At 32.0% G+C, this 59,479-nt stretch overlaps 4 protein-coding genes and 1 non-coding gene across 6 annotated transcripts in view; 3 read left to right on the forward strand and 2 right to left on the reverse strand.

Moving 5' to 3' along the window:
• The window catches only part of LOC113859818 (probable sulfate transporter 3.3), a 10,360-nt gene extending 1,232 nt beyond the window's left edge, over nucleotides 1-9,128 (forward strand). The window contains exons 4-13 of the mRNA XM_027492499.1: nucleotides 69-240; nucleotides 327-392; nucleotides 5,265-5,378; nucleotides 5,504-5,620; nucleotides 6,246-6,372; nucleotides 6,471-6,757; nucleotides 7,725-7,915; nucleotides 8,016-8,095; nucleotides 8,766-8,842; nucleotides 8,940-9,128. Of these exons, the coding sequence (XP_027348300.1) occupies nucleotides 69-240; nucleotides 327-392; nucleotides 5,265-5,378; nucleotides 5,504-5,620; nucleotides 6,246-6,372; nucleotides 6,471-6,757; nucleotides 7,725-7,915; nucleotides 8,016-8,095; nucleotides 8,766-8,842; nucleotides 8,940-9,128 (1,420 nt within the window). The remainder of the gene's footprint in view (nucleotides 1-68; nucleotides 241-326; nucleotides 393-5,264; nucleotides 5,379-5,503; nucleotides 5,621-6,245; nucleotides 6,373-6,470; nucleotides 6,758-7,724; nucleotides 7,916-8,015; nucleotides 8,096-8,765; nucleotides 8,843-8,939) is intronic.
• An 11,488-nt stretch (nucleotides 9,129-20,616) lies between these two features.
• Nucleotides 20,617-22,368, forward strand: LOC113859819 (FBD-associated F-box protein At4g10400-like). Its single transcript, XM_027492500.1, has 3 exons — nucleotides 20,617-21,336; nucleotides 21,548-21,691; nucleotides 22,087-22,368. Exons 1-3 carry the CDS (start codon nucleotides 20,617-20,619, stop codon nucleotides 22,366-22,368), a joined length of 1,146 nt encoding a protein of 381 aa, XP_027348301.1.
• Nucleotides 22,369-27,521: 5,153 nt separating this feature from the next.
• On the reverse strand, nucleotides 27,522-27,628 carry LOC113860343. The gene has a single exon (XR_003503795.1). It is a non-coding gene; the product is annotated as a small nucleolar RNA R71 (small nucleolar RNA).
• Nucleotides 27,629-33,642: 6,014 nt separating this feature from the next.
• Nucleotides 33,643-35,475, reverse strand: LOC113859820. The gene is made up of 3 exons (XM_027492501.1): nucleotides 35,001-35,475; nucleotides 34,145-34,503; nucleotides 33,643-34,032 (listed from the first exon to the last, which is right to left on the reverse strand). The coding sequence occupies exons 1-3, from the start codon at nucleotides 35,473-35,475 to the stop codon at nucleotides 33,643-33,645; spliced, it is 1,224 nt and encodes a 407-aa protein (XP_027348302.1).
• Nucleotides 35,476-39,400: 3,925 nt separating this feature from the next.
• LOC113858092 (SEC12-like protein 2) lies at nucleotides 39,401-55,422 on the forward strand. Of its 2 annotated transcripts, XM_027490548.1 has the most exons (11): nucleotides 39,445-39,824; nucleotides 40,182-40,282; nucleotides 45,969-46,119; nucleotides 46,910-47,001; nucleotides 47,103-47,202; nucleotides 53,030-53,105; nucleotides 53,184-53,304; nucleotides 53,471-53,587; nucleotides 53,687-53,751; nucleotides 55,083-55,167; nucleotides 55,273-55,422. In XM_027490548.1, exons 1-10 carry the CDS (start codon nucleotides 39,525-39,527, stop codon nucleotides 55,163-55,165), a joined length of 1,206 nt encoding a protein of 401 aa, XP_027346349.1. In that variant the 5' UTR covers nucleotides 39,445-39,524; the 3' UTR covers nucleotides 55,166-55,167; nucleotides 55,273-55,422. The 2 variants fall into 2 exon arrangements, with proteins under 2 accessions (XP_027346348.1, XP_027346349.1); XM_027490547.1 differs by having other exon boundaries at nucleotides 39,401-39,824; nucleotides 55,083-55,408.
• Nucleotides 55,423-59,479: the final 4,057 nt, after the last annotated feature.

A 59,479-nucleotide genomic window follows, 5' to 3' on the forward strand; every position in this document is an offset into this window, starting at 1 on the left:
TTACTGAAAGTGTTGAAATCTTATAAGTACACAAATTCAAACATACTAAAAGTCTCAAATGATTGCAGGTTAGGATTCATCATTGATTTTCTATCCAAGGCAATTCTTCTTGGATTCATGGCTGGAGCTGCTGTAATTGTGGCTCTGCAACAGCTCAAGAGCCTCTTTGGCATCACAAATTTCACTAAAAAGATGGCCATAATTCCTGTTATGAGTTCTGTTTTTCATAATATAGACGAGGTTGTTCCTTAATTTTTATTCCCTTACATGTTTATCTAAATATAGTGTCTACTATATTAAAAAATTTATGTGTTTTTAATTTACAGTGGTCATGGCAAACAATACTGATGGGGATGTGCTTCTTGGTGTTACTAATGGTAGCAAGACACATTGTACGTTTATTTATTTTAAATTTTTGAACGTTATTTCTTCGATTACTTATGCTTGAAAGTATTCAAAGTTTTTATTAATTTAATTTTAATATTTTTGTTAACATAAAAATTTATTGCATATATACTAAATAATATGATGTTAAATTATTTAATATATTATATGATTATAATAAAATTAGATTTATTGAATCAGATATTTAAGTAAGACTAACTGTGTGTTTAGATGATATGAAATTTGAGGGAGAAAAGAAAGGAGAGATCTTGAATTTGGATAGAAGAGTGGGGAAGAGATTTTGTACTTTATAGGAAAGTGAACAGTGAATGAGAGGAGTAGGGGACTAGCAAAGTTTTTTTTTTTTTTAATTATTATTTAAAAATAATAAAATAATATAAAAATAAAAATATTAATTTTTTAATGAATATTTTTAATATAATCTAATTATTTATTTTTAGTATTTTTACTCATCCAAATAAGTGATTTTTTATTATTCTTTTCTCTTTTATTTCAATCCATCTAAATATTAAATATTTTTACTTTATTTTTATTATATTTCATATTCTCTTTTTTTTTTTCTCTTTATTTCACTTTTTATCCAAACAAGACATAAATATTAATATAAAATAATTCACATTAACAATTCAATAAATTGAATTACTTTTATTATTTTTTTACCATTTTTTATTTTATCAGTCACATTATTTTAAAAATATTAGTTATTAATATTTATTTAAAAAAGTGAGACATGATAGAATATTTTAGTCTTGGCGGGAGACGTCGATTTTCATTTGAAAATATAAAATAAATATATTTTTATATCTTGTTTATTAGAATTTAATTTTAAATAATTTATAATATATTTCTTTGTATTTATCTAATCATATTGTCATTAAGAATTATTTTTAATAATTAATACAAAAATCATATAAATGATATATTTTAATTAATTAATAATGTACAAATTTACAATGTTAATATACCAAAATTAAACTCTACTTCAATATATTTTACAATTTTTTATTAATAAATAAGAAAAGAGATTTTTTTTATATTTTATTTATAAATAGAAAAAATAAGTGAAATTAGCTCAAAGCCCAAAACTAAGCACAACTAACCACCTAATATGGGATTACAAATACCTAAAGAGTCGACACTAAGAAAATGAACTAAAGAAGAAGGACTCTTATCTAAATAAAAAATATTTAAGATAGCCTTAAGGCCTAATTTGGTTAGTATGTCAGCACACTTGTTACCTTCTCTTAAAATGTGCCTAATTTTAATAAAAAAAATACATTTCAAAAAATTTCTAATAGCAACAATCAAATTGGAATAAGGATGGTTACAACTTTAAATGTTCAACACCAGCTGTAAAGCATTCTTAAAGTCGATTTCAATCCAAATTACTTGGATATTCTTTTGAACTACTAGTTGAAGACCATAAAATAGGTCTTATAATTCAGCTTCTAAAGGAGAACAATATACACAAGGCCCTGATAGAAACCAACAGAAAAGTTTCCATTATTGTCTTTAATTAGACCATCATATCCAACACTTTCTATAGCTAGGGATAGTGCTCCATCAACATTAAGTTTCATGTGACCCTAGAGAAGAAGATATCTTCTATTCTGAATAAAGTTGCCCTACATCTTCTTCATGGTTTTTGCCTTACCCATGTCACAACAATTCAGATACTCAAATTCATAGCAAATTTTATGGTATAAGAAAATAGGAATAGTTGCTAAATTTTGAAAAATGGCACAATTCCTTTCTTTCCAAATATACCAAGTTACTAAACCATATAACTTGTTCCAACTAGTAAAGTTATTCACCTGAAAATTGAATAAATTACTAAGAAACCAATCAGATAAACTCATGCTAAAGAAAGAGGCTCAATTAGAAGGAAATATGAAAAAAATCCTAAACCTGTTTGGCAAACCAATAATCTCTAAGGACATGAACTATAGACTCTGGACTAGTATCACATTTAAGACAAAGAGGGGAGCTTGACATGTGTCTTATAAATCTTTCCTCATTAGTCAATAATTTGTCATTAGCCACTTTTCAGAGAAAATTAATAATCGTAGGAAGACCATCCTATTTCTAGACAAATTTAAAAATATTATGGTTTGTGGAAGGTTGCTCGATAGGGAAACTTAACAAATCATAGTCTATTTTTAGAGAGAACAAACCATTACTAGAGGAGTTCCAAAAGGCGAGGTCCTGGCCTCTATTCCTATCAAGGGATTTTACCTGCACTATGTATTCACAAACAGAGTTAGGAAAATTTTCCCTATCCTTGTCTAGTCCCATTCTTCCTTGTAAGAGAAGAAAACCACATGAGTGACTCTCTCCTCCTTTGGAATAGGCCTATTAGCATAAGAAAATAAATTATTAATATTAGGGATCCAATTATCCTCCCAGAATTTGGCTGTTAAGCCATCACCAATGACCCAATCTAAATCCTACATGAAGCTGTGTCCCAAACAATAGATATACCTTTCTATAAATGAAAGACTTTTAAGTTGTTTCCAAAGGTAAGTTTTTTGTGAAGGCTAAATTTATACTTATATAAGACTTGAACCCAGAGTTCATTGAAATTTGACTAATCTCCAAATTAATTTCATCATATAGGCTTTATTTGATAAAGAAATGTTTTTGAAACCTAGAATTCTCTTACCTTTAGTTGATACTCTATTCCAATTAATAAAATGACATTTGAGAGTCTTTAAGCAAGAGAAATAATTTGATTTTCAAAAAATGTTATTCTTAAATATACATGCTTTTAACTATTCAATTGATATTTTTATTTTTTATAAAAAAATTTGACATTTTTATTTATTATGGTCATATATATTAATTTTTAATTATACATACAATATACACATTCTGATAAAATAGATTTAATGCTGACTCAACTTTTAAAATTTTAATATTTTTTTTACTTAAATAAAATTCTTATGTTGATTTAACTAATTTTTTTTATACAATTGATTTTTTTTCTTATTTTAAAAACTTAAAACATTTCATTGTAAAAGCCGGATATGGTATTGTTAGTGTTACATAATTCTTACCCACATAAATCAGTTATTATCATTTTTTTCCTTTTTCTTTTCTCGTATTTGTTATTTTTTATGTATTAAAGCCAATGGTTCATGAACCAAATCCGTGCTTGAGGTTGAGAGAAAAATCATGCGACTTAAACGTATATTCTTGGTATAAAAAAAGAAAAAGAAACTAACAGTGTATCAATTTAATTTGTGTTTTTAATTGACATTTTTTAATATTACAAAAATATCATCACATTTTCATTATATTTCCAATTCTTAAAATCAATTTTATTAAAGGAAGAAACAATTAATTTTTCTTTACACTGTTTAAGAAAAAACAATAAAATAAATTGTTTCTTATTAAGCCTTTCTTTTTAATATTTTCTTTACTTATTTTTGCTCCAAAAAAGTGAAGAAAAGAGAGTTTCATTGCATTGAATTTCACATACACCAATTGCCGAAGACTTGGGGTCCCTCGTAGGTATCAATTTGATCTTGGCCCATTGCGCATGTTAAATTCATTTAGGGAGGACTCTAAAGTTTAGAAATAGCCATTTTTTAAGGTTTATCTAAGTATCTAACGTTTCATTGTATCAAAGAATTAGCTGGCCCGAATTGAACCAACTTGATTCATTATGTGTTATATGACCCGCTCATGTGACCTATAAATAACTATGGTGATATCTTTTAACACCCAGATCTCAAAATTTAATTTCAAAAATTACTTTTAAAATTTAATTGCTAGAACTAATTTATATTCTATAAATTTTATTTGTGAAAGATAAAAAGATTAATACGTTTAAAAAAGTATACAAAGACATTTCCATAATTGAATATTGCCATTATTTTTAAGGTTTTTGTTTTTTGTGAGACGGGCTACTCCAACAAAATAAAATAACTTGTTCAACCAAAATGTCTGATGCTGTTTGGACCCCAAAAAATTACTGTTTATTACACTAGTTACACATTTCCCCATGTTAAAGTGACAAAAAGAAGAAAAAGCCATGTTAAATTCCTGAATGTTGTGAACTGCAAGTTCTTTCTACGCAGAGCACCAAAGGCATCACTTTCCTTGTTTAAGGTGCCAAACAAAAAATAATCAAATAATAAAATTGTGCAAATATAAAGTGATGTGTTTATAAATGTGTATAGATAATATTTTTTAGTATGAAGTTATTTTATTTTTCTACAATAACGCATCTAGATGGATCTATGATGTCATATTTTAAAAGAAATGAACAAAAACAACTAAAGTTTTTTAATTTGATTAATAGTAATTATCATTATTTTGATTTTTGTTAAACACCGACACTAGGCCAAGTTTTTTTTTTTTTTTTTTATGTATTTGAATATGATATTGATTATTGATTTTTAATTCTTTAATTCTCTACTTGCACTGTATATGTACAAAGAGAGATGTTAATTTAATGCATATTAATAAAGTACTGAATAATTTTAAATTTAATTATTTTATAAAAAAATTTCTAATGAAAATTTTTTTAAGTTTAGAAATTTTTTGAAGGATGTAAATATTTTTACTTGCATTTGTGTAACGTAATACATTTTTCTCTTTTCTCAATCTATACATGAAATCACTCACGTGTCACATAAATTCTTAAATGTGTGACTAGGAAGTAAATTATGACAGTTTACTATTTTGATCTTATATATTAAATTATAATTTTAATATCATAAAGACAGATTATTTGCTTGGTCTTATATCTTAATTTAAATTGGTGCCTGTTAAAATCTATGGTGAGACTGTTAACCAGAACAACTTTACTGGGTAGCTGATTTAGTAACTTGAGCTGAAACAAACTTTTGCAGAGCATGAGGAAGCCAAAGCTATTCTGGGTCTCAGCTGGAGCTCCTCTTGTGTCTGTCATCATCTCTACCATCCTTGCATTTGTAATCAAGGCTCAACATCATGGCATCAGTGTGGTAATTAACTCTACCCTCCTAATGCTTCTGTGATCATTATCAGTGCATTTTATGTGTCAAAGGTTACTATGAGTTTATTTAATAAATATTTATTAACTAAACCAATGTACTGATGTGCTTGATAGATTGGCAAATTGCAACAAGGAGTAAATCCTCCTTCTGCAAATATGTTACTCTTTCAAGGAACTCATCTAGGTCTAGTCATGAAAACTGGCATTATCACTGGCATTTTATCCCTCACGGTAAGTCTCACCCGTTTCCTCTTTTCTGTTTTTCCCCACATTTCTATTTTTATCTTTGTCTGTTTTACTTTAGTGGTATATTTGGAAGCATCTGAAATAATTTTTAAGTCATGCACAAAAAGAATCATTACATCAATCCAGGGTGTATATAATTAGTTTTTAGTGCATGTTTAGTTTGAAGAAATAATTTATCACCTTTTCCAGCTTCTAAGAGAGCTTTAAAAGGTAAGGATTATTTCTTCAGCAATTCTAAGCATGTACTTTAGGTGCATTTGGATATACTCTTCTTAAATGATGGTTTATGCCCTAACTTCAATGATAAAACTTATTAAAATAAGCTGAAACAGCTTATTATGATAAGAAATATCGATATGCTTATTTTAATAGACTTTTTAAATAATAAATTGTTTTTAGTATATTCTAATAAATTTTATCATTAAATTTAAGATGTAAGTAATTATTATAAAAAGTGCTTATTAAATAAGTATTGATACAATGCTCCCAAAAAGAGCTCACTAGAGAAGTAACTTATTTTCTCAAGCTATTTCCACATACTGCTTAGAAGTTAGTGGATCCCTTAAGCCTTGATAAATATTAATGGATAAAGAGTGGCCATTTGAAACAGGAAGGAATTGCAGTGGGAAGGACATTTGCGGGTCTCAGAAACTACAAAATTGATGGAAACAAGGAAATGATAGCAATTGGGTTCATGAATGTGGTTGGCTCCACCACATCCTGCTATGTCACAACAGGTTCATGTCCGTAGCCTAAAACCATTTAGATTAGTGATGCATGAGTATGACAAAAGGTGTCAAAAACACAGTTAACTCATTTACACTATGAATTTCAGGATCTTTCTCTCGCTCAGCTGTGAATCATAACGCAGGTGCAAAAACAGCAATGTCAAACGTAGTAATGTCTGTGACAGTCTTGCTGACACTCCTGTTTGTGATGCCATTATTTCAATACACTCCTAATGTTATATTGGGCGCAATCATAATAACAGCAGTGATTGGCCTCATTGACATCCCTGCTGCTTATCTCATTTGGAAGATAGACAAATTTGATTTCGTTGTGATGTTGACTGCATTCTTTGGTGTGGTTTTCATCTCTGTCCAGTTCGGCCTTGCTGTTGCAGTAAGTTCACGTGTTATGCAATATAACTTATAACTAATGCTTACCTAGCAAACATCATAGTATTTGGAAAATGTTAACATTGGCCCTTAGAATTGATTTTAAGCAATAAAAGTGGTAAGTTTTTACTAAGAAAGAAAGAATTTATTCCATCTAAAATATAAAATTATAACAAATGTTATCTTTTTCTATTAAAATAACTTACTATTGCTGAAAATTGGTCGTAATTTTGAAATAAACAATCGTATTTTTTTATGTACTTGCCATTATGTTTGGTAGCTGCTTCACTATTTGTTCTGTTCCTTAACCCTGGAAGGAGATGAGGACTGTTTTGGGGAAAGTCTTCAGCTTTAGGACTTGGTGAAACAAAGGGGATTTCTTCCAAGAAACACTCCCATGCTTAAGTTAGTAAGCCCTCTGTTGATCAAGGTTAGGTGCATGAATCACGTTGATTGATGGAACAAGTCCTGAGAGAGCTCGTCTAGGGGGCGCTGAGTCTATGATGACAGCAGTTCCAGATGTTTGACTGCGGTCAATTGTGTCGACTTTGGATCATTATTTTAGTTTTTCAATACGATGATCTTGAAAAAGAATAGAACTAACACACTCTTGAACACAATTTACTATAGGCTGAAATATATTGGGACTTATAAGATGATGTCAGTCTCACTCCCTATGAAATGAGTCTCACTTTATCTCAACGAACAGTTTAGAGTATGTAAGAGATTATTTTACTTGAACTCGTCCGGTCTTAATTCCCTTAAATTCATGTCACAAGCTAGGTAGTCTTTGGCAACTAAAGACCCTTTTTATCTTGTATAAATCATATTTCTGCATTTTAGAATTTAGACAATGGAATGACTAAAGTTTAGAGAAATTAAGAGCTCTTCTTTTTTTTTTGTTTAACATTCTAAGGTCTATTTGATTAATCGTTATGATTGACAAGGGAGATGTTAATCTCGTTGACCAGGTAGCCTTGTCAATTTTGAGGATCCTCCTGCAAATTACAAGGCCTAAAACAGTAATGTTGGGGAACATACCAGCGACAAACATATATAGAAATCTTCATCATTATAAGGAAGCTACAAGAACACCTGGTTTTCTTATTTTAAGTATAGAGGCTCCCATCAATTTTGCAAACATCACATATCTCAATGAAAGGTTGGTTTCATCTTTACAAATTTTATGAAGTTTATGAAAGTTTTCTAGCGGCATTGATTATTGCATCCTCTGTTATTTAGCAATTTGCATTTATTATTAGGATATTGCGATGGGTAGAAGAAGAAGAAGCCACCATCAAGGAAAGATTATGCCTTCAATTTGTGATTCTGGAAATGTCAGGTAACACATTGTCAGTTTTCAAAACTGTAAAATTGGAATTCAGAAAATGTATTATCTTGATTTCTTGTGGATCATGTAATCTCTATTTCTACTGTTTTTAAATTTACATAATTTACTTCAGTTTCAAAGTTGCTGAAAATCTTTCTTTAGATACACATTTTCTGCTTATATACGTATAACTTGTTATTGGATTATTGAACCTGGATAAGTCAATAAGATATGCTACTAAGACCATATAGATGACCAAATTCTTGCTGTGACACGTGGGACTTGTCATCTTCTCTCTACAATAGACAAGCCACTAAGTTCCATCTAGCTCTTCTTGTTCTAACTAGTCAGGGTTGAGGGAAACTATACTTGGAAGCATTTTCATCCAATGAGGGAGGTTTGAGTTAATTGTTCTATAGATATCTTTATCGAGTATGTTACAAGACATGCTTCATTAGTGTCTATTGTCATCCTCACGTGTTTATTGTCACTTATATCTAATAAATTTTTATGTAAAATACTCATTATTAATATGGTTATAATAGAAGAGAAGTATTTTAAACAAAAATTATTTAATGGAAGTGACAATAAATACTTAAGGGTGACAATAAACACTCCCTGCAATGGGATACGCATTCAATCATAATATATATATCAACCATGTGATCTTTGAGATTTTCAGCTGTGAGCGCTATAGACACAAGCGGAGTCTCACTTTTCAAGGAGTTGAAAACAGCATTGATATTGAAGAGTGTTGAGGCAAGAATACTATACTCATGACTTTATTTACACATCATGACTAATAGGAACCAAATCTAAACTGTGACTAAATGGAAAGAGTTGTGACGTGTGACAGCTTGTGTTGGTGAATCCTCTAGCTGAGGTCATAGAAAAGCTGAAAAAAGCAGATGAAGCTAATGATTTCATTCGAGCAGAATACCTTTTCTTAACAGTTGGAGAGGCTGTAACTTCACTTTCGTTAGCAATGAAGGGCCAATCATCAACCATGGAAGAAGAGGTACAGACAATTGTGACTGAGTACTAATTAGTTACTTTAGATAGCAGGAAAAAGAAAACAAGAAAAATGTTAAAAAGATGCAGCAGCAGCAGAGTAGATTAGAGTTGGTATAAACTAACGAATGTAACTTGTTTAGAAAACTCAGTTCCTAGTTGATTTTTTAGGCATTCAAGTTGATTTCCATGTGCTTTTCAGCACATCTGGCTCAACAAAACTACTTGTGAATATTTGATGTATAGAATAAAACCTCAGAAAAGTTCGGCAATTCAAAGTAATTCACACTGCGATGCATATAACATCTGCATCTAACTACCATTATACTATGGACCATCAGCCTATATCTTCCTTATAACGTCAATATTCTTATTCTCGAGATTTAGTTCGTGTCTTGATTATCTTTTAAATAGTTCTAAATCTATTTATTTTTTATTTTTATAATTTTTAATTAATAAATGAAGAAAGTATTAAATATTTTTTATGTTTTTAAGATAAAATATACATGTCTTTTTTTTATTAATCTTTATTTTATATAGTAGAAAAATTATTAGAAAAGGCCATATCATTCTAATTTGTCACATTTGAAGTTGTCTACAGACTATTTAAGAAAATAAAATTGATTATATATAAGGTTAAATTGATTTCTAGAAATTTGTTTTTAGAATAAGTTCCTACTAATATACAAGGCAACTACATAATCTATAATTAAAAGTTAAATTAGTATATTGGTCCTTAACTCTTGATTTTGTTTCAATTTGTTTCTTTATTTTCTTTTTTTTGTTTATTTTAGTTCTTGAATTTATAGAATTGTTTCAAATAATTTTTATTTTATAAAAAAATATTAACTCAATTAAAAAATTATTATTCACTTTCTTTTTTTAATGAATTTTGACAAAAATATAATACATTCTAATAAATTTTTTAATTGCTTCTTTTGCTTCTCATTTCTCTTCCTCATTTTCTTCTTCTTCTTGCCCTTCATCCATGTCTCTCTACTCGTTTTTCTACTATTTTTATAAAGAACATCATTAATAGAAAGTGATGAAATAGAATAAACAATATCAAGATCATGAAATTGTGTTTGAGACCTATTAGCCAAAAAATTGATATTTTTTTGCGGTAAATGTTTAAAGAATCAATGGAGATGGCTTACCAACTTCATTTTTGAGCTAGTGAAAGGTCATTCCTGATGTTCCATCTTGTCAAGTGTTCAAACTGACACCACCACCTAAGTCAAAAGCCGCTAATTAGCTAGCCACTCTAAAGTCGATACTAAAAACCTTGTCATATGACAAAAAATTGTTTGTTTTTCTTCCTCTTATCTATCATGTACACTTCTTCCCCCGTAAAATAATATGAAAGAAGGATGGAAAATTTTGCCTTATGATTATTCAAAAACTAATACACAATATATATAAGGATAGATATCTATAATTAATGATTCTACTTCTATAATTCAGATATTCACTCCCCCTCAAGTTGGAGAGTGAATATCAAAAACACCCAACTTGGACTTCACTGTAGAGAAAACTTCTCTCTCTAGTGGTTTAGTGAACACATCAACAAGTTGCTCAGTTGAAAGTACACATTCAATTGTTACTGAACCATCTTGAATCTTGTCACGAATAAAGTGACAATCTATTTCTATGTGTTGAGTTCTTTAATGAAATATAGGGTTGGCTGCAATATAAAGTGCTACTTTGTTGTGATAGTATAATAATGCTAGCTTTGAGTGTAATATATGTATATCATTCAATAGTAATTGCGACCAAGATAACTCATAAAAAGCATTGGCATAACTATATATTCAACTTCCCTTGAGGATAGAGAAACAATCCTTTGCCTTTTTGTTCACTAAGAAATAAGAAAGGATCCCAAACAAACACAATAACCTATTGTTGATTTTCTAAAAACTGGACACCTTCCCCAATTAGAATTGTAAAAAACACATAAAGATAAATCATTTTAGAAAAGAAAAATTAAACCTTGACTCGCATTGCACTTTAGATATTGTAAAATACGCACTGTAGCTTCCATATGAGGCTTGCGTGGGCATGAATTTACCTGCTCAATATGTGCACCGAGTAAGTGATATTCGAATGAGTAATGGTCAAATAAATTAAGCATCCTACAAGCCACCTATATAAGGATGGGTCTTTCAATATTTCTCCTTGATACAAATTAATTGAAGTATTATGAGCTAGGATCTTGTTATAAGAAAGTGTAATTAAGAAGTAGTTAATTTCACTATTTTTGATATTTTAGGTAACCTTCCAAATTAAGAAGGTAGTGGGTGTCTATGTCATAACGAACTTCTATAAATAGTAACTGTAATGAACAATTGTCATATTATTCAAATTGTAAATCAAACTCTTGTAATCTTCTTGTTCTCAAATAATAAAATTAATTGGGATCATTTCTATTCTATATGATTCCCTTTCTTTCATAGTTATTCGAATTGTCATCATTCCTAGAGCTATCATCACTTTTATTAGTGGTATCAACCTTTCCTTCCAACAGCCACGATTCCAATGGCAAAATTCACACATGGACAAGCATCAATGAAATATTTGAAAGAGAAATTAAAAAATAAACTCGCAGTCATATTAGAGGCGTGACTAATGGAAATTGTTGGGAATATGCAACAAACATTTGGCAAATCATTGAAGAGCAATGTGCAAGAAATGTTCAAGACTTTAGCAAATTCAAAAGCACATTCTCTACCACAACAAAGTCCACCAAGAATTAAAAGAAATGCACACAGTATTCTTGCGATACACATTTGGCGCTCATTAAAAAATATTCAACAAGGAAAATGTGAATCAATGGATCTATCAGTGTGAGACTTATTTCTTGATCAGTGGAATACCCAAGGATGTGAAGGTTAAACTTGCCACTGTTCATTTGGAGGGAAAAGCATTACAATGGCATATGACTTTGGCAAAATTAGTGCACATGGAATCTCTTTCATCGTCAAAAGATTTGGGGACGTGTGCAATGATCCCATGGATGATTTGATAAGGATTAGACAAAAAAGATTTGTGACAAAATATCATGAAGAGTTTGATACAATCATTACTCGTTTGGAGTTATCAAAGGAGTATACTCTTAGTTGTTTCTTAATAGGCTTGAAGCAGGAGGTTCAGATGATGGTTAGAATGTTCCAACCACAAACTATTCGAAAAACATTTGCTTTAGCTAAGATATATGAAATAGCAAGCCCATAAATCACTACAATAATTCCTTTCAGAAGCTCACCAAGAATCCTTTGAATACCAAACCCTTGATGGCCACCAAACTAGCAAGTACCATGGATTCGAGTAATGGTTCTAATAAAACATCTTTTTCTGCACCAAGAAAATTAACTCTTGCATATATAAGTGAATGAAGATCCAAGGGTTTATGCTATTTCTGTGATAAAATATTCACCCCATAACATAGCTTGACAAACAAGAAACTGCGTAGATGATACAACTGAGAATTCCTTGAGTCACTTAAGAAAAATGAGGAAAAAACTAGGAAATTAATAGAACCATATATCTTAGTCAATCCTTGATTGGGGTAGCAAGTTTTAGGATCATGAGGACTAGGATTAGGGGTAACCACAGAAAAAAAAATAAAATCCTCTCCACATCATGATAGATAGTGGAAACACACAATTTCTTGGATGTACACATTGCCAAGAAATTAGGGTGCAAAATTGAGGATTTTGACTCTCTTAATGTTTCAGTGGGAGATGGTACTAATATAACAATATCTTCAATAGTAAGAAATTTTGTGTGAATTATCCAACAAACAAGTTTTACTTTTGATATGATGTTGATTTCACTGCGGTGTTGTGACTTACTCCTTGGAATTAATTGGCTAGTGACATCAAGGGACATCACATGAAATTTTGACAATTTAACTATGGACTTCTATGTGCAACGTCGAAGATATGTCTCAAGGGGTGCTTCTTCAACAAGAATCAAAATAATCAATAGAAAACAACTTGGTAACACCTTGGAAAGTGAGGTTCATTTGTCCCTTTTATAGCTTCGTGAGGAGGAAGAAAGCTTATTGCACTCCCTACAGCTCATGCTAACCAACCTATGCTACCTATCACAATTGATAAGTTTTTGTTCGAATATGAAGATGTATTCCAATAACCTACCACATTACCTCTTTCAAGGCCAGGACATGATCATAAGATACCTTTGGTGCAAGGTGCAGATCCTGTGAACAAAAGGCCCTACAGATATGCTAAACACAAAAAAGATACAATAAATAAGTTAATAAAGGTGTTTTTGCAATCTAGTATAATTCAAAATAGTAATAGCCCTTATGCTAGCCCAGTGGTGTTGGTGGAAAAGAAAAATGATTCTTGGAGGCTGTGTAGACTATAGAACCTAAATATGCATACTGTAAAGGATATGTTCCCAATTCTCTTAATTAATGATTTGCTTGATAAGCTTTATGGATCAACCATATTCTTTAAAATGGACATGAGGTCAGGTTATAACCAAGTGAGAATGGATCTAATTGACATCCACAAAACTTCCTTTAAAACACACGATGAGCATTATGAGTACTTAGTAATGTCATTTGGTCTCACCAATACATCTGCCATTTTTCAGGGCCTTATTTTTAGATATTTTAATAATTTTTGAAGAATTTTTTATTAATATTTTTTATGACTAATATATATTAGAAGCTTAGAGGACCATATTTCTCACCTTCGACAGGTTTTGAGAACTTTGAGGCACACATTTAACATAATAAATCATAGGCCGTAAGCTCCTTCTCATCTTACCTATAGCTTTTTCTTGCCTTTTCTCACCCAATACTAGTTCTTCTTTTCTTTTCTTTCTTCTTAATAGTCCTATATAGGGAGTAGGCGAACCTTTTCACATAAACTTCCTAATTGCAAGACCATTCAAGTGCTATTTTGCAATACCTAAAGTGGAATATCTTGGACATTTCATTTTCAAGGAAATAGTTCCTACAAATCTTGTAAAGGTAGCCATTGTCCAACAATGGCCATTACCAAGAACACTTAAGCAAATAAGAGGGTTCTTAAGGCCAGCATGTTACTACAAGAGGTTTGTGAAGCATTATGGGAACATTGCAAGGCCACTAACTAACATGTTGAAGAAGGACAACTTCTACTGGTCATTAGAAGCTAAAATGACATTTTAGCAACTCAAGGAAGGATTAATGAAGGCTTCAATATTGGCTCTACCAGATTTTATCAAGACCTTCACTGTTAAGGTGGACTTATCTAGCCATGGAATTAATACGGTCCACCCAATTCCTTACATCAACAATAATCTCTCTCAACTTATGAAAAGAACTCTTGGAAATAGCCTTTGTTGTATAAAAGTGGAGACATTACCTCATAAACAAGTAGTTTATATAATCAAAACAGATCAAAAAGTCTTAAGTATATCCTTGATCAAAGGTTAACCAGTGTATTTCATCATAAATGGCTTCTCAAGCTTATGAAATTTGACTTCTCTATTGAGTATAAGTAAGGACAAGATAACCTAATTGTTGATGCCCTCTCAAGGGTGGGTTCAGTTGAGTGCCAAACAATTACTATACATCAACTTGAGTCTAATATGCTAGCTAGAATTAAAAGAAATTGGGACACTGATTAGGATTTACAAAAGCTAATTTATGAGTTGCAAGTTGACCTTACTTCCGACAAACACCACACTTGACAAGGAGGAGAAGTGAGAAGGAAAAATATAGGAAAGCCTTAAAATTAAGACAAGATTGCATACAATAATTACACTCTATTGCATTAGGAGGTCATTCTAGTAGGCATGCAACTTTGCAAAAGTTGAAGCTAGTCATTTAATGGAAGGGCATACCAAGGAGGTTAAGTTATTAATTCAACAATGTAAATATAAGACAATTGCTTCTTAAAGGTTGATACAACCACTTCCAGTTCATGGTGCCTTGGCTATGTGTGGCAACACATCACCATGGACTTCATTGAGAGATTGCCAAATTCTCATGAAAAATAGGTCATTTATGTGGTAATAGACAGATTAAGCAATGTAGTTGAAGTACCTCAATCCTTCTTGGACCATGTGCTCAAGTTACATATATTTCCTGATTTTATCACAAGTGGTAGAAATCCAATCTTCATCAGTCAATTTTGACAAGAATTGATCGCTTATCAAGGTGTCCAAATTCAGCTATCAACAATCAATCACCCATAAATAGATGGATAATCTAAGGTAGTGAATAGGTGTTTAGAGACCTACCTAAGATGCATGTATGGAAACAAACTCTTACAATGGTCCAAATGACTACCCCTAGTAGAATGGTGGTATAATATCACTTTTCATAGTTTAACCAATATCACATCTTATAAAATTGTGTATAGACAACAAGCTCTAACTTATCTATTTTTCAATAAATTATTGTGTGTCGCCCTAGTCTCCAAAACTTTTTCTTAGTAATAGTATACCTCTAAAAAATTAAAACAAATTAAAATTATATTTAAAAAATAGTTTAATTAAAATAGTCTAAGTTGTTAACTTTTTATTGGTACTAAAATAATAGTAGCTAAATAGCAAAAGAAATCGAACATTTTTTTTTATCTCTTATTTAGTTCTTGTATCTATCTTCTTTTTTTCTCTGATTATTGTCTACTCTTTTGATTCTTGAATCTTGTTTCAATTTGACATTCAATTTGATTGTTATTAGCCAATATTCAATTGTTTTTTCTCATCTCTTATCAATGTGTCATTATTTGTTTATATTTGGAGTGATAGAGGGAGCTAATTTATTGTCGGTGCATGCATTTGATTTGTTCCTTTTGAGTATGTTTATTAAAGCTGAAAATTAGAAAATTGTCGTTTATCGTTGCATTTTGTTATTATATTCCTCAATTGGGAGATTGGTCTCAAAATAAGTTTTTTTATTTTATTACTTTATAAATCTCAAAATAATTTATGCAAACAAAAAGATATTTCAAGATAAGATCCTACGATCAAGTTCATTTTCTTGACAATTAAGTTTTACTATTTCAACTTAGTTTTATTATATACTTAACTTCAGCAATTTATTTTTATATATCATAATTTTTAATTTTATATAAAAATATATAAATATGTCAACTAGAAAATATGAATAAGGTCATTAAAAACTTTAAGGAAAATATAAGAGTTAAGGCTTTAATTGAATCACAAAAAAGAGTTATGGATAAATTTATAAAAGTAAACATTAAAAACGATTTAGAAAATACATGAGAATGCTCTTTGAATGAATAAGATAACAATATAGATATAGGTAAAAATAACAATAGAGAAGTAGTCAGTGAAAATGATAATTCTAATTCTCAAACTCATTATAACGGAGAAGAAATTGAAAGACTAGATAGTTTTACTCCAAAAATTATATATGATCCAAGTCAATAAATGAATATTGGTATAAAATTGAGAAACTTACTAGTAAAAAAAGGCCCTATTAAAGTTACTGGTATAGATTTTCCAAAGAATAAATACTTTAGACAGTTTTCCTCATCAAATTATATTAAAAAATTGCCTAATGAAGAAAAGCTTAAAAGAAGATGACTAATTTATTTTGTAGATTTGGATAGAGTTTTTTTTTTTTTGTAATTATTTAATTTTATTTCTTGTACAACAAGTAAACTAGCTAATGAAGGAGTGAATGTACAAAATTACACATGTTGCTAATACAAATATGCAAAATTACACACATACTATTTTTAACCAATTATAACAAGAGTTTACTTCATTTTTTTCTTGTTGCATATTAAAAAGGAACAAATCTTCCTATTTGTTTGACTATGTCATTACAATTGTTGACAAAGTCAAATCATCAAGAGTATTATTTGATCATGCCTCAAAATTTATGTTACAGTTGTACAAAATTTGAAATATTTTGATATACTTTATTCACATACATCGATGGTTTTTTTAAGCAAATGATGTTAAGGTTGTGCTTATAAAACACATAATTAAGAGATGAATACGAGAAGATTGTTATGAAATTATACACATGTCAAATGAATAAAGGTTGATGAGATCCTAAACTTGCTAGCATACAATGATACCAACAATTAGTTTCTAAAATAGTTTGACTCACATACGAGGTATCTAGTTCACGAAAATACTCTCACTTGGTCAATGAATGTGTAAACTCAGTGTCTCGTCAAATCACACAATTTCGATTAAAAGAATAAAATAGTAAGAGTCACAATGATGATTCCCCTAACACTTTTAACAATTAATTTAGACATAAAATTACAAAGTTATATTTTCTTAATTTATTGTATAATATTTTATGCTAATTAACTTTCTTTTTGTAGGAACCTTTAGATGACACAATCCATTCTATCCTTGATAAACCTTAATGAATTTTGTACCTTGTTTACTTTTTACTCAATATTCATTATAATCATGTAAACATCGTAAATATAATTTTTTTTTGTAATATGTTTATAATCTATTACTTGTATTTACTTATGTTAGATGATGTAATTATGCTGTGTTTTTTTTTTCTTTTAATTTCTACATTATTCACTTAAGTGAACCAAAATTTGCTTAAGTGCATATGATTCACTTAAGTTATTTTAATTTTACTTAAGTGGACCAATTTTCACTGAGTGAAAGAAGAACTAAATGTTCAATTCTTGCATAGAGAATCCAAACCCATTTGTTTATTACTTTGTCACCAACTAATTTAGAACTTATCTTTCTCATCATGCATAGTAATTTTATTTGTAAATAAATAATGTAATAATTTATCATATAAAATTTTTAAGGGTGACAAAACAGGCGAACCTACCCGTTTAGTGTAACATCTTATATTTTTTTCCTCAATATATGATAAATTTTCATAAAAATTTAAATGGTAAAGTAAATTTTCTTTCAAAAACTCTCTAATAAGAAAGAGACATTAAAATGATATAAGGTTCATAGAATAAAATTTCATTAATTCATAAGTATTTTAGAAAAATAAAGATTCTAGAATTTTCATCAGCAACAAAAAGAAATAGTAGTTTTACAACTGTTTTAAAAGAATGCTATAGAACTGAAAATATTCATTACATTACTCAAAATAATTAAGTCCTATAGCAGTTCTCATCCATCCATGCACTGTGAGTCTGATACTATTCGTCTTGGTTTCCTGAAAATGTTGTGTAAGGGTGAGTCTCTACCCTGCCACTCATACATAACACATATTCACCATAAAACACATCTTATCACGATTAAAGAAAACATCATGGCATTACATATCATAGTGTCATATAAAACATGTTCTCATCTCAACACATATTATATTTCACAGATTCACAATTTCTTTTACTTTTATGCGCGCTTACGTGCCCTGTGGCCACATTTATCCAATGCCTCTATCCCGAGGTCTTACACATTCATGTAAATAGTCGTCGGATGGCCCAATGCAATACAGATACAACACATGCAATAGACAGTCCCTTAGCAAAGGTAATGGTCAAGAGTCAAGTCAGAAAACGAGTGTGCGGTCATGTAGTGCATTCGTACACAATATTCCGTGCACAATCTCGAATGTCACTCACCACCCTGTATTTCTCCAAGATATCTCATATTGTTTCCATCTTCCACTCTCCTAGTGTATCTCTATAACTATTTACATCATATCTTTTTTCATCTCATACTCTTTCAAGTATATTCACATGTTCACATATGTCATTTCTCATGTTCACACATATTTTTTAATTATATTTCCATATACTTTTCTTCATATAGATCAAATCATGGCATATTCACAATACACATAATTTTTACATGAAACACAATATATTTAAACATAAAACATTCATCTCTTTGTATATTTCATATCACAAAATCATAAAATCATATCAACCATCCTCATTATACCTTATTATGCCTTATTTGAACATAATATCACACTTTCACCATGTATTCATCATAAAATCACATAAACAACCAATTATTTTCACTTTTTACTGATTATTTTTCATAAAACAAGGATTATTCCACATATAATCACATACATGACAAGATTTATGAGAATACAAGTAATAAACATAACAAATTGATAAAATAGAGTCTCCCTTACCTCAAAACAGAGCTTTTACAAAAATTTAACCGAAAATTTTAACTTTAGAACGGAGTTTTTCCTAAGAACATCATGAACATCTATAAGAAAAAGAAGAAGAGAAACGAACCGTAAATTTAACTTCAAACTTAAAGAAACTTACTTGAAATCCTTTAGAACGGACATAGAATCATAGATTTAAAGAAAAATATAAGTTTATGAGGGTTTAGTATGAGAGAAAATGGTGAGATATAGCCTCAGAACCTTTGAGAATCTTGGATAGGAGTATAGAAATAAAAAATTCGTATGAAACCCCCTTTTTATATAAAATTTTTGAAATTTACTGTTCACCGCCGGAAACACTGTGCATATGTACTGTATGCGTATGTGACGTCAGCCATGACATTATGATGATATTATTGATGACGTCATCAGTCACTGTCCGTAGGCGGTTTCACTGTTCATACGAAGTTTTACTGTTTATAGGCAGTTTTACTGTTCATCAACACTGTTCATAAGCAGTTTTATTGTTCACATTTTTTTATATATATAAAAATTCTATTCAAATCTATTCTAATTATACTTTAATAAACCTCATTTTATTTAAATCAAAGTACAAGATGTTACATTTAAGCATTTTAAAAGTATGGACTAGCTTAAGTCCACCTCATTTAGAATGAGTTAAAATTTTTAGTCCATGCCATTTAAATATGGGTTAACTTGCTAATAGGAAAAAAAAAAAAAACTAGTGAAACGTTAAATGAATTAATCCACTAAAAACTAACAAAAATAATAAATTATAAAAAATTATAAAAAATACATTTAAAAATATTTTTATATTAATAAAAAATATTTAGTTAATAATTATTTTTTTAATTTTAAAAAATAAAAAAAGGTTCATGAGCTAATTTTTCTCAACCCATCATTAACTTGTATTTTAATAAGTTAAAATACAATAAATTAGATGTCATTTAAAAGTGAGTTAACTAACGTTTCAGCCTGCTAAAAACTAAAAAAAAATTAATAAATCATTAAATTAATGGGTTAGTTCAATAAAAATTAACAAACAAATAAAAAATTATAATAAATAATATATTTAAAAATATTTTTATATTAATTAAAATTAATATTTAATTAATAAATAGTTTATTTTTTAATTTTTAAAAATAAAGAAGGGTTCATAAGCAAGTTTTTCTCAACCCGTTATTAACATGCATTTTAGTAAGTTAAAACACAATAAATTAATCGACTAATTTTGATGGGTTGAAATTCTAACACCTAAATCTTAAACGAGTCGGTCTGAGTCAAACTCACTTCCACAACTCTAAAATATTTTAAGTTCATATTTCGAAGTACCATGGAGTAAAGAAATACAAAGGTATCCACAACCTAAAATATTTTAAATTAATTATTTCGAAATACCATGGAGTAAAAAAAAGGTCGTTGATGGGCGGAGATGTTCAATCGGCGGCGAAATCCAGCGGTGGACAGAGTAAGCGCGTTACCGGACTTCATTCTCTACAAAATCCTCTCTTTTCTCCCAACCAAACAAGCCGTTGCAACTAGTGTTCTCTCGAAGAGATGGAGACCACTGTGGTTCTCTCTCCCAACCCTAGACCTCGACGACAAAGCCTTCGCCACCTTCGAGCGCTTCAGCCTCTTCGTCTATTCCCTCTTCCTCTCCCGCGACATCACTCTCCCTCTCCGCTCCTTCCGCCTCACGTGCGGCAACTCCTCCCCGTGCGACCCGTACGCCATCAATCGCTTCGTCTACGCCGCCGTTCAGCGCGGCCTCCGCCATCTCCACCTCAACATGAAAGACAACTTACAGCGCTACGTTCGAATCAAGTTGCCCTCCTGCGTTCTAACTTGCAGGACCCTCACCGTTCTTAAGCTCAAAAAGGTTGCCATCGACGATCTTCCCTATGTTGACTTTCCCTCCCTCGAAACGCTTCATTTGGTTTGGGTCAGTTTTAGGCTTCACGAAGATGTTATGAAGTTTATTGCTGGGTGTCCCATTCTCCAGGATTTAAGAACCAAATATCTGTTGGGAATTCGTGGACACCGTGGCCACGGGGAGGTTACGAGCTTGCCCAAATTGCGGAGAGCTGAAATTTCTAATTTGGATATTCCCTTTTCTCTTCTTCATAACGTGGATTTTCTGCGCGCTGAACTGGTATGGTATGAATCCATGTTATGCTGTTTTACCTTCATTAGAGGAATTTGAGCAACTAATAATAATATTTTATTGAGAAGATATTATTGTATTTTTATGTTTACAATTTTTTTTAACAAAAATTTACTACTTTTAAATGGGAAAAAAATTAACAAAACTCTAAAAAAAATGGGTTTGATTTCCGGTGTTTTTGTGTTTGTAACTTGTGCAGAAGTGTACCTATTTCAGTGATGTTCCCGAGTTTCACAATCTAACCCACATGGAGCTTATCTTTGAGTTCACTAAGTGGCGCTGGAATTGGTTGCTAGAAGCGCTCAACCATTGCCCCAAGCTTCATCATCTTACCATTCAAAAGGTTTGCTGATGTTGATTGGACGTTTCCGTCCCTAAACTTTAGATTTATTTTAGTGTTTTTTTTTCCACATTCTTATATAAAGAATGTCGTTTTTCGAAGTGTCATTCACGAAGAGTATTTAAAATCTCAGAAATTGAAGTTCTATTTATACTGTGTTGAGGTTAAAATATATATTTACTCCCTTCAGTTAACGTTCATTTATAAATTAATCCTTGTATCCAAAATACCAATATTTTAGTCCTTATACAAACGATTCATTTGATTATGCATTAGTCCCTGCACTAAAGATGAGTTTTAACTGTAGAGATAAAATGTGTATTTTAAAGCTATTTTTTTATTAGCTTTGCTTCTGCATATTTTATGCATTTATTTGTAAATTTGTGTTTTGTTGACAGGTTTTGAAGTATAAAGATGCAATTTGTGACGAGGATTGGGAGGACCCACATTTTGTTCCAGAATGCATTTCGTCACTGCTTAAAACATGCTGTCTTAGAAATTATAAAGGCATTAAATGTGAGCTTCAATTTGCAAAGTATATCTTGCAGAATTCAAAAGTATTGCGCACCATGACAATTCAGAGTACCTTTGAGGTAGATATGACTGAGAAGCTCCAAATGTTAATGAAATTATCCGTGCTCCCAAGAAGCTCCGCAACATGCAAACTTTCATTTGAGTAGCTACAATAGTTTGTGGATGTGTGCCTTTTATGTTAGATTCTGCATGTGCAGCAGCTCGATTTGATGGTTTAAAGGACATGAACTCTGTTATATATATATATATATATATATATATATATATATATATATATATATATATATATATATATATATATGTATATTGGTTTTCATCTAAGTTAATAATTCTAGCTCTTCCATATTTTTTCTTTTCATCATGTGTATCATTCTCTGGCAGTTGTTTTCTAAATACTGACTGATGATGCATTGCCACCCTCTCTCTCTCACACACAAGGGCATGTGTGCACAGCTAGCCAAAAGGATAAACATGTAGTTTTACACTTGAAAAGGAACCTGTCTTTTTTTAATCATTTTTAAACATGAAGGTTCTGTTTGTTATGTATCTATCTCAACCAAATTTGACAAGAAATTTAGTGCCTACATAAGCCTCAAACTGTAGCAGCTTATCAAGGTTTTCAGTTGATACATTTGTTAGTTTCTTGTACATTCAACAGCATTGCAGCAAGTTTGTTGTGGACTTTGGGAAGGATTAATGGATAAATTTGCAACTACATGAATGAGTAATAGTGAAGTAGTACTGTATGCCAGCATGCTTTCTATGATAAAACAGGTAGTATGGTCATAGTTGGTACTCCACTTAAAAGCTTAAGAATCGGGTTCAATATCACTCTCGCTGTGGTTGCTTCTTGAATTTCATCATTATTTTATGTGTTAAACAGATTTTGTAGCATCTTACCAAAATTTTGTGAGATCCACTTGCTTGCCTTATTGGAATTCAGGTCTACGACAATTCTTAGCACATATAGGGTAAGGAGAACAAGGATCCAGATTCTCTTATTTTTTTGGGCCAATTGCACCCTGCATTTCGCTGAAGCAAAAATTTATCATTTAAGCAAAAATGTATAAAAATGGCTTAACTACATGCTGTAGTTCCTGTAGGGAATCCGAATCCAGAAAAACAGAATGGGGAATATTCAATTGTAACATAAACAAAAATTGCCTGTAACAGACAAATGAGAAAAGAGGAGGGAATTCAGTTTGGGGGAGCTTACGTTGAATAAATAATGTTGTTTTTTGGGGTCATATTTTAGAGAGCTTTTGAAAAAGAAAATTATTTTTTTAAGTTTAAAGTAAAACAAACATGAACAAAATTGGTTGTGTAATGTGTTAATAAGGAAATTAGATTTTAAAACTCTTCATAAGGTCATTTAAGGAATTGTCAGCTTCTAAAAAAAAAAAGATAGTATTGACCATAACTATCTAAATAATTAACATGATAATAAATAAATATTAACACGAGAGTTGTGAAGTATTCGACAGTTTCAAGTAAAATAAATTCGTTGAATATAAAATATAATAAATGACTCATAAATTAGCATTAAAGTAATTTTGACAAACTCTATGTATAAGATAAATGACATATGATGATCACTCATCAATAAATCATATTATTGATAGGATTAATGAATTTATGTTTGGTCGTGTTATGTTAAAATGCATTAAAAATTGAAAAATTAAGTGTATTATTATTTTAAAAAAAAAAAAAACTTAGCGCTTTCCTTAGAAGTTGCTTGAGAATGAGAATTTTTTTGGTTTTTGAGAATAAGAATTTTAGAGAGTAGGAGAGGAGAAAACAAATTTTATATTTTAAATAAATATTTATTCAAAATAAAAAATATAAATTAATATATTAAAATAAATTTAATATATTAATTATACATTTATTATCATAAGTAATATATGATTATTTTAAGATTAAAAATTATGTCCTTCCCTCTCAAACGTACTCTTACATGTTTAACATAATGGAACAGGGGGATAAAACATATCATTTCCACCCCTCACGTGGAATTATACATATTACATGGTGATCTCATCTTTCCCTATTTTTTTCCTATTTACATGGACAAGTTCTCTCGCTGTATAATTGATGTTGTTAGTAACGTAAACTAGATTTGTCTTTTCTTCCGAGCTAACAAATGTTCTGCACTACCTGAATAAATTTCGTCAAGCAAGAATTAAAAGAGCAAAAAACAAGCATATTCTTCTAAAAAACATGTGAAGAGAGTATGTTAAAAAGGATGTCTTTTTCAAGTCAAGATTTGTCAACGCTACTAATCTGGGAAAAATATTTGGGTTCTATATATCATGGAGGGCGGGGAAAAAATGTTTTATTCGAGCATATGATTTAGAAAATGCAAGACAAGCTAGCTGGTTGGAAGGGTAGTTGCCTTTCATTGACTATGAGAGTGGAAGTGGACCTGGAAGAAGACGTGGTCATGATCAAGAAAGAGAAGGAAGAAGAAATCATGATAATTTTCACAATATTGAATTTTCTGGATAATTACACCATGGAACATTCATGTATACCACTGCCATTTGCAATGAAATGGAAAAAATTCAACGACTTCATCTGGGAAGCACAAAGGAGAAAAAAAGAGTTCATACTATACGCTAGAAATATTTTTGTCTTCCTAAATCGCACGGAAGATTAGGTTTCAAGAATTTAAATTAATTTAATGAAGCATTATTAATGAAGCTCTGTTTAGGAGTTGTCAAAACACAACAAACTTTGGGTTCAAGTGTAAGGTAAATATGTTGGATGACAAGAGCAAAACACAAACCAATTGATTGTTAGAAATAATATTTAAATAAATAAAGTGTCGCATAAGTTATAAAAATAAAAAGGTACAAGTAAATATGTATCACTCTGAGGGAAAAATTATAATTCCTTAGTTAATAGCAATGACTTTTTAGTTTGTAATCATGGAGCAATTATTTGATATAAATTAAATGTCATTATATTACTATTATAAATAGTAAATTATACTCATGTATTTGATTTGATAAAATAATAAAATCTTTCTATTATTTTAATTGTTCTCTTTCTACTCCTAACAAAGTGATATCAAAATTCGTTTCGATCTTGAGAGTTGAGAGAAACACTTTAAGAGATGATAAATAATAGCTTAAATTTGTTTCAATTTCCATGTCTAACTAAAATAAATTATGATAATTGATTTTGACGCATGAAAGTCTTAGACATAAATAAGTGTCCTAATTTGTGTTGCAATTTATAAAAACTTGCACTTATTAGCTTTGTAGTCAAGTAACAAGAAGAAAAGATCTTGAAGTTGAAGAAAACATTGTCTGTAGTAAAACAAACAGTGAGGTATGGAATAGTGACATTGATAAATACTTTCAAGATAATTGATTTCTTTATTATTTACATGAGTATGCTCTTTATGTTAAAACTTTTGATAATTGTGATATTTTGTTTGTTTGACTTTACCTGGATGATTGATAAGTCTATAATTAGTCTCTCTTTTACAACCCATATATTTATGTTTGACATTTATTTTAATTGGATTTTACATTGATTTATATATTAATTGTGCTATTTATTATAAAGAGGTCACAAGTAGATTTTGAGTGCGTTTTGGGTCCAAACTAATAAAAAATAAGAGCTTCGCAATAATCAGCACGTCCATACCCTTTCAACAAGCATGAGATTGCTTTGAGCCCATGCACAACTGTGCTTACAGCCTTGCACAGTTGTGCTCATTTGCGGCAAACCCAATTAAGAAAGAACTTTGGGTTTTCAAACCCTGTTAAAGAGATACTATGACACCAAGTTAGGACATCTTATCTTATGCTCTTTGATATACCTCTTATCTCGTTTCTCTTACATATGATCTTTGACATACTTTTGGCAGGACTTGGAGCTTCGAGTAATCGTACTTGAAGGCCGAAAACTCATCTCATTCTAGTTTGCTTTTCTTTATGACTTTGTTTATGATTGTTTTCATTTTTTTCTTTAACATGAGTAACTAAGTTCATAGCTAGAGGTATAGGAAATAATGTTCATGAATTTATGTATGTGATTAGTGTTTATCCTATTGCGCATAATTGTATAATCCTAATTAATTATATCATCAGGTGACCGTACGTAGATTAGTTAATTGATCTATAAGATAAAACGAGACAAAAGATTAGGTAGACCAAACTAATTTTTCTTTTCCAATCGTTATTAAATTAACAAGCTCATACGTATTTTATGCTTTCTTAGATTAATATCTTTCATGACCATAGGGGATGTTAGTTTAGATAAAAGAATATTAATATTGCATGCCCAGTGGGTATTACTATTGTATGAATGATTGATAATAACAAGAAAATTGAATTTAGAATTAAATAAAAAAAATAACGTAAAGGATTGCATGAGAAACCCATATGCCCTAGATTCCTCTCTGATAAGTTTAATCAAGATGTACATTGTATTCTGAGTTCTTAGTTTTATAATTAATTTTATAAATTTTTATTTTAATCTCATATCTTTGACACTCAAACAATTGAATTAGAAAATTCTTAGTAATTAGAAAACAATCCTTGTAGAACGATAATTCAAGAACGATATTGAAGAACTCTTGATCACTTCTCGACCGGTATACTTGCCCACCAAATAAGTTTTTGGCACAGTTGCCAGGGATTACTTTTTTAATATTAAGAAAATATCAAATTTAATTTATTTGAGCAATTCTTGTTTTGATTTATTTTAATTTGTTTTGTTTATTTTCAAAATTTTTCTTCGGTATTTATTTTATTTACTTTTGCTTTTATTTTAATTTAATACTTTTTATTATAATTCTTTTTAATGTATGCTCACTCGTTCTAAATGCTCTACAACTTGTTTATTTGATCCAGAGATCGAGAGAACAACGCATAGACAAAGAAAAAAAAGTGAGAGAGCAGAAAATGGTAGAGGGAAGAAAATCAATTCAAGATTACATGACACTCATTGCTAAAGGCACTCCTGGAAGCATCGCAGCCCCTAATGTAGAGGCCGACAATTTTGAATTGAAACCAACACTCATAACCATGGTCCAAAACTCCATATAATTTGGAGGCATGCCCAACGATGACCCCAATCTCCATCTGACAAAGTTCCTCCAACTGAATGATACTATCAAATACAACAGAGTTTCTAACGATGTCATTCGACTTCGTCTTTTCCCCTTTTCGGTATCTAAAAAGATGAATGCATAGTTTGCCTCACTACCAGCCAATTCCATCATAACTTGGGAGGTCTCACTCAATAATTCTTGGGAAAGTACTTTACTCCATCAAGGTCCTCTAAGCTTATGACGGAGATATGTTGCTTCCAATAATATGAAGTAGAATCCTTGTTTGAGGCATGGGAGCGATTTTGAGAGCTTTTGAGGATGTGTCATCATCATGATTTTTCGATGTGGATACAAGTATAAATCTTTTACAGTGGCTTATCAATAACCAATAGGGCTACAATCGATGCCATTGCAGGAGGGTCCCTCGTAAGAAAAGATTCAAATGATGCATACAAGCTAATAGATGAGATAAGATGACATCTGCTAGCTTCTAGTGACACAACGCTGACTCTTACGACATCAAGTGGAAAGTGACTGCCATAGTCTACCAAGTAGAGAGTAGTAACCCACTAATAAGACCTCCTGCAAGTCCAAAATTTAACTAAGAGAAGACAAATTTCATGGGCAATCACAGTATAAGGTGGCGAGGTAACACTTCTAACTCTTGGGGAATGACTTTGGAAGCCAAAATTAAAGTGTTTATCGCCCTCTCCATATACAAAATTAGGGAGCAAGACCAAAAGGGAAAGAAGCCCCTAGATCTCAGTCCCAACTTTTAAGAGCAAATGATGCAGTATGTGCATTATTATGATAAAAGAATGACAGAGCTTGAATCCAAGTTGGACTAACATGTTGAAAGAATTGATAAGAGATTCGTAGAAATCAAATATGAAATATGGGCCAATTCTTCTGAGATACGAGCATAATCTTCAGAGCTTAGATTACAATTAGAGCAAATTACAAACCTTCTGAGTCAAAGAGTGATGGGGATATTACCATCTCAGCCCGAACCTAATTCAAGGGAGCAATGCAATGTCATTACTCTTAGAAGTGAAAAGAAATTACAAGAATCGTAAAACAAAAGCTCATGCACGCCTATACTTACTGATGAGCACGCCTCTGCTGCAATAGAAGCACTACTGTGCTTAGACAAGTACACCTATGTCAATGATAAAAGCACAACTGTGCATCCCCATGAGCAAGGTTGTGCTTCAAGTGTAGAGTCTAAAAAAGAAAAGAAGAAAGAATCTCTTGTGCGGCCAAGGCCCTATGAACCTAAGATACTTTTCCTACAACAGTTGCAGAGTCACTCTCCTTATGATGAAGAGTTCAGCAAGTTCTTAGACCTATTGGACAAAGTACACATCAATATACCTTTCATCGATGCCATTTCTAAAATGCCTAAATATGCTAAATTTTTAAAGGAGACTTTTATCAAGAAGAGGAAGCTGAGAGCATATAAAACTGTAAAGCTCATTGAGGAGTGCTTAGCTATAGTCCTTTTCCACCTAACTTTAAAGACCGAGGGAGTTAACCAATTTTTATACTTATATTACTTAATAATTTTTTATAGAATATAAGATTTAACCAATTTAACCACTGAATTATATATATATATAACATTTGTAGGTATGTTATTCAAAATTTAATATTTACTTACATTTAAAAAATATATTACCTATTGAAAATACGAATAACTCATCCATTAAATTATTTAATTTGTGCAGTTGGAATTTGGTGTAAGTCTTTTAGACTTACACCTAGTATCAATGGATCTTATCCCTATATATATATATATATATAATTAACTAAAAATGTAAACATTTATATTGTTGATCTTTATGAAAAAAAATTACATGTACTAAGTTAAAAATTGTATTTACAGTGGATTAATTATAGTAAAAATTTTAATTTGTTAACATGTCTTATATTTTAAACTTTAGTTTAATTATGTTTTTAGTTTTTATAAAAGTAACACTTTTTGAGATAAGTTCTTAATTTTTTTTTATTAGGAAATAGTCTTTAACATTTTGAAAATGTAAGAATTAGTTCAAGTCATCAACTCTGTTTTATTAAGTGATAAACTAGATAACATAAATTCAGCTCATCATTGTTATGTCATCGTTATTTTTCATATTTTATTATGCAAAAATTAATATTTATAAAATTTTCCTAAAATATTGTATATCATTTTTCTCTTGGTTTTTCCTTTTCTTTAACTTGCGAACTCTAACTAAAAACCCTAACTTCCTTATCTCCCCAAAATCTTCCCTTCAAATTGAAGAAGGAAGCAGCAAAAGTATTCCAATAGAAATGTGTTGTTCATTTGAATACTCTGTTATTCATAAGAGGAGGAGGAGAAGGAGGAGGAAAGAATGTGCTAATAGGAACAAATAAGCAATCTCCATGTTAGTTTTGTAATGCTCTAAAATTTGTAATATTATATAGTTATTAATGTGTATATATATATATATATATATATATATATATATATATATATATATATCTATGTGTGTGTGTGTGTGGTTTGCCCTATAGGGTGTGTTGATTGACATGAGGACGATGTATATATGTGTGTAATGATGTTGACGCGTATGAATATGTAATGTGAATTGTGACTGGACTAGAATAGATTGAATATATATATATATATATATATGTGTGTGTGTGTGTGTGTGTGTGTGTGTGTGTGTACTGAGAATGTTAGACTGTGACTGGTTTGAATTATGAAAATTTGGCTAAGTGTCTGATACAGGGTAATCTCGCTATAGCGAGAGGGCCTTGGGAGGAAGGCGTGAAACTGTCGCCTTCTCACTATAGCGAGAGGTCTCTCGCTGTAGCAAGAGAACGACAGTTTGGGATTCAATTCTGGATGCAGTCTCGCTGTAGCGAGATTCTGCAGAAACCAGAATGGAATTCCCTTTGAGATTTTTGTTGCAGCAAGAATGTCTCGCTGTAGCAAGAGTGTCGCGACCAAAAAGGGATTTAAAGGAGTTTAAGGTTTAGGGAACCTCATTTCTTTTATCTACCTTTGAAATTTCTTTGATTCTTTCAATTTCAAATCCTATTTCACCAATTAAAGTGCCTCCAAAGCCGTTCTTAAGCTAGATTGAAAGTTGGATTCATATTGGGAACGCTTGGAGGTGAGTTTTAATGGTTAGGGTTTTGGTTTTTGTCCCCCTTCTCTGTTTTCTGGGTTCTCTTCGAGTTCTTATGAGATTTTTCATGTGTTTTAGGGACAAAATCCAAGTGAAGACCATTTGCTACCATCGTTTTGTGTTGAGTCTTTAATTTAAGGTAAGGGGGGACTCTACCCTATCTCAATTTGTTTGAAAATTCATTTACTTGCTATGTTTTGGTAATGCGATTGAGATATGATATGTGAATTGGTGTGTTTGATAGATAATGCATGTTAGGTATGATTTTGATGAATTTGGAGCCTATTATGAGTAAATTTGGATGAAGAATTGATGTGAAACATAAATGAATGTAGGCCTGTCATTGATGGATGTAGATTATGTTGAAATTGTTATGTGTGAGTTGGAAATGTTGTGCGTCGAATGTAACGTGAATGAATATGGGCACTTGTGCCATGTGTTGTGAATGAATGTGGGTGAATGGGGCTAAATGAATATTGTATGTGACTGAAATGTATGTGAATGAGGTGTGTTAAATGTCATTGTAATGATGCTATGAATGGTTTAGCAATTCACTGGAGGTGTGGAAGATGAGGACAATAGAAATATCTTGGGGAAAAGAGAGTGGTGGTGATACCAACAGTGGGCGTGGGTGCACCACAAGCCACACACTCTCCTCCTGACTAGACCTCAGACCACTACCTTTACTGAACAACTCGTGACTACCCACACAGTATCCGTGAAGCAGGGGTAACCAGCGATCATCCATGGTATGAATCTGTGATCACAGTACCACAGTGAGTGTGGCTAAGTGCAGTGAACGCACTTGTGCATGAAATATTGTTGGTGGTGCAGTGAGCGCACCGGTTGTGACATGAAATGAATTACTTGACATTGTTGCTTATGATTATACTTGTGTAAATTGTATTCAAAATGATGTGACGCATGTGCAACGTGAGACTCTATATTTGATTATGTGTTGGATAGTGTAGAGTACTCACCCATACATTTATTTTTTAGGTGATCAAGATGATCAACACCAGACTCAGTGAAGGGGTGGATGAAACTGCTATAGAGCTTAAATTTTATTTTGGAATTACAATGTAATTGGATTGGTCCTATAATAGTTAAAGATATAAACTGGCAATTCCTTATTGTTTTGTAAAATCCTTGATGAAACTCTGTATTGGAAAAATATTGTTTAAATGAAACTTTAATTATTCCTATCTTAGGAAATTTATTATTTGAAATTAAATTAAGGTGTTACAAGTCTCACATGACATAAACTTGATGGTGGATACATCAAGGTTATTTGCATTGAATTTAAATGAAGGTCAACGTGGGTCGCTGACCTCAATGAATTGTCAGCACCTTAACTTATTTTCCTACTTTAATTATTGCATTGCAGGTAAGCATGTTTGTTCATACCAAAAATTATTTGAAAATATTTTAGTTTTCGTGGCTCAGCTCTCATCAATGGGTTTCAAGAATTTTAATTTTCTAATGTTCTTTTTCTATTCCATACCATGTTGCAATGTGTCATTCCTTTTTTTTTTTTTGCAAAAAATTTAGAAGGGGTGACCTACGAGAAAGAAGTGAGTGAATGTTAATCAGATTGAGAAAAAATAATGGTGACTCTAGTAAAGCCATGACAACGTGGTTAGAGTTAGGGTTTATTTTTTCGATGGAGAGGGTTTTAGAATTTTGGAAGGGAGATGTAGAACCACTTATCACTTCAATTAGCAGTTGCAAAAAAAGCAATGATTGCTATGTTATAGGTAAGAGAAGTATTTTATGGAGAGAGAAAAGTGTGCTTTGAACAATTGCACGAGAAGAAAATATTGAAGAATTTTTTTTATAAATATAAATATTTTTATGAATTTTTTAAAAAATTTAAATAATAAAATATAAAAAATAACTATGATGTGACGATAAATTATATTTCCGTTATATAGTTCATTACTTAATAAAATATAGTTGAAGATAAAAATTAAATTTTTACATTTTAAAGATGTTAAAGAGTGAATTTTAACTATTTTCAAGAGAGTTACTTGTATGTTATTTTTATAAAGATTAAAATCATAATTAAACCTTAAACTTTTTTATTATATTTAAGGAGTCATTTGCAAGATAAAGTTATAAAGATTTATATATCGATCTTTATATTTTAATAATTTATTAATTTTAATTTCTAAAATTATTATTTTTTAGTTTTTTTATATGGTTTGATAAAAAAAAATTAAAATTTAGTAGTTATAATGAACCTAGTAAAAACAAAAAACAAAAAATCACTAAAGTAGAGGAGATAAAAATATATTTATATTTAATCCTATATTTGTGAATATATGTGAAAGAGAAAAGTTACATGTAAACTTCAAATAGATTTTTATTAAAAAATTTATTTTGAAATCAACAACTGAATTAAAAAATTGTATCATTTAAATTATGGTTGTAAAAAGTTATATTCTACTTTATTTAAATACATCAAAATTTACATAATATTATTTTTAGTTATAATTATAAAAAATAAATATTTAATCCATCAACTTTAATAAAAAGTATTTATATATCATAAATTTATATTATATTCTAAAAACACTTATAAAATTGATTAGTGTCTTATATATTAAATAAATGAATAAATTTAACGTAAATACTACTCAAATTACACATGTATCATAATAAATGAGTGTATAATAAGAATTTAATAATTAATACATTTAAAAATAAACTTTTATATTTTATAAGTTAAACTAAAAAATATTGATCATTTTTTTATAAATAAGTATGGAAGTGATATATTTGAAATATATAAAAATATTTATTTTATTTTTTTTGCTGAATGGGAAAGAAATAGGAAAAAAGTATTCTCTAAGAAAAACAGTGTCAGGTATATCCAATATTAGGCTTAAGTGAACATAAGGAGGAGAGTCCTCCCATATGTCACTCCAGCAACAAAGTTAGCACCCTTTTTTGCCAGGATATCAGCACAATAATTTGCTTGATGAAGCGTATGATGAATTTCCACTTCCCCCTCCTGTAACAGAAGTTTCCTGATACAAGATAGTAGACTTGCATGTTTATGGCTGCCAAAATTCTTGCTAGCTATTTAGCGCACATGGAGTCCGTAAAACATTTGATCCTGCGGTAAAACCTATCCCACGCCAACCTCAAGCCATGGAATATCTCGAGAAGCTCACCAATAAGACACGATGCTATGTCGCAGGATCCAGCATAACCAAAAAGCCACTGCCTTTATTGTCACGTAGAAGGCCACCAAAACCTACAAGTCCAGGACTCCCTCTGTCACTACCATCGGAGTTAAGTTGAGTGTATCCGTGTGGGGGAGGTATCCATCTTAATGAATGGGGGACACACTGCATAGTCTTGTCCTGTCCCAAGACAGACTGAATCTCTATTACCTCAAGAGAGATCTTTGACAAGATATGATTAAAATTCCAAGCTTTCTTGCTAAAGATAAGATCATTCCTACCCTTCCGTATGTTCCAAAGTGTAATACAGAATAAGGTGCTACGGTTCCTGAAGATCCACTTACTAAGCCACTCCTTGCCTTCACTAATCTGAAACCTTTGATCAACGTCGAACTTCAACATGGATCATACATAAGTATTCGAGGTACAATCTCTGAAGCAATGAGTTAAGGTCTCTGCATCTTGGGCAAATATAGGAATTAGCCATATGTCTGTTATATCTAACTTTATTAGTTGGAAGCGCATCTAGAAGAGATAGCCATAAGAAAAATAGAATATTCCGGAGTAAAGGAAGCTTCCACACATCCTTCATCCTTACTTCTTTACGCAGCTGCAAGGGGTTAAGAAGGAATTTACAAGCGGACTTGCAAGTATAAAGTCCATGAGACTCTCTTCCCCATATCACCTCATCACACATGTCCCCAGAGTCGTCCACAAATGTGCCAATAACCGTTGATTTCTGCTCATCACTAAGCCAGGTAGCAACTATGTTCCAGTCCCACCTCCCCCGACCTTTGTAAACATCCTTGACCTTTAAGTTGATGTCTTGGATATTCACACACGGAATAAGCACAGCTAAGGGACCTGTTTCAAGCCACTTACGTACCACATAAAGGCTGAATCGTCACCGATACGCACTATGTAAGATTCTCGAAGCTCATTCCACGCATGACAAAGGGATCGCTAAACATAAGAACTACCTACTCTAGGATTTACCATATGGAAGAGATTGCTATCATAGAGATATTTATTGTTCAGAAGCTGGACCCATAACTTATCTGGTTCCTTTATCAAAGACCACGAGAGTTTATCCAGTAAAACAGTATTGTGAGTTGTAGCTCTACGGATATCTAAACCACTATTCTTGACTTCATTTGAGACTAGGTCCCAGTCAACTAAGCTCTAATAAGCACCCTGATCCCCTTTAGCGTTCCAAATGAACCTGCGAGTGATACTATCAATTTTATTGCATATAATTGGTGGAATCCAAGAGGTTTGCATAGTGTAAGTTGGAATTGAGTTAAGCACTGACTTGGATAAGGTTACTCTCCCTGGTTTAGAAAGGATTCTTTCCTTCTAACTAGCCAAACGATTTTGAACTCTGTCCACAATATACTGAAAATCCCGTTTACGAACTCTCTTATTAGAAAAAGGTATACCCAAGTACCTTTCTAAGTCAGTAGTTGCTTTCATCCTAGAAATTGCTTCTAAACTTGTCACCTTGCTTCTTCGAACATTTGCAGAGGCGAAAAATTTGGCTTTGTCGAGATTAACTCTGAGCCTAGAAGCAAGATAGAAGGAGTCCAAAACTTCTTTAACTATTTGGACTTGAGAGTTTGAGGCTTTGGCAAAGAACAAGCAGTCATTAGCAAAGAATAGATGAAAAATCGTAGGCCTTCCTCTAGAAATCTTAATTGGTTTCCAAGTCTCATTGTTCACTTTATCCCAGATGAGCATTGGTAGTTTTTCCATGCAAAGTACGAAAAGGAACGGGGCAAGGGGATCACCTTGACGAGCGCCCCTACTAGGGTTGAATGGAGGGTAACCGAGAGCCATTCCAAGCTAGAAAGAGAATTGATTTTTCCAAACAGCTCATGATGAGCGGATGATTTGTGCAGGGAAGCCAAATTTAGATAAGGTGAGTTGAAGAAAATTCTAACTGACCCGATTGTACGCCTTTTCAAGGTCCACTTTAAATTGTAGGATCTCTGAGTTGCCTTTTTTCGCCTCATATGATGAACTACCTCTTGAGCAACAATGATATTGTCAGTGGTGCCTCTGCCAGGAATAAAACTACTCTGATGGGGACCAATCATGTTGTTCCAAAAGGCATGTAATTGTTGCACAATGATTTTAAAGATTAGCTTCAAAACCACGTTGCACTAATAAATAGGCCTAAAATCCTTCATAGTTAAGGGAGCATCTATTTTAGGGATCAACACCACCTGAGCTTTCACCAGATAATCCTCCACCTAGCTATCCTGAAAAGCCCTTTGAATTGTTGTGCAAACATCCTCCCCCACAAGGTCCCAATAAGTCTTGTAAAAGACTGCTTGGAAACCATCAGGCCCGAGGACCTTATATGACTTCATCAAATGCAAGGCTTTAGAGATCTCTAGATAAGTCACTGGAGACATAAGAGATGTCCCAACAGCAGGAAGGGTGAGAAAATTCTCTAATTCAAGGCTAGTTGAGGAGCACAAGGGATTATTAATGAACAATTCCTGAAAGCGTCTGGCTTTTTCCTTAATGAGATCTTCATCATTGCACCATCGATTGTGAATTGAGATACCACTTATACGATTTTGTCTCCGCCGAATGATTGTTTGAGTATGAAAGAATTTGATATTCTTATTACCAAATTTGATATATTACTCACGTGACTTTTGGTACCAAAGTATTTCCTCTTGGCGAAGAGTATTGTTATAATCAGCCTATAATTGTTTCTCCAAAGATATTAAAGAAGAAGAAGGGAAAGCCTCCATTTGATATTAGGCACCTCTGATTGTAGCTTCCAGCTGTCTTTTCCGCCTAAAAATATTACCAAAAATGTGCTTGTTGAAATAATTAGACTGAGAACGTACCTCTTGGAGCTTGGTGGACAAATCCCCATGATGTTTCAAGGCATGGTCAACCACATTAAAATAGTCCTTGTGAAGGATCCATGAAGCATGAAATCGAAATGGATGATCCACGTTACGCTGAATAAGCATTTCACATGCAAGGACAGTAGGGTGATGGTCTGAGTGAAGATGTGGGAGGACCTGAATGGAAGCCTCCAGAAAAGCTAGCAACCAATTATTATCACCAAGGCCTTGGTCAAGCTTTTTGAGCTTTATTTGTTCCCCCTGGCTATGACACACCCAAGTATAATGCGCCCCATAGGTATGTATGCCCACCATATTGCACTTGTTTAAACAATCATTAGAAAGCATTGCTCTTGATGAGATAAATTGGCAACCCAAAGAATGAGAGGGAGAGGTGACTTCACTAAAATCTCCTAAGATGGCCCAAGGAACACACATTCTGCTATGCAAGTTAGAAAGATACTCCCAAAACGTAGTACGTTAAGATGCCACAGGACTAGCATAGACAAAGGTGCAAACCCAAGATTGATCATTCATTCTTAAATCTACCGAAATAGATTTGTTATTAGATTCAATAAGATGAGTAAGGATTGGACTCTGACACCGAAGAACCCATAACCCACTTGAGTGACCTGAAGCCTCTTGAATATCAACTAGATAGTAGCCCAACCTTGACCAAAATTTTCTAACCCTTGAAAAAGCCACATGCGGTTCTATAATGGCTAAAAGAGACGGATGATTCTTATTCACAAATTCCTGAAGATGGCCTTTAGCCAGCCTGCTTGCTGAGCCTCTAACATTCCATGAGGCCAATTTAACTCCTTGGAATCCTATCATCATCAAACACCAAATAGGGAGAAGCCTCTGCTGATTATTCGTGCATGTAGTGATAGGTCTTGAGTACCTGTTCCACATTATCTAGCATTTTCAAATCATTCTGTGACTGACCAATTACAATCATTGCACCAATATCTTCACTCATAACTACACCTGCCGCAAATTGGAAATCAGATGGGTAAGGTTAGGATAGAGGTCCGGTGGGTTGAACCCCATTCTCATGAGTGAACACTTCGGTATCAGAAGGTTTCAGTGGTTGTCCCTCATCCATGTATTCATTGAAGGGATTTGGGGTATTAACCACGTAGGTTTGAGATTCGTCCTCCAGACGCACACATTTATTTTTCTCTCATTTTTGTCTCTGCATGTCAACGCTGTGGACAACCTGTGATGTAGCAAGAGTTGCGGGTTGACTTGGTTGATAATCTTTTCTGCCAGTCCGTGGTGGACCCCCTTGGCTTTATGAGGGGGATTTAATAATAAATTATTATTGATAAGTTGCAGATTTTTAGACAGCGGTTTCTTCCATGATTTTCGCTTAATCACCATCCAATCTCTATGATCGCAGGAGTGCAAATTTGGAAACCCTACCTCTTCATTAGGTTTGTGATCATACCTGAGAAGGTTTCAATGTCTCCTTCTAAACTTGAGACGTTTTAGAGTCCTCATTGGTATGTGGTTGGTGTTTATTTGCAGCTTCCTTCATGGAAGGGCAATGCCTAAGCAGGTGCCCATGATATCCACATTTAGAGCATAAAACATGAAGACCTTTATAGTCAACTGGGTACCAAACTCTCATGAGGCTGACTTTGCCCACGATAGGCACGGTGAGGTCAATCTCCACGCATACGCACGCATATTTACCTCTTGTAACATTCACCATATTCATGTCCACCCTTAAAGGTTTACCCACTGTTTTGGCCTTAGTCATTAGCACATTCTCATCAAAGAAAGCTATATTAAGACTTGAGAAACGAATCTAAATGAGGGTGCTAGTGACTTTTACAACCGGGGAAAGAAATGTTGGCGATCAGGTTTGGACTGCAAGGCAATGGTCGAAGATCATCCACGACCCTCCTTCCATAACCTTCGCACAGTCTGCTTTAGATAAAACTTGACCAAGAAATAACCATGTCCTACATCTACCATTTCAAACCCCAAATGCAGCTTCTAACGTTTGGAAAGTCGATCCTTCACGACGTTGAAACCAACATTCTTGCCTAGGAGTTTGACTACCAGAGCGTCTTCTCATGGCATGCATAACTTTTTGACATAACCTTCGTCCAGATGAACCATAGACTTCAAATGGTTCTTCTCGACAAATTTCACTTTTACTAATTTAGTAGCCTCCAAATCAATCTTTTCCCTTGTAGGCAAGACATCTTTGTTACCTAGGACCATGTCTTTGAAAGATGTGGTCTTGGAATGGTTTCTATCTGGCGGATTCTTAGATCGTCGATCTTCATACGAAACTCTAGCAGAGGTTTCGGTCTCCATTATACTTATATTTTTTATTTTGATAAAATTTAATGTATATTTTATATACAATAATTAAATAAATAACAATAATAATATAATTATTTATATAATTTACAACAATATTGTTGTATCTCTGTCCGATAATGACCTAGATGCTCTTATGTACAAATTGATTCTACTACTATATCGGTAAAAGCTACTCAAATAAAGAGATTAAAGGACATTAGTTTCAATTTGTAAAGTCAAATTTAAACAATTCAAAATAATAAATTTTATTAAAAAAATTACAATATTTAAATATTTAAACTCAGGTTTAATAAAAAAGTTAAAAATATATATTATTAAATAAACTTAATTATATTGTTTTCTTATAAAAATAGTATCATTTAAGATAAGTTTTTAAATTTTTTTATTAAAATTTAATTTCTGACATTTTGAAAATGTAAAAATTAATTTTTGTCGCTTAAAAAATGTCAAATTAAATTCTAACATTTTTTTAAAATTTATCCTAAAAGCACTATTTTTATTGGAATTAAAAATATAATTAATCAGTAACAATAGATTGTTCATTGGAATATATTCCACCGCTGACCTAAGGCAGCGTGTCTAAGGCGAAAAACACGCTTTCACAAAACTAAGACAGTCTAACGCAGCTTAATCAAATTCACTTAATCGAAAAGTTTTGAGAGAGAAAGAGAGAGAATGGGGAAAAAACAAATCCCAGACCCTCCTAATTTGAAGAAATTCGGTGTTCCATTCTATTCTGTTGCTTGGATTCCCCAACACGTTATCAAATCACGCCAATTTGAAACCGCTGATCAATCCTCCGATGCCGATCACAACTCTGCACCGGCGACGGAGACAGAGCCCGCCACAGCGGAATTGTCCGGCGGTAACTATCTCGTGTTCGCCGGCGGTGGTGGAGAAGGCCGCAGCGGTATCCCCAATGCTGTGTTGCTTGGGCACTTCGATGTTGCATCGAATACTCTCGCTGACCAACCGGTACATTATATTTCTTGCTCGATTCCGGAATTCTTAGGAATTCTTTTTGGTGGCTAATATTTGTGATTCGAAACTAGAAGATTTGGATCTGGTCTTGATTAGGAATTTCGTCTTGTGAGATGGAATGCGGACTAATGCTTGTTTGTGTTACAATGCGAGGAATCTATACTCGTTGCTTGATATAGCTTCAAGGTTGATTTTGTGTGTTGTTTTGTAGTAGACTTGTTCAAATTGTTAGCAAATGATGTGTTCTTTTTTTGTTGTTCGTTTGAGATTGTATAAAATTCTGTAGAAAATGCAGTTCATGTGTTTATAATACTATACTTTCTTGTTTGAGTAACCTTATCATTATTTCAGGTGTGCAAGGTAGGAACTGATTCTGAATTGCCTTATAGGATGGCACTTCACCCCAATGGAGATGGCCTTATTTGTGCAATGGAAACACCTAAGATTTGCAGGTCTTTTGCTTTCCATCTCTTCTTTGCTTCATATTCATTTGGGATTCATTTATCTGCTCAATTCTTCTTGTCAAATATTTTGAATGAGTGAATCCGGCGTAGTTTGAGCATACAAGTAGGCCGGTCATGCTTGGTTGGGCAGTTGGAAAATGAAAGCATCTTTCATCTAGACCTTAGCATGTTCAAATGCATTTCCATTTTCCACCTACTCAATCTAGTGATCTGAAATGCAGATAAAGGTAGGAAAAGAACATAATGAATTCAAAACTATCAGCTTTGTTGCTTTATGATCCAACATCTAGACATTTCCAAAAGTATTAAGTGACTATCATGTTGAGGAACTATTTGAGCTCTATATAGTTTGGTTATATATCTAAGGTATAGCCTTTTTATGTTCACTCACTAGGTAAGAATGTTAGCTGTATATGGATTGAAGTAATTCAATCACTTTTACAACTCTAGAAATTTTTACTCACGAATATCTTTTATCCTATATTTTAGGATAGATGATTAAATTGGAAAATGAGAAACCAAAGATTGTATGGTATTTTAGGATATGTTTGGTAAGCTAGCTGAAAACTTAAAATTTAGCTCAAATTTGATAAAATAATTTTAGTTGTTGAATTAATTAATAAATTTAAAATGACATGAAAGGACATGTTTAATTACATGAAATTTGGTAACTATATATATATATATATATATATATTTCCATTTAATTATCACTTTTTATATTTTATTTTAAATATTTTTATTAAGCAACATGAAATGATATACATGGATTTATAATTTTGATAATCTTATAATATGAAAAATGGAAAAGAATTTGATAGAGAAAGTGTGCATCTAAAGGTTTTAGAAATTAAAGAGTAAGGAAAGAATCAAGGTTGTCAAAATTGAGTTTCAAGGTTAGGATGCAGGTGCTGGATTGTGGGATCAGTGCATTGCAATATGAACTAAAAGACTCAACTAAAATGTAGAATTATATTTAAGCACACATATGTGTAGGCTATATAAAATATGTATGACAAGATAACTGTAAGTGTGAGAACTTCTGGAAGTGTATATAAAAATTTCTTTATAGGAATAAGTTTACATTAAGGCTCAACTTTTAGTATTTACTTGTTTAACTTAGTTTTAAATGTGTTTTGTGGATGTTATAGACTCAATTTGGATAAACTTTTAGCATTTACTTGTTTGTCTCTAAATGCATACTTTTTGTGGATGATATCGATTCAATTTGGATAAACTTCTCAATAAGTACTTATAGGAATAAAAAATTAAGTGGAAAAACGAATCAAATTCTTTGCATAAGTTAAAATCAATTTATAGTTCTCTATGTTTTAAAAAAAAATTCATTTAATTTCTCTAAAACTTGAAGAAATAAGTTATTTTTAATTTATGAGAGAAGTTTTATTCATTTTCATATTGTTTTTCTTCTCTTGTGAGGACTTATCTACAAACTCACCCAAACTAACTCACAGTGCTAGTTGATTAATCAAAAGAAGAAGTTGACTTTGAATTTTGCAATTAAAGGACTTTTACTTAAGTAGAAGTAAAACAAAGTGTATGCATTGTAATTTTAGAAAGAAACAAATGGTGATTATGCATTGGAAGCCAAAATTGGAGATAACATAATTCCACAAGTTTTCATGTTTTAAGTGTTTGGATTCAATCCTACATAATAATCAATGTTATCAATGGCAGATGGCGGGTCATGGCGGAAAACAAAAAAACTGCCATAAAATTATGGCGGATGCCATGGCGGGTTATGGCGGAATAATGGCGGTCATATATATTGCAAAATGTGATATAAAATTAGAAAACTAACTACATATAAAAAGAAGGTTTTGAGAAAAAAAGAATAAAATGGTTGTACAATAGTGAAAAAAAAACTGAAGTTATAAAAGGAAAGTAGAGAATTAAAATAAATATGGAGAAGGAAACTCGGAAGTGAAAACAGAAAAATAGAATCAAGAAAACAAAATAATAAGGAAAAACGAAAAAAATGGGAGAGTAAAACAGAATGGGAGAAGGAAAAACAGAACTGAAAAAAAAAAAAAAAATAGGAGAGGGAAAAACTAAGAAAGAGGGAATAATAAGCTGAAGTTATAACAGAAAAGTAGAGAATTAAAATAAATATGGAGAAGGAAACTTGGAAGTGAAAACAGAAAAATAGAATCAAGAAAACAAAATAATAAGGAAAAACAAAAAAAATGGGAGAGTAAAACAGAGTGGGAGAGGGAAAAACAGAACTGAAAAAAAAAACAGGAGAGGAAAAAACTAAGAAAGAGGGGCAGAGTCCAGAGACACAAAATAGAAAATGGACTTCGGAAAATAGGGCCTTCCATTCACAGTTTCCGGAAAACAGCCGGAAAGGATGTCTTCTCCGGCGAAAATGGTGAAGGAGAAAATGGCTTTAGAGAAGAAGGAAGAAAAACAGTGTAGAGAACCCTAAATATTTTACCCTTCAGAAAATTGACCGCTTGAGAAGAGAAGGTAAACCCTAAAAATTTTAAGTGGAAAGAGTCTATTTTGCCCTTAAAAAACCCTAAAATACATAAAACAAGGACAAGATTGGAATTTCGCTATCTATTTTGCCCTTAAAAAACCCTAAAATACATAAAACAAGGGCAAGATTGGAATTTCGCTCTCTTTCTCTATTACACTTCAACACGCACACCAAGACACTACAACTAGGGCTTAACCCCTGCGAAGAAATACTTCACAGCAGCAGCAGGTGGCGGACCGCCACTCCACAGCGGCACAACAGCCAACCGACGCTCCATTGCGGCACAACAGCAATGAAGAAAGGAAGAAAATATGTGATTTAGGGTTTGGGCTCACGGATTATCTTTTCGGAGCAGGTCCAATCAATGGCCCAACTTAATTTTTCCCACAAAAACGCCATTTTTTTACATTTTCCGCCATGGCTGCCGTTACGGCCATGCGCGTAACGGCCGCCATTGAAAAAGGCCAGAAAACGGTAACGCTGTAACGGCGGGGTCAAAAACCGCCACTGAATTCCACCATGGCGCCGCCATGGCCGCCATTTAACAACACTGATAATAATGGAGAAATTGATGAAAATATTAGCTATATAATACAAGTTGTGTGGTTAAAGTGGAATAATATATTGAGAGTTATTTGTGATTGTAAACTACTTGTCTAGTTAAAAGAAAAATTTTATCATACTTTTAGCCATAGTAGTCAATTTTGGATAGGGGTGCAGAGTGACCGACCAAAAATGCTATATTGGGATAGCGGATAGCGGGATGACTACTATTTTGAAGACAATAATAAAGAAAGAAAATATATCAAAGAGTGGTTAGTCACCGGAAAAAGCTCTAATGCAAATGGTTTTTCTGGAAAATGTCTCACTATTATTAGAAAACATGTACATCTCATCGGGAATAGCTTGAGTTTCACTGGAAATGAAGAAGACGATTAGAAAACGTCTCTGCTAGTGTTGGAAATAAGTTGGGTTTTGTTGGAGATGAAGAAGATGACTAAAACTTGGCCAAAAATGGTGACTTGCGCTAAAGAGTGACGCCGATGATCAAGGACGAAATTAAGAGAATGAGATGGAGGTAGGGTTTGATCTTGACTTTTAAAGACAGAGCATCGTGATATAAGAGGGGCAAAATTCAAATATTGCCCCTGTTAAAAAGCATTTCAACTTTTAGAAAGGGAGGGAAAACTTGCACTTTTTCCTGTTTGACATAGTGGTCGTGATGACTGCAATGCAATGGCCCCAGAATTGCGATATGGAGCCGCTCCGCTCTTCTACGATCGTGCCCACTATTAACTACCATGCTTTTAGCTGTATGACTAATTGTCCTATGTGGTACTTAATGTTAGGCTTTAAAGGGACAACATGAAGAAAGTGAGAGTTATAGAAATGAGAATTCTAATATGGATGAGTAGTCATACAAGAAATGATAGGATAAGAAACAATTATATACAAGAAAATATTGGAGAGACTTATTGTGTAAAAAAAAGACCAAAAATTGACTAAGGTGATTTGAACATGTGCAAAGACAGCTATTAGAAGTACTAGTGAAAAGAGGGGATGATGTGACTTTCAGTTCGATGAAAATGAGCATAGGAAGCCTCAAAATAACATTGGAGAAAATTATCAAAAGGGATCTTATAGTTAATAGTATCTTAGAGCATTTGATTTTTGAATGAGATCAATGATGTTGTAGTCGACTTCACTTAATAGGATAAGGTTTAGTTGTTGTATATGCATAAAAATAGCGGTGATTAAAAAAAAAAAAAATTCTTAAACTGCAACAAATTTACTAAGGCTTAAACTAACAATTTCATGATCTTATACAACTCAAGAGTCATGAGTCACATAAGTCTTTGACAACATAACTGAGCACACAGCAATAAAACAGAACACGCAGCAGCATACAAATCTGACAAGCACACAGCAACAAAGATGGAGAAGAAAAGGAATCAGCAATGGTCAACTTGAGACTTGAGAGACGGAAAAGAATGCAGGCCATGGCAACCAAGAGAAGGGGAACCAGAGGCAAAGAGAATCCACGGGTGAGGGGAAGAGAGGCACAGATAGTCAAATGGTGCTTTTATATTGGGTTGTGTAGATTAGGGTTCTCAAATATGAAAAATTCTTATTTTTAAAGGAATGAGTGGTATGATCCAACCAGTGTAAAAATCTAACCCAATGATTCCTTGATCTGGAGTGACAATTCAGACTGCTGCGTGCAGATTTGTGTGTCACATTGCTGTGCGACTCACTGGAGAGGAAGAAACACGTTGAATCATGAGCTCTAACATGTTAACAACCTTGGGAGGAATTGTAAAATAATATAGGTATGATACAAATGGAAAAAGAAAATAAGCTATGAGCTTATGAGCTCAAATGCTACATACAATGGTGTTTTTAGAAAACTCTACAAGCTATTTACTCTTGTTGCATCTTCTATTATGAGTCTTTATATATGTGAATGTTTTACTCATACATGTAAGAGATCAGTATCATTTGGAAATTCTATCTAAATTATTCTCTTCTCCATTTCTAGCTCCACTCTCTTCCTTTGCCCTTAAATTTAATAGTTCAAACTTTCTACCATAGCATGTGATGTATAACGTTCGTTGATAACTTATATTTTGTTTATATCTGGCATGTTTGAAGATAAATTGACAAGATCAATGTGTGGGCATGCCATATTTTTTGGACAGCAGTCTTAATGGAAAGAATTCCTAACTATAACCATAAGTAATTTTAAGAATTTATTGTTTAATTACAATTGTTACATTTTGTTGAGTTTTGTTTAAAATATGGTGCAAAATAAGGAGGAAAAAAGAAAAATAAAAGCACATTTGTGTCAAATGTGCAAAAATATCTGGAAAAATAGTTTTCTTTTCCTTCTTGTCAACTGTTTTCAGCTGATTGGCAGCTGGATGATTGATATTGATGTATGCCATTGTAACTCCCAGAATGTATCCCTAGTGCTGCCATTAACTAAACAAAAGAATGGATTTACTGCAGCACAAAAGGGAATATAATGAGAAAGAGGGAAGTTGAAGTTATTGTCAGTCCATAATCTAGATGCTCTAATGATATTTTGGACCAAAAAAACTGAGATTTTCTTTTGCTCTATTATTACATCTAGCTATCAAACACCATGATCAATATTATGCCTTGTTCAAGCAGATGGTTTGACTGGGAACAAAACAAGAGTTCTGCAATTCATAAGTGGGGTTTGAAATTGTCAGAGAAAGTGCTCACCCAGTTTGAGGATGTTGGACAGCAATTAGCATTGGCATTCAACAATGATGGTACTGCACTAGCTGCTGGTGGGGAGGTATACATTTCCTTTATACTTACATCAGGGTAAAGAAACCATTTTAAAACGCTGATGATAAATTTTAGTAACATGAAAGAAAAGAGATGGTTTATGGAAAATATCTTCACTCATTAATTATTACTGCTTTTCATTTCCAATATGGAATGCTTACAAAAAGATTAAGAAGAACTTGATGTGAGTAGATGGAATGAAAAAGTCAATTGAACATATTACTTAATAGAAGGAGAATTATTTGGGTACTACCTTAGACATTAAAAGTTACTTTGTGTTGTATATTACTAAAGATGATAATAGATCACATGGAAAATCCAGTTGAGTGAGTTGTTTTGTCATAGATGTAACCACTTATTATTCATAGTACAAATTTTATTTCCTTGCATCTGTTAACTTAAACCTGAAAACAATTTTGTCAAGAGATTTATGTTTGTTGAAGATCCAACATAAAGGGATAGCAAACATCAAATTAAGTTGCTACATGTGGTTTCTACTTTCAACAGGTTTCAAGAACTCAAAATGTAACCATTGCTATGGCTGCTCCATTTTCTTCAACATTATTGCATGATGTAATATATGTGTTTTTGTGTTTTTTACTTTTTCCAACAGTGATATTGTATAATGAGGAATTTCTGTTATCTTGAACAGTAGTTGCATACAATGCTTTAAATTATCTTCAACAAAGGATCATAAGCTTTCATTCTTTTATAAAGCAAGCATTAAATTATTGAGGAGCTTATTTTCAATGAAGGAGTGGCACGCTGTATGATATTGTAATTTTGGTGCAGTACAGGATGGCAGTCTAAGAGTTTTCAAGTGGCCTAGCATGGAAATTATTCTCAATGAGTCTAATGCTCATTCTTCTGTGAAGGACTTACATTTCAGGTTTGACATGCATAGCAGCATGGGCATTTCCTAGATATTTTACTCTTTGGCTATATTTATGAAGGATTGTGCCTTATAATCTGGTTTTGTTTGTCTTGCAGTTCTGATGGTAAATTGCTTGTCTCTTTGGGAAGCAGTGGCCCCTGCAGGGTTTGGGATGTTTCTTCATCAATAGTCTTAGCTACTCTATCAAATGAAAATGTGAGCAATTGATTAAAATGGAGAATCTTCAAACTTTGAAATGCCTTGAAAACTTTGTAGGCATTGTTTGAAACTTTCTCTTCCTTAATTGTACTCAATACTGACATTTGGTTATGTCATGAATTGTACTCAATACTGACATATACAGTGATTAAATAAAAATGTCCAAACCAAGTAATTAAGTCGTACAGTTTACATATAGTTCTATTTAAAGTTCTACCACTATTTTTTTACTTAAAACCTTTTAAGCCTTATTTTCTACTTGTGATTAGAGGCTTAGGTTGGATTTAAGATAGAAAAAGATTAAAGTTTCACAAAATAAAAGAAATTGATGAAATTTGAAAGATTTTGTGGGGTGAGGTTGATATTTAGAAAAGGGAAAGTATAGGATTTTTTGAATTTAAGGAAAATATCATGTTTTGATTGGTCGAATTTGAGCAGAAGAGGGTTTGAAATGGTTTAATAGGTACAGTTCATGGGGATTTTTGAGGCGGAAAATTAGAATTTAGAAGTTTTAGGTAGAGAGAAACTGATTGAAGAACTAGATTGAACAATAAAAGAATTAAAGAAGGACTTGGTTGTGACAATTAAAAAACACAGGCATTGAATTCGAGCGAAAAATTATTGAGTGACTAATTAGAGGAATCAAAAAGTGCCAACATGTATTATCAAGCAAATCTAAGACTATACAGCCTTGACGGATCTTGGGAACATGTGGTGGCTCAATATATTATTCAAATGTTGTCTGATTTGGTGGTGATTGCACTTGAGACAGAAAAATAATTAGGGTAAAAAACTGTATATACTTTCTTGTGATTCAGAGGTTCTTATAAGAGAAATCTGTACAAAACTAGATCCCTTGATTATAGGGATTGACTAGGTAATTACAGCAGAATCCTAATTACATTATTTACATAATCAATTAGATTTCTATATAAAAGGAAAGAAGGTAAATATGGAAATACAAATATTCTCAACACTCCCCCTCAAGCGGGTGCATATATATCATATGCATCAAGCTTGTTACAAATGTATGTTATCCTTGGACCTCGAAGTGCCTTGGTAAGCATGTCAGCTAAGTGATCATTAGAGTTCACAAACGACGTAACAATCTCACCAGAAAGAACCTTTTGACGAATGAAATGGCAGTCAATCTCTATATGCTTGGTCCGTTCATGAAAGACAGGGTTAGAGGCAATATGTAAGGCTGCCTGGTTATCACAAATAAGTCTCATAGGTCCTACCTCACAAAACTTTAACTCAGCAATAAGCTGTTTTAGCCATACAAGTTCACATGAGGTATTGGCCATTGCTCGATATTCAGCTTCAGCACTTGATCTAGCAACAACATTCTGCTTTTTACTCTTCCAAGCAATTAGGTTGCCTCCAATCAATACACAATATCCTGAAGTTGATCGTCTATCACTTGGGCAGCCAGCCCAATCCGCATCTGTGTATGCAACAATATCAGTATGGTCTCTGTTTTCATAGACTAATCCTTTTCCAGGAGAACCTTTGATGTATCTCAGGATTCGAATCACTGCATCCCAATGACTATCACGAGGGGAGTTAAGAAATTGGCTTATAACACTGACCGGAAAAGATATGTCTGGCCTAGTCATAGTAAGATAATTCAATTTTCCAACTAGTCTTCGGTATTGATTTGGATCTGAATACAACTCTCCCTGATCCGGCATAAGTTTGACATTTGGATCCATAGGGGTATCAACTGGCTTACAATCCAACATTCCTGTTTCTTTCAAAATATCAAGAGCATATTTTCTTTGAGATATGGCGACACCAGTTTTTGATTGAGCTACTTCAATCCCAAGGAAATATCGCAATCGACCCAAGTCCTTAGTTTGAAAATGTTGAAACAAATGCTGCTTGAGTCGGATGATACCATCGTGATCATTGCCTGTGATAACAATATCATCTACATAGACAACAAGATAAATGCACTGGTTAGTAGAAGAATGTTTATAAAACACAGAATGGTCTGCCTCACTACGAGTCATCCCAAACTGTTGGAGAACTGTACTAAATCTCCCAAACCATGCTCGAGGACTTTGTTTAAGGCCATATAGAGCCTTACGTAACTTGCAAACAAATCCTTGGGACTCCCCCTGAGCAACAAAACCGGGAGGTTGCTCCATATAAATCTCTTCTGCTAGATCACCATGAAGAAATGCATTTTTGATATCGAGTTGGTAGAGGGGCCAGCAACGTGTGGCAGCTATGGATAAGAAGAGGCGAACTGAAGTCATTTTTGCAACAGGTGAGAAGGTGTCGCCATAATCAAGGCCAAAAGTTTGTGTATAGCCTTTAGCGACTAATCGGGCTTTAAGCCGATCAATTTGTCCATCTGGACCCACCTTAATGGCAAACACCCAACGACAACCGACAGTAGATTTCCCAAGAGGAGATGGAACAAGTGTCCAAGTCTGGTTAGATTCTAAGGCCTGCATCTCATCAATCATAGCCTGTCGCCACCCTGGATGGGAAAGTGCTTCCTGGACTGTTTTAGGAATAGTAACAGAGGAAATAGCAGACACGAAGGCACAATGGGAAGAGGATAAACGATGATAACTCAAGAAATTATAAATGGGATGAGGATTTCGAGTTGAACGTGTACCTTTGCGAAGGGCTACTGGCAAATCAGCAGGTGTGTCAGATGGATCCGGAGTAGGTAGAGCAACTGGCGTAGGAGATGGGCTGCCTGAATCTTCCAAAACTACGTCTTCTAGCGAAACAGGACGAGGTCTACGCTGGTATGTAGCCAGGGGACGAGGAATAGTAGGTGAAGAGGGATTAGGAGGTTCTAGCACATCAGAGATTGAGGGATTAGTGACAAGGGGAATATAGTAAGGAATGGGAAGAACTTGAGAAACTGAGTTTGAAGAGACTGATGTGGTGAAATATGGTGTGTCTTCAAAGAATGTGACATCGGCTGACATATAGAAGCGATGATTGGATGGGGAATAACACTTGTATCCTTTCTGCACCCGAGAGTAACCCAAAAAGAGACATTTAACAGCACGAGCAGATAATTTGTCAAGTCCTGGAGTGAGATCATGGACAAAACAAGTGGAACCAAAAACATGTGGGGGAACCTTAAACAGAGAGTCATTAGGGAATAAAAGTGAATGAGGTACTTTGTTATTTAAAGCAGAGGATGGCATCCTATTTATTAAAAAGGTTGCTGTAAGGACAGCATCACCCCAAAATTTTAAAGGTACATTAGCATGTAACAAAAGAGTTCGAGCAGTTTCAATAATATGACGATGTTTTCTTTCTGCAATGCCATTTTGTTGTGGGGTGTGTGGACAAGTGGATTGATGCAACATGCCATGAGAAGTCATAAAATGATTAAAAGGTGCAGAAAAATATTCTTTGGCATTGTCACTGCGCAAGATTCGAATAGAACGACCAAACTGTGTTTGAATTTCATTGCAAAAATTCTGAAAAATTATAAATAATTCTGAACGTTCTTTCATTAAGAAAATCCAAGTACATCTTGAGTAGTCATCAATAAAAATAACAAAGTACCTATGTCCTAAGATAGAATTAACACGACTCGGACCCCACACATCTGAATGGACAAGATCAAATGGAGATTTTGCTTGACCATGGACAGCACTTGGAAAGGAGGCTCGAATGTGTTTACCTAATTGGCATGACTCACACTCCATAGACTGTAAATGAGAGAGGTGAGGAACCATGTGCTTCAATTTATTTAGACCTGGATGACCTAGGCGACGATGCAAGAGAAGGGGGGAATCTGCAACAGTGCAGACAACTGAGGTAGTGGGCTGGAAATAATAAAGACCATGCGATTCAAATCCTACTCCAATCGTCTGTCCCGTACTCCGGTCCTGTAGAGAGAAAGATTCAGCAGTAAATGTTATGGAACAGTTATGAGTGCGAGTAAGTTGACTTACTGAGACTAAATTAAAGGGGCAACTAGGTACAAGAACAGAATTCAAGGATAAATTAGGAAGAGGGGTAGTTCGTCCAATGCCAATGGCATTAGCTTTTGAGCCATCAGCAAGGGTGATGTGGTGTGCTGTTTTAGGTTGTGACAGTTTTGAGAAAAGAGAAGGATTACCAGCTATGTGGTCAGAAGCACCAGAATCTAATATCCAGGATCCAACAGACGATGAATGAGAGAAGCAAATTGTAGAGTTACCAGATTGAGTAGTGGCAGAGGAAGATTGTTGTGATGCTATCTTCAGCTGGAGGTACTCCTTGTACTCCATATCTGACAGAATATTTTGGTTGTCTCCTTCATGGTCAATTTGCTTTTTTACAGCGGAAGGCTGAGAATACGTCACATTGGCTGATTTCTCGGGAAACCCAATCAAAGAATAACACTTATCTTGAGTGTGGCCCATACGTTTACAATAGGAGCACTGTGGACGATTTCCAAAACTGCGACCTCCTCTTCCACCACCTCGACCACGACTTCGACCTCCACGGCTGATCACATTAGAGAAGAATGCAGAAGACTCCAAACCTGGTTGGGAACCATTTCCTATCATAGTTTCCGGAGAGGGAACACGCAGCAGACGATCAATGAGATTCTCTGCTGTAGGTACATTGGAATTTGTCAAAATTTGGTTCCGAACAGATTCAAAATCTTTGTGAAGGCCATGAAGGATGAAGACCATGCACATGTTATCAATCTTGTCTAAGACTTTTTGAAGGTCATCACCTGTCAAGACCAATTTTACTTCATCAATGGTGGACTGTGCTCTGTTCAAATATGATGGGAGATCGTGATCTGTCATTTTAAGTGCAGCTAAATTATGTACAATATCATAGAGACGCTGAACATCATTTGAATAGACACTACGAGCTTTCTTCCATATATCGTAACATGTCTTATAAGTGCGAAAGTGGACTAACAACTTCGGATCAATGGACTGCCATAGAAGTGAAACTAACTGATAATCAGCCTTCTTCCACTGATCTCGTTCAGTGGAATTAATGTCACTTGCCGTTTTAGTCAAATGGTCAGAGAGACCTTGACCCAAAAACCATATTTCCACCGCAGCTTGCCAATCCATATAATTTTTCCCATTAAGTTTTTCTGAAGTTATGGATGGATTTCCAGAGAAGACAAAGGATACTGGATTTTTGTTTAAGGGTTCAGTGCTGTCAGGGGTAGAGGACTTAGTTGGGTCAGAATCCATGACTAAGCTTGGTGAGAGTCGGAGGAGACTAAACACAGCTCACCAACAGGGAAAAGGACACCCAGAACAGACAGAGGGTGTGCCGACGAGCTGAACAGGACCAGCGGCGAGACGAATGGAGTCGCGTAGGGCGGCGCGTGGCCTTCACGCGCCGACGGTCTAGTTTTCTGGTAAGTGCGCGTGGCGGCGCGTGGAACACCGGGAGACGACGGCGATCGGTGGGACAGCCGATCGGAAGCTTCTCGAGCTAGTGCCGAAGTCTCAGGCCAAACGGTGGCCGGACGAAGGGACAACTAGGGTCGGCAGTACTGTGCAGTACTGTAGATGATTTTATCAGGCCCACAGAAAGTGAGCTCTGATACCAACTTGAGACAGAAAAATAATTAGGGTAAAAAACTGTATATACTTTCTTGTGATTCAGAGGTTCTTATAAGAGAAATCTGTACAAAACTAGATCCCTTGATTATAGGGATTGACTAGGTAATTACAGCAGAATCCTAATTACATTATTTACATAATCAATTAGATTTCTATATAAAAGGAAAGAAGGTAAATATGGAAATACAAATATTCTCAACAATTGCCATGTCTTAATTGTTTATACTAATCATATTGTTTTGAATTTCATATAGGGTGAAGTTTTCACCTCCTGCAGATTTTCTAAAATAAAGGATGGGACTCAGGTCCTATCTATTGCTGCCATGAAAGGTAAATAATCTGCTGAAACAAATGATCTCCTTTCTGCATCCTTGTTTAACTGTCACAAGCTTTTTCTGTTGTATATAGATAAAGATGGAATCATCCTGACCTGGAATACACAAACATGGGAAAGGATAGGCTCAAAGTATATTATTCGAGATGCAATATCTGCATTGAATGTCTCAGCTGATGGAAAGTTTCTTGCATGGTACATATTCTAATCGATACATTTCTAGTACTTAAGATGGCACCCTCATCTTTTCTTAAGCTACCTGGAAGTAAGCGGTGACTAAATGTTTGTGCATTACCTTCAGACTTCAAGGGTGCACTTTCACAAGAACTTATTTCTTCTGTTTTGGTGGGTTGACATGCAGTGGAACACCTTCAGGAGACATTATAGTTGTAAATTCAACAAACATGCAGATTCATACAATGATCAAAAGGGCTCACCTTGGTATTGTAACTGCTTTAGCATTCTCCCCTGATTCAAGGTTTGAACTCAACGTTTATATTTTTTCCTGCTACTAGAAATTTGCTGTCTTATGCCATTTTTAAAGGTAGTTTGTCATAGTTGGGGCTTCTGTATTTAGGGCCTTGGCTTCAGTATCCATGGATTCAAGTGCGAGGGTGACAATAATTGAAGAGAAGAAAAATGGTACGTCTATATTTCATGGTTTGTTGACATATTAACTCTATAACACATGTTCTTTCTTGGTGTACAGATCCATAATTATTTTGCTAAACTCAAATATTTAGTGGTCCTTTTCAAGGTTGTAAAACTCGAGAGTTTACGTAAACTTGTGGAGTGTCCTATAAAAATAATATTTAAAAACTCAAATAAAGTTCAATAATAAATTTGAAACATCTAGAAATTGCCAAATCATTTATGATAATGTGATTTTGGTGCCATAATTATAAATGTGATGTTTCACAACTTGCGGAGATGGAAGAAAAGTGGTGCTGTTATTCCAAATGGTGTTATTTTGGTGAAAAAAGGTCATACTTAAATAGCCAAACTATATAATGATAATGTGGTTTTGGTGCCATAATTATAAATGTGATGTTTCACAACTTGCAGAGAGGGAAGAAAAGTGGTGCTCTCATTCCAAATGGTGTTATTTTGATGAAAAAAAAAAGATTTTGCCTTTGTTTTGTTAAACTTGTAAAATCCGGTGTAAACTCACGAGTTTACCCGCGTTCCCCCAAGTTTACTTGAGTTTTTCCAAAAATGAGTTTACATGCAATTTGACACGGTTTCCTTATTTAAGATCGATGAGTTAAATCAAGAGTTTAACAACCATGGTCCTATTAGCCTACCAATCAGTCCTCTGATTTAATTAACCTGGGACACTAGGGGCCAAAATTTTGTTGAAATGATAACATCTAGAAACAGTTAGAAAGTTGAGCACTGACATTGTCTGATGAATCTCTGGTTCTTGAAAATAATAATTATATTTGTGCCTATGTTGAATACTGTATTGTGAATAGCACTCTGTATTGGTATTTACTAGCACGCATTTAAAGCCTGCCAGTTTTGTATGTGGCCAGCCTTAAAACTTTTCAGTTGCTGCTATATATGTATTTGGGCCACTTTTCTGTTAACCTAAACTTCTGGAGAAATAACCCAACATAATATTATTGTATAGCAGTTGGAATATTCATCTGTGCAAGTTCCATAAGCTCCTTGCCATGTCTCAATCGTGTGTATTCTGACAGTTCTATTCAAATAGATCTACTATAAAAGATATAGGATATCAAAAGCTTAAAAGCTGGATTTGGGCAAAGGTCAAAGGTAGCAACATCCAAACTTAACCCCCCTCCCCAAGAAAAAATAAATAAATAAAACGATATGCAACCGATGAATAGATAATTCGTAGTTCAAGAAGATATATAATTTGCCAGATGGATATTGCATCGATCATGTATCAAATAGAGTGTCGCACACTCGGCGCATGACTCACCTTTTTTTTCCCCTCATGTTTTAAGGAGCGCTGAGCTTGTGGATTGCCGTATTTATCATCCTACTTGCAGTAGCTGCTTACTTCTTGAAGCAAGGAATTGAAAAGTGAAGGTTCCATTATTACTTTATTTAAATATAAAACTTTTACTACCTAGAAGTCTTTATGAATGCTAATGTTTAGTTTTGATGCATTTTCATTTTTTGGAGGGTTTACAGATACTTCTTTTTGTTGGCATCATTCTGAACAGTTGTTTTTGGACACGACCCTCTGTCTCTATAATGCCTTGTAACATGGATTGGATCGTTTCTTTACATGCTCTGTACAATGCTTTCATCTTGAATTAAGCTATCGTTCACTCTTTGCTTCCTATTTGCTCGGTATGGTCTTATTTGTCATATTGCGTTGTGTTAGGAATACCCCAAGGACATATGAGTAATTAATAGGTCATTAAGTAACAAATGGACTATTGTTCCCAGTGCAATTACTGAACTATGACAGTTTTTATTATAGAAGTTAACAAGAATAACCATGTATTTGAATAAGAAAGTAAAATTATAAAAATAGTAAATACATAAAAGAACAATGCCTCAACCAATAATTTAGACCGTTAGGATTAAGTTTTCACTACAACCACTAATTATTATGAAAGCCGATTTTTTTTTTTTATAAATATTTACTAATTTAGACCTTCCTTGTCCACAACCAATTAATGAAATCACAAAATCTTTTAAGTTTGGAAATGAAAGGGGGAATAAGGAATTGATTGACTAATTAAGTTTTTAATAGGATTGAGATTTAAATTCATGTTAGACAAGTAGAGGTACACTTTGGTCTTTTATGCAGGAACAAAGATAAAATTTAGAATTGTGAAAATTATAAAAGGATACAACTTACGTGTTATACTATGGAAAGTCTTAGAAAAGAAAGTTATTTATGTAATATATATTTAGACTATACAAAATATGTATGAAAAATTCCTAAAGACATATATAAAGACTTCCCTCTAGTGATAAGTTTAATAATTGCTTTGTTGAGTCCTTACTTATTAACTTCATCTTTGATGTGTTAACAAGTGACATACAAAATAATCATTTTTAAGTGTATGCTCTTTGTGAAGGACAATCCTAGTTGTGAAATCTAAAGATATTAATTCTAAACTTGAGTTTTGAAGGAATACTTTGAAATCTAAAATTTTTTGCATAAGTTAAAGTAAAGAAGAATATTTTAGCAAGAATCAAAATGGTGATTATGAGGTAAAAGTTAAAATTAAAGATGACACAATATTATAAGTTTTCAAATTCAAGTACTTGAGATCAATTCCATAGCTTGATAGAAAAATTAATAAAAATGTTATTCATAAAATACAAGTTGGGTGGTCAAAGTAAAAAAAAATATTAAAAGTTATTTGTGATTGTAAAATACCTATCAAGTTGAAAAGAAAACTTTATTATACTATATAAACATATGAATCTTGTACTTTAAAGAAATATTACAAGAAAAGGTAGGAACTGAAAAAATAAAATATTAAAATGAATGAGTAGTCATAAAAGAAAGAGAATATGAAATGATTGTATACACGATAATATTGAAGTAATATTTATTGTGAAAAAAAAATGACAAATTTGATTAAGCTGGTTTGCATGTAAATAAAGCCACTAAAAGCACTAATGTAGAGAGAAGAGTAGATAACATGATTTATAGTATGATAAAAAAAGAATAGATTGAGACCACTAAAAACTTTTAAAAAATTATTAAAAAATAATGATAAATAATATTTTAAATAATTTAATTTTTAATTGAATTCAATAACATATGATTCATGTTGCCAACTTTATCTAGTGCGATAAAACTTGATGTTATATATTATTATGTTACCAAGGATAAATTATTTTGTTGTTTTCTTCTTAAGTTCAAAAAATATATTAAAATGATGGTGACAACTAATATTAGTTTATTATGATTAATAAATAATTTAACAAAATGACTTGTTATAGAAAGTTTTAAAATTATAGTATTTATAATTTAATCTTTAATAAGTTTTGTAGGTTAAGGATTTTTAAATATTAAAAATTTAAAATAGGTAAATTTCTTTTTTCATTTATATAAAACTCATTCTTATTCTCTTAAACTTACTCTCTTTTCATCTTTATTTTTAAAGTTAGTTTAAATATTTCCATTATGTTTCTAACAACTAGTTCAATAGATATAATAATTGTAGTTAAAATTTAAACGATAAAAGTTTTAAAAAAATAACCAAGACAAGAGATTAAATAAAATTACGTCGCTTAAAATAGTATTGTAAAAGCTTTATTTATTTATTCTTTATTTTACTTTATTTTCTCCTTTCAAACAGTATGCAAACCTATTTTTCAAATCTAACAATCTAAATAATCATCTATTTTTGTATTTTTATACTTTGAATTGTGATCTTTATAAATGAAATATATTCATCCCAATTTTCTTAGAAACGAATAACTTGACTAAGAATGAAAATAAGCTAAGCCAGGTCAGGCTTTATTCTAAACAGGTTTGGCCTATAACATAATTATTAGGCTTGAGTCTGACTTATTACTTATTAAAGACTTTATTTTCAGCTTAGCCTAACTTATTTAAGTGGCCTGACCTGAAGCCTATTAACAAAGTTTGTTAAAAAAAATATATTTTAATATTAATAAAAATATAAATATTTTATTATCAAATTAGTTTACATATTTTTCTAACTTTTATCTATGTTATTAATAATTATTAAATAATTATAATAATATTTATATAATTTTATAAATAATTTTTAAAATATTATTTAAGCATCAATTATAAATATTTTATATTTATGTTTTTCTTAATTTATTTTTTAAAAATTTTAAATATTAAAGATTTTAGTTTTATTTTTCATCAAATAAAGTTATAATGAACACATAAAATTAATCACAAAAAATAAAATTTACACAATTTTTGAATTAATTAAAAAAATTTATTATGTTTTAAAAAAAACAAATTTAAACTAAATACAATATATATATATATATATATAATGACAATAATAATAACTATTAAATTAAAAAAATAATTACAAAATATTTAATTTTATTTGTTTCATTAATTTTTTATTTTAAATTAACAAATAAAAATAAAATTAACTACACTATAACATCAATGTAATATAAAAAATATTACTAATATAATAAATTAAAATACATATTTATATATTACATGTAAATTGATAAATTAACTAATAATTTAATTAAAACATGTGCAAGTTAAAAAAATATATATTATTATATAATTTATTTATAATTATATTATTTACTATATTGTTTGATTATATATATATATATATATATTAATATATATTATAATAAATTTTTTATTTATTTTTTTATCTTTTTTTTATAAATTTTTACTTTCAAATAAAATATAATTTATATTTAAGCAACTTTTATTTATTATAAATAAAAAATTATAACATAATATATTAATATAATAATTAAATATTAATAATAATAAAATTAAAATATAAAAATTATATTAATAGAATATCAATATTTATTTTTAAATTTTAATTCGTTTAGTTTTAACTATGTCTTGTTTCTGCTCAAAGACTTAAACGTTCTCTAACTTATTTAAATATAATAAATGTAATAATTTATGATTAAATAAATTTATTTTTTAAACATGTGAAATCGTATATAAATATTTTTGTTTTGAATATAATATAAAATAATTATTTAAAATTTGATATATTTATATTTAGGTGTGTGGTTATGTACTAAATCTGGTATCTAAATTTTTTTTATAGGTACTTTAGTAAAAAGAAATTATACCAATAAAGGTAAAACACATAGTAAGTTATAAAAAGTATATATTATTATACATAATTTATTTAAAATTATATTATTTATTATATGGTCCTATTATATATATATATATATTGTATATTATTTTTTTTATTATTATTTTTTTATAAATTTTTTTTGAATAAAATAAAATTCATATTTAAATAATTTTTATTTATTATAAAGAAAAAATTAAACATAATATGTTAATATATTAATTAAATAATTAAATTAATAATAATAAAATTAAGAGTATAAAAAATATATTAATATAATTTTAGTATTTTATTTTTAAATTTTATTTCATTTAATTTGGATTGTGTCTTATTCTTTTTTAAATAATTAACTATACTTTAACTTGTTTAAATATAACAAATATGATAATTTATTATTAAATAAATTTATTATTTAAAAAGTATAATCGTATATAAATATTTTTAATTTTTAATAGAATATAATTTTTGTTTATTATAATTATAAATTTATCATAATATATTAATTTAATAATAACAGAATTAAAAATATAAAAAATATTATTAAATAACTTTATTATTTAAATATATTTTGACAGTTCTATTTTTAAATTATA

The sequence above is a fragment of the Abrus precatorius genome, unplaced genomic scaffold, assembly GCF_003935025.1.
Source record: "Abrus precatorius isolate BTA unplaced genomic scaffold, Abrus_2018 Scaffold2, whole genome shotgun sequence".
NCBI lineage: Eukaryota > Viridiplantae > Streptophyta > Magnoliopsida > Fabales > Fabaceae > Abrus > Abrus precatorius.

Excerpts from the sequence above, each read along its gene's own strand:
- LOC113859819 (XM_027492500.1), top strand. The coding sequence starts at position 20,617 with ATGTTCAATCGGCGGCGAAATCCAGCGGTGGACAGAGTAAGCGCGTTA. Across the intron at positions 21,337-21,547 it reads ATTTTCTGCGCGCTGAACTG|AAGTGTACCTATTTCAGTGA; the intron begins GTATGGTATGAA and ends TAACTTGTGCAG. Across the intron at positions 21,692-22,086 it reads ATCATCTTACCATTCAAAAG|GTTTTGAAGTATAAAGATGC; the intron begins GTTTGCTGATGT and ends TTTTGTTGACAG.
- LOC113859820 (XM_027492501.1), bottom strand. The coding sequence starts at position 35,475 with ATGGCTCTCGGTTACCCTCCATTCAACCCTAGTAGGGGCGCTCGTCAA. Across the intron at positions 34,504-35,000 it reads AGTTCAAAATCGTTTGGCTA|GTCCCTTAGCTGTGCTTATT; the intron begins GTTAGAAGGAAA and ends GGCTTGAAACAG. Across the intron at positions 34,033-34,144 it reads ATGCGCTTCCAACTAATAAA|TTCGACGTTGATCAAAGGTT; the intron begins GTTAGATATAAC and ends TCCATGTTGAAG.
- LOC113858092 (XM_027490547.1), top strand. The coding sequence starts at position 39,525 with ATGGGGAAAAAACAAATCCCAGACCCTCCTAATTTGAAGAAATTCGGT. Across the intron at positions 40,283-45,968 it reads GAAACACCTAAGATTTGCAG|ATGGTTTGACTGGGAACAAA; the intron begins GTCTTTTGCTTT and ends TTGTTCAAGCAG. Across the intron at positions 46,120-46,909 it reads CACTAGCTGCTGGTGGGGAG|GATGGCAGTCTAAGAGTTTT; the intron begins GTATACATTTCC and ends GGTGCAGTACAG.